The sequence below is a fragment of the Meriones unguiculatus genome, chromosome 11, assembly GCF_030254825.1.
Source record: "Meriones unguiculatus strain TT.TT164.6M chromosome 11, Bangor_MerUng_6.1, whole genome shotgun sequence".
Lineage (NCBI taxonomy): Eukaryota > Metazoa > Chordata > Mammalia > Rodentia > Muridae > Meriones > Meriones unguiculatus.
Window position 1 is genome coordinate 100,120,686 of NC_083359.1, and position 69,351 is coordinate 100,190,036.

Genomic DNA, 69,351 nt, shown 5'->3' on the forward strand with positions numbered 1-69,351 from the left:
CTCGCCCTCATGAAGTACTTGTGCACCCGACCCGGAGGTGCACCCAGGTCTGATGGCTTCCTCTAACGCAGATGTAGGTCTGGAAAGATAAGAGGGACTTTTTCAGCTCTGGAAAAGGTGGCACAGGGCAAGGGGCTAAGGCATAATCTCAGAATGTGACCTTGAGTGTGGGAAGCATGCATGCCCTGTGAGTGAATTACATGGAGTGAAGAGTATATGGGGGCTCCGTGTGGGGTGACCCATAGTCAGGCTGCGCTTGGAAGGGAGGTGCATTCACGGGGAGAAAGCCCCCCAATCTTTGGACAAGTGTGAGGGCCTGAGCTCCATGCCTCACACCCATGTGAAAAGCCCAGACAAGGCAGTATATGCTTCTCCTCTCACTGCCGGGGAGGCAGAGACAGGAGGGACCCTCACCAGCATGTCTAGCTTGATCTGGGTCCATTCAGAGACCCTGTCTCAAAAAATAAGGTGGAGGCCAGCTGCGGTGGCGCAGATCTGTAATCCCAGCACTCGAGAAAGCAGAGGCAGGCAGATCTCTGTGATTTCCAGACCAGCCTGGTCTACAAAGCGAGTCCAGCGTAGTCACGGCTACACAGAGAAACCCTGTCTCCAACAAAACAAAACAAACTACAACAACAACAAAACAGAAAAAAAAAAAGGTTTAAAAATAAGGTGTGGGCTGGGAGATAGTTCAGGGGGTAACTACACACTTGTGAGGATTGTGTTGGAGTCTGCAGGATCCATGTTAGTCTCCATGCGTCTGGAGTGAGATGGGACACCAAGACAGAAGAATCTCAGCGTGGGCCAGCTACACACACACACACACACACACACACACACACACACACGGATACACATCATACACAAAATTAATGAAGTGGGTGCTGGAGAGATGGCTCAGTGGTTAAGAACACTGGTTGTTCATCCAAAGGACAGGTGTTCAATTCCCAGTACCCACGTGGCAGCTCACAACTGTCTCTAAGATATGACACCTTCACACATATACTGTACATAAAATAAAAAAAAAAAGAAAAAATTCTTAGTGCTGGTCATGGTGGTACATGCCTTTAATCCCAGCACTCGGAGGGAAGAGGAAGATGGACAGCTGTGAATTCAAGGCCAGCCAAAGCTACATAGTGAGACCCTGTCTCAAAAAACCCAAATTGAATGAACAGATACATAAATATTTTTAAGTTGGGGGGAGGGTGGGGAAAGCTGTTGAGAACCAGTAACTGGGGGTTTGCAGCCATCTGGACGATGAGGGCCAAGGCCAGGTGAAGCATAATTAGCAAAGCCTGAGGGTCTTTGGCTTCTCTCGGCAGCATCCAGAGCAATTGATTGCCTAAAAGCTAATCTGCGTGATACAGAGATGGAGTAATGCCACACCTCCACAGGGTCCTACTGTGTGCTCAGCCAGAGCACAATGCCTGGCCCTTAGCAGGTGCTTAATGGGGACTGTTGAGTCATGAGATGGGGGAGCAAGGTGAAAGGGAAGTAGCTCAAAGGCCTCTCAAACCATTGCCTCAGGTCATGCAGGGATTCCCCCTTTTATTTCTCTCTTATTTCTTTCCTATTCCTTCCTTCCTTCCTTCCTTCCTTCTTTCCTTCCTTCCTTCCTTCCTTTCTTCCTTCCTTCCTTCTTTCCTTCCTTCCTTCCTTCTTCCTCCTTCCTTCCTTCCTTCCTTTCCTTGTCCCCTTGTCCCTTCGTATGTGTGTGCACATGCTTGTATGCGCGCACACTAGAACAAGAACACTAAGTACCTCTACCACTAAGCCACACTCCCAGCCTTTCCGTGACACCATGAGCTAACCTGTGCAACACTGAGAGACACTTGAGAAAAATAGTAACAGCCACAGTGGTACCCTGCGTGAGCTGAGCCCATTGCCTGCCAAGTGGATGTTTTGAGCTTGGCCTTCAGGAATGCAGTCCATTTGGACCCGCTGAGGATGGAGGCCGAATCTCAGAAGAGGCCCTGGCTGGGGGAAAGGTTGCAAGCCAGCACCATACCTGCAGAATTGGTGTCCTGTTGACATTTTTGCAAGATGGCTTCCTAAGGCTCTAATCCTGCATGATGGACCTCAGATGGGCAGCCTGCGTAGCGGTCACACACTTTGTCACGCTCCTACAGCCTGGAAGCGTGAGGTTCGTGTGTCAGTGGCACTGGGGTTCTCTGGGCTTGCAGGTCTCCCCTTTTTCTCATGGTCCCCACTCTGTGCGTCTCTCTCCTGACTTTAAAGTGACACCAGCCATCTTGGGTGAGGAACCATGGTCAATGCCTCGCTAAGGGTAGCTGCCTCTTTTTTACATTAAATTAAATTTATTTTATTTACAATTTATTTATTGTATATCTGGATTGTAGCCCCCTCCCTCAACTCCTCCCAATCCCACCGTCCCTCCCTCTTCCTTCCTATGCCCTTCGCCTAGTTCACGGAATGGGGGAGCTCTCCTCCCCTGCCTTCTGCCCTAGCTTATGGAGTCTCATCAGGACTGCCTGGATCCTCTTCCTCTGTGGCCTGGTGAGGCTGCATCGCCAGGGGCAAGTGATCAAAGAGCAGGTAACCGAGTTCATGTCACAGACAGCCCCTGCTCCTCTTACTTGGAAACCCACGTGGAGACTGAACTGCCAATCAGCTACATCTGAGCAGGGGGTCTAGGTTCCCTCCATGCATGGTCCTTGGTTGGAGCATCAGTCTCCGCAGGGCCCACTGGGGTGAGATATTTTTAGCTTTGTTGGTCTCCTTGTAGGTAGCTGTCTCTTTAAATACCTTGTCTCCCGAGGTACTGGATAGCTTGGTGGACCAGAGCCAGCCAGACCAAGCAATGTGAAGACTCAAGGGATGAAGGGCACAGAAAGCACACTGAGGGCTGGGAAGAGAGGAGAGCTGACAGGATGGGCGGGGCACAGAGGCTCCGAGGGTAGCTCAGGCCAGGGCCTGGCTCTGCAGGAGATGGTGGTTGGGGGAAATAAACACGTGTTCTGGAACTCAGAGAAATGGGAAGATGCTCAGGAGACCGTGACCAGACGTGGAGCAAGACACCTGGTCCTTACCAGCCTGCCCTGGTGGGACCCCCGTGGGTGTGTGAAGGCATTCCCTGAGCTGCAGGGGGCGCTGCTGCACCAACCCTGTCTCTGTGAGCTGGCTAGCTGGAAACAGGCTGGAGGCAGTCACCTTCCCCTCTGGCACCGGCTTCTGCTGGGGCCAGGCCAGGCCAGGGACAAAGGAAGTTGTGAGCATCCAAAGGGACCCAAAGCTCCAGCCTGTCCAGTTTGGGACTCCCCACCAACTCTGCTCATCTTGCCTCCATATTTTCTTTCTCTGGCCTGTGGCTGCTCCTATGTGGTTGCCAAGGTGCCTTGGGCTGTGAGATGGGAAAGGTCTGGGTGCTGAGAGTCCCAAGCTACTAGACAAGAGGACCCGACAAGTCCAGGGACCACATTCTCTTGGGACCGTGAGCCTGTGTGTGAACATGGCACAGTGCCAGAGCTTGTCTCTCCGTCCCTGCTGCCTTTAGTCAGGGGTAGCAAGGGTGGGACTCAGACACGCTCACGCATGTACACATGCCACCCACACATCACACAAATCCACACACATCACTCAGTTACACACGTGCATGCTTACTAGCATACATACATGCACCTACAGGATCTCGCACTCAGACTTATACGTGTTTCTCCACACTAACTCATGCACATACTAACATCATCACACACTATCACACAAGCACGCACACACACACACATCTGCTCAGAGTCACCCTCACACACATGCATTAAACACAGAATCCCGTTCACATGTGCATACTAACTCACGCACACAGGTCACAGCCTCACGCACACACAATGATTGGTGCACACACACTCCCAGGGTCACACCCATGCAGGCGCACCCTGAGGATGCTTCCGTTTTATCCCCCGCCACAGATGGGCGATTTGAATGTGTAGGGTTTTCCTGTGGATGACACCAGTGGTAAAAATGGAAAGAGGGAACAGCCGAGGCCCACTGGAACGGTTAATTACAGAGACAGCTGCAGTTGATGGCCAGGATGCACACATGGTGCAAAGCAAGTCCTTTATTCTCCAGAGAAGCTCCTTGGCTGCCCAGGGTCACACGCATCATCTCGATGCTCTTACTGCGTCCAGCGCCCTTAGACTCGCTTAGTTCGGGGCAACTCACAGGCAGCCTGGGCCTTTTTTGTCAGTGGGGATCTACAAACAGGCTGTCATCCTAGCCATTCCTCCACTATACATGAGGCCTAGTGCTTTGGTCCTTGTCCTTTCCTTGCCCTTGTGACTAGAGTCCCTTTCACTCACACTCAGGGATTCCTAGACAGGAAGCTGAAAGCCAGGTACAAAGCAAAGCTGAGATCCTGGCTCCATGGCAGGCTCCGTGGAGGGGGTGAGCTGTGATGTGCATGTGGAAGTCCGTGGGTCTGGGGACCGTGGGAGTCTGGGGACTGAAGGCAGTTTGTCAGGTTTGGTGGCAAAGACCTTTACCTGCTAAGCTCCTCTGGCTAGTCCACCCTTGAACTTCTGTCTGTCTGTCTGTCTATCTATCCAGTGTTCTGCCTGCATGCCAGAAGAGGACACCGGATCTCATTATAGATGATTATGAGCCAGTGCTCTTACCCTTCCCCCCAGCCATCCCTCTAACTCTACCCTTGAACTTGTGATTCTCCTGCTTCTGCCTCCCCAGACCTGGGATCACAGGCCAGTGCTACTGTAGTTGGCTTTTTAATTAGCTCTTTGTTCTTCTGAAGGAGAGCTTCACAGGCATGCAGCAGGGCCGGCCTGGAGAAAGCATGGGGTTTGGGAGATGGAGGCGGGTTATGGGTCCTCCATGCCTGCTGCCCAGTCCTGCTGTCAACAGTGGGGTGACCTTTGCAGGCCTCATCTTCCCAGCTGTGATGCAAGACTGGACCAAGACTTGCTCCCGGGAGGCAAAGGCAGATGAATTTCTGTGAGTCTAAGGCCAACCTGGTTCACACAGAGACTTAGAAGTTAGAAAGGGCTACAACCATAAGATCTTATCTTTTTTTTTAATGATTTATTTACTTTTATTTTATATGCATTGGTATTTTGTCTGGATGTATGTCTGTGTGAGGGCATCAGATTTTGTAGAACTGGAGTTATAATTGTGAGCTGCTCCATGAGTGCTGGGAACCGAACCAGGGTCCTGTGGAAGAGCAGACAGTGCCCTTAACCACTGAGTCATCTCTCCAGCCCCTGTAGGATCTCATCTTTAAAAAAAAATCCTAGATTTAAATGTTTGTATGTGTTGTACCACTTAGGTGCCTGGCAACTGTGGCAGTCAGAAGAGGTAGTTGGATCCCCTGGAACTGAAGTTAAGGATGGTTTTAAGCCACCATATGGGTGCTGGGTACCGCAGCCAGATCCTCTGCAAAAACAGTAAGTGTTCTCAACTGCTGAGCCATCTCTTCAGACCCGTAAAAATAAGTCTTTTTTGAACAACAAAATAACCAGGTTGTGGTGGAGGAAAAGGGAGCTCCCCTTTTCCTCACAAGGGAGAGGGAGGGGGGTACTGGGAAGGGAGCAAGGATGTAAGGTGAATAAAAAAATAATAGTTAAAAAATACCTGGGCGTGGTGGTGAATGCCTGGAATCCCAGCACTCAGGGAGACAGAGGCAGGTGGATCTCTGTGAGTTTGAAGCCAGCCTGTTCTACAAAGTGAGTCCAAGACAGCTAAGGCAACAAAGAGAAACCCTGTCTTGAAAAAACAAACAGCAACATAAATAATCAGGTGTAGAGGCACACTCCTTTAATTCCAGGGCTATATAGTGAGCTTCATCTCAAAACAGGGAAAGGAAAAGAAAACAGAAGATGCGTAGAGGTTAACACAAAAGAAAATCTAGATATTTGGGGCCTGCAGATGACTTTTCAGAAACAACACCAAAATGAGGAACAATGGCAGAGCAAGGAGGTCCATGGCTGTTATAGAGAAAGCTGGGAAGACGCTCCTAAATTAAATCCTCCTGGCCTCAGAGTCAAAGCTACATGCCTCTGGATCCCGGGCACAGGCAAGGTAAGAAGGGAACCACCCACAGAGGCGGAGGTAAGGATGTACAGGAAGGGGGTAGGAATGGGGAGATGAGCCTCAGGAGCCAGGGGGATAGCTAGAGGACCACACACACCCAGGGACCTGGGGAGGTCAGCCTTGGGGCTGGGGGGTGCCAAAGGAAAAGGGGACACAGCAGAGCTGATGGTCAGGACAGAGGAAGCCTCTGGAGAATAACTGGCAGCTAGATCCTTAAAGGAGGGAAGACCAAAGCCTGAAGGGACGGAGGACCAAGAGCAAAGAGACACCCTCTTCAGATAGCCACAGGCTGGCTAGAGTCAGGACTAGGGAGGCTGCCAGGATAGTTCTGTCTTTATAGTAGAAGATGAAAGCTCAGACATGAAAGTGAGACGGGGAAGCGGTGAGGCTGCGCCTCAGAGAATGAGAAGCTACTCAGGCATGGAGGTGTCAGTGCTTGCAAGAACCGGGGAGCAAGTCTTGGTCCAGTCTTGCATCACAGCTGGGAAGATGAGGCCTGCAAAGGTCACCCCACTGTTGACAGCAGGACTGGGCAGCAGGCATGGAGGACCCATAACCCGCCTCCATCTCCCAAACCCCATGCTTTCTCCAGGCCGGCCCTGCTGCATGCCTGTGAAGCTCTCCTTCAGAAGAACAAAGAGCTAATTAAAAAGTAGCACTGGCCTGTGATCCCAGGTCTGGGGAGGCAGAAGCAGGAGGTAGGAGTGGAAGCGGGTGGACAGTTGTCTAGCAAATAATGGATAATCTCAAATGGAGAGAAGTGAGACCAAAGAAACCTTTGGGAGATATGAGGTAGGAAACACCCCAAAAGGACTCTAGGTTTGGAGGCCCGACTGAATACAGGCATTGGAAACCAGGGGACAGAGAGCGTCTGAACACATGGTTCTGGGGCCCAGAGGAGAAGCCAAGCCCAGCATGGAGAACAGAGCCACAAACCTGACTCTCCCTGTGACCTCCAGCTGTCGGCAATTGCAGTCCAGGCTAGGGCTGTGTGGCCAGGAGGCCGGGAGGTGGTGAGACACGTCGTTAAAGAAGGTGCGGCCAGCAGACAGGACAAATATCCCTCTACAAACAGAGCCCTTCCCTGAATGTGGATTCTGGACCGCCTTTGGGGAAATACAGTAATTGACCAATCAGCCAGAAGGAAGTGAATGTGGATTGGGACTTTTCACAATGGGCTGAATAGGTGTCAGGTGGAAAGGAGGCCGCCCTTTGTCATGCAGGAGGAGCCGGGCTGCTGGACGGTGTGGGTGGAACTTTGGTGGTCTTAGGGTCAGCTTGGACAAGTCTAGTTGGTTTTCCTGAAACCAAGTTTGCCACCCTGAAGGAGAGGGCAGGGGAACGGGCTTTAAGAGGACACTGACTAACGAACGCTGACTGAGGGCCCAGCCCGGGGCTGGGGCTTGCAGTGGGTTGGAGGTAAGAAGTTTGACCCCAATGATAGGTCAGGCTGCCAGATGAGTATCAGGGGACAATATGGGGTCAGGGTTCACTAGGGGGCCTTCAGGGGTAGGTGTCAGCTAGGCAAGGTGTTTTGATCCAAAGGTGTTTTGAGGCCAGGCAAGCTCAGGTGCAGGAGCGCACTCTTGCCAGGAAAGAGCGCAGCAACCGAGGTCCCCTTCCTGGGCAGGGACAGACACTTTATTCCTGGTGGACAAGTGTTCCAAGGCTAGCCCAGGTGCCTTGGAAAGCGCCAGTGATAGCTCACACTGCTGAGCTCCTGGCCCTAGCCCAGAGTGCCGTGGGGGTTCCTACCCGCCCTGGGTGGCCTCACTGCTCTCCCAGAGCAGCCCAGCTTATTTAGGACTCACTGGGCCAAGGAGGGAGGTGACTGTGCACATTCCAGGCCATGTGCCCCTTCCCCTTTCTGACAGCTGTGAATCCTGGAGTTGGTCAGATGTGTGACCTGGGAGGAGCCACGGGACCTCTCTCCCCTTGTCAGGTGAGGCAACCAGAGGCAGGATTCTGCAAAGAAGAACTGATGCCATTAAGGCCCTTGTCTCACAGAGAAGGAAACTGAGGCATAGGCTGCTGATTAACACATCAGTGGGCCCCTAGGTAGAGCTGGCCCTCAGTGAAATGTCCTTAGCGGAGGGTAAAGGAGATAGGAGGTAAAGACTGCAGAGGTCACCTCAGGCCACCATAAACCTGTGGTGGCAATTGCCTCAGAAGGTCACAATCATCAAGAAATGTTTGCTTCGTTGATGGAAGAGAAAGGGAGGTAGGAAGAGAAGCTTGTAAAGATGGGGGCTTCTAGGTTTTTCTGCAGAGAAAGAAATCGATGTAAATGGTCTCTCTCTCTCTCTGGATACCTTTCAGTTGTATAGGTAGGCCATTGGATAGATGGATGGATGGATAGAGTAGGGGAGTTGGAACCAGCATCTTGGTATTCTAAACAAGCTCTCTTCACCACAGACTTCTACCCTAACCCCTGTAACTTCCTGACCCCCCTCTCTCAGTTCTTTGTGAAAACAGGAGGAGGTTAGACATGGCATCTAAGAAGAAATGGCTCCCCTGTGTGGATCCCGGAGAAGAGGGAGTCTCTAGTTTGCAGTGCTGGGCGAGGGAGGGGCCTGTCCCTCAGCAACTCATCTTGTTCCCTGCAGACTTTGGTGGCTGTGACACAGCCATGAGCGAGGTACAGGGTGACACAGTGCACCTGTTGCTCACCCCTACCCCATGAGGGTTTATGGGAAGTGCTTTGCCTGCAGGTGCGTCTGAGGTGTGACTAAAACCCCAAAGAGAACAAACAAACCATAATGAAACCAAAGTGTGTGTGTTTGATTCCGGTCTTAACCAACCCCCCAAGCGTTTGGTAAATATGTGAAACAAAATGACTTCTCAATGACCTGTGTAGGGTTTCATGTAGTTCAGGCTGACCTTGACCTTTCCTGTAGTAGATGACTTCCAGAGTGCTGGGATTACCATACCCAGTTTTATGCCATGCTGGGGATTGAACCTGGGGCCTAACTGTATGCTAGATAAGCACTCTACCAACTGAGCCACAGCTCAGGCCTCATTTTGATCATTTTCCAACAGTATCCAGCCTGAGGCTGATGATGGTATTGAGCTGTATTTATTTCATTTTGTTCCAGTCTATTCCCAAGCCTGAGGTTTCATCTTTTCGCCCATGTATAGGGTGGGTAATCACCTTTTCATCTAGATTTTTAAAAGAAGATATAAAATACTATGTTTAGGTTACTTCTGTATAGGATGGACAGCGTCTAACCCCAGGTTTCCTGAGTTTCTCTCTAGGCTGAGCACTGCCCCAGAGAAGCCCACCACAATGAAAAATCAGGAGAAGGGTCAGACTCAGTGGAGTATGATAATAATGCCATCAGTTGGGAGTCTGAGACAAGAAGATTGCATTGAGTTCAGGGTTACTTCAGCTGCAAAGAAAGTACCAGGGCAGCCTTTGAAGATGAAAATAAAGGAAGAGGAGGAGGAGCAGAAGCAGGAGGAGAGCCTCTTAAAGTGTATTTTTAAAACAGAAAAATTCTCTGGGTGTGGTCGTGCATGCCTTTAATTCCAGCACTAAGGGAGGCAGAGGCAGGTGAATTCAAGACCAACCTGGTCTGCCCAGGACAGCCAGGGCTACACAGAGAAACCCTGTCTCAAAAAATAAAACAAACAAACAAAAAAACAAAACCAGAAAAAAAAAAGTCAGGCATGGTAATACAGTCCTATAATCTCAGCATTTAGAGAAACTGAGCCAGAAGGATCAGTGTATGTTGGAGGCCAGCCTGGACTACACAGTGAGTTCCAGGCCTATGTGAACTACAGTGACAGGCCCTGTCTCAAACATAACATAACAAAACACACAAACCAAAACCCTCCAAACAAAGGGGAAACAGCAACAAAACAAAACAAACCATGGCAAGGCCAAACAGTGAACTGGAAAAACCCAAGCTGTGAGGGAGCTGCTGGTGCTGGTGCCTGGTGTCCTTCTGTGACAGCCACTCAGCCCTGGAGGCTCCTCATCCTGTGTGGCCCTAACGGAGGGCACGGGGTCCTGGAGAGCATGTGGCACTGCTCACTGCACCCACGCGTCCTGTGTCCACGAGTGTGCTCTCTTAGTCTGACTTGGGTCTCCATGCCTCTGCGTGGCTGGGGGCCTGGACCTTGGCTCTGGAGATCTCAGCACGCTCGTGGCTCTGGGCACGGTGGGATGCTCCCTGGCACTGGTAGGCACGAACCCAGGGGTTTGAGAAGCCAGAGTCCCCCTCTGTCCTGCCAGGCTTCTTAAACTTTTTCTGCTCTTGACCCCTCAGGCCCAAGACATTTCTGTGTGACCGCAGGTACACAGGGATGTAAACTAAACTAGGTGTACAAATCGAACGTTTGCTGCTAGTGATCGTAACGTCTGTCAGGTGCTGTGAAGGGCTCTCTAGTCCCAGACTCCATTCTAGTTCCCAGACTCTGGGAACAGGGTGCTCCCTGACTTGGTAATGGGGAGAAGGCAGAAGAGCAAACTAGAGCACAGGTAAAACCACTGCGTCCTTGAGAACGCTCTGGTTCCTGCAGAACAGAGAGCATCTTCGGTCTTTTCAGAGCTGGGCTCAAGGACTGCAAGTCCCCAAGGTGAGTGAATGTAGGAAAAAAAATCAGTGGCTTAGATAGCAGAAGCAAAAGGATGGTTATTAGCAACTAACCCCCTGACCTCTTGGGGAGGAATTTGTCTCTAAACAGTGTAGCTTAATCCTGCCTAGTTTTGAGTGACAGGGAGCTGAACACACACAACGCATCTGGATTCCGATTCTTGCTCTGCTCTTGCAGTGGCCAATACTGCACAGCTCTGACTTGTCTTGTCCGTTGCAGGATAGTCCATGCAAAAACTTCACCTCAATTCATTTTTTCGTTACCCTGTTGCAAGATGTTTCTGGTAGCATGCTTCAGTCTTCCCCTTTGTTTGTTTTTTGATGTTTGAATGGAACCCAGGCTCCCCTGCATGCTTGGAAGGCCCTCTGAGCCAAAGCTGACCTGTCTAGGCTCATATAAAGCCACTAGCAATCACTGTTAAGAATGTAACATAACAGTGTTACTTATGTCAGAGCGAGTGGAATTGCTGGGTGTTAAAATAATAGAGTTCCTTCAACTATAGAACTAACTGCCACTGTGTTCTTCATGTGCTTCTGCTTTTACTGCAGTATGAGACACAAGGGTTCAGATATTCAGTACATTGGTACAATTCAGTATCCACTCTTGATTTTTTTTTTTTTTTTTTTACAAATTCTTATTGAGCTGAGACTGTATCTTAGTGATAGATCACATCCTGAGTATGCCCAACGTCTTGGATTTGACCCTTCCAAACCCAAACTATTAAATAATAAAAACAACAACAACACACATACACACACCCTTTAAAAATTACTATGGGCTGGTCGTGGTGGAGCATACTTAAATCCCATCACTCCGGGAGACAGAGGCAGATGGATTGCTGTGAGTGCAAAGCCAGCCTGGTCTGCAAAGGGAGTCCAGCAGAGCCAAGGCTACACAGAGAAACCCTGTCTTGAAAAACAACAAAAATAACAAAAAATTACTATGGATATTTCCTTAACATGAGAATGCATTTATCTCAGCTATAAAGCTCATACTTTATGGAGAAAATAGTAAGGGAGATTATTAAAATCGGAGGCAAGATAGTGATATCTATTCTCATTGCTTAGCATTAATCTGGAGATAGTGCTAATGAATCAGACAATAGACAGAAAGGACCTCACCTGCAGAGTTCTTGCCTAACATTCAGGAGGCACTGGGTTCCTCTCTACTAAAATAAAAATAATAAAGTTAAGGAAGAAAGGAAGGAGGGCAGGGACCAGATGAATCAATTTGAAAAAGAGGCATTTAATCATTATTAGCAGGTGGGGAGAGGTGGCTCAGTGGTTAAGAGCACCTACTGTTCTTGTAGAGGACCCGAGTTTGGTACCCAGAACCCACATTAAGTTAAACACAGCTACCTGTGACTCCAGCTCCAGGGCCTCCAGGACACTTATGTGCACATCCCCATGCCTCATGATCATAATTTACAAATAAATATCATTAGCAAGGGGCTGGGAAGGAGTTTAGTTGGTAGAGTACTTGCCTAGCATGCCTGAGGCCCTGAGTTCAACCCAGCACCACATAGACCTGCATGTTTGGGGGCCAGAGGCAGGAAGATAAAAAGTTCAAAGTCATCTTTAGCTACACAGTGAGTATGAACCAGCCTGTAATACATGACATGAGAGAGAGAGAGAGAGAGAAAGACAGACACAGACACAAAGATAGAGACAAACAAAGAGAGAGAGTGGGCACAAACCAGTGGCAGAGCCAGAGGGGGAGAGACGGGGAGACAGACAGACAGACAGACAGACACACACACACACACACACACCAGAGAGAGAGAGAAAGAGAGACAGAGAGAAACAGAGAGAGCGGGGAGAGACAGACAGACAGACACACACACACACCAGAAAGAGAGACAGAAACAGAATATAATATCATTGATAGATATTACATTTGTACCTCAAAAAGGAAATCCACATTGTAGTGTGTTGTTTTGGTAATGCTTCCTATCTGATCGTGCTTGCTAACATCGGAAAATAGAGAGATAGGTCTAGCATGCAGGAGACCCTAGATCCCATCCCCAGCACTGAAACAAACAAATAACCAAATGAGCTACGAATGTGGCTCAATTGCCACCCGACTCGCAGCAGCGATAAGGTCTAATTGCAAAGAGACTGAGGCTAAGTAACAAGGTAAACAAGTGGACCTCGGACCCATCGCTCTAAGTCTGGCCGTCCCCTGGGGGTGAACTCTCTGTGTGGGTGAGGCTTTTCACTGGACCGATTAAAATATAAAATCATGAACGGGAGATTTCCGTAGGGCCCCACCCCTAGGCGAAGAACTGCATATAACTAAGGATGGCTGGGAGAGCGAGAATTAGCCTTTTGCACGAATGAGCCCCCCATTGGTTGCCCACCGAAGAGTGGTCAGCCCTGAAACCATACACACAAACAACAAAAACAGGGGCAGCAGGCTGTATTTGCGTATATTTGTGAGCGTCCGTAACAAATGATCAGAGGAAAAAGAGGCTAGCCACCTGCCAGTGCTGGGAAGAGTGTGGGAGGGGCGTGAGGGAGGGTAGCTGCGGAGGGAGGGAGGAGAAGGGGGAAAAGAAAGCAAATGACAGATGTTGACGATGGTGTAGACGGAAAGGAACCCTTAACCACTGTGGGCAAGAGTGTAAACTGCAGTCCAGCAGCTGTGAAACTCAGCATGGAGGCTTCTTTAACGATGAGCAGGGACCGGGAGGTGGTGGCGCCTGCTTTTAATCCCAGCCCTCAGGAGGCAGAGGCAGGCAGATTTCTGACTTTGAGGCTAGCCTGCTCTACAGAGTAAGCTCCAGGACATCCAGGGCTGTTACACAGAGAAAACCTGTTTCAAAAAACAAACGAACAACAACAAAAACCAGCAGGAAAATTCCCATACGACTCAGTTAAAGCCTTCCTGGGTACCTGTCCAAGAACCACAGGTTGACAAGTCGCAGAGGCACCTGCACATCGGTGCTTACTGCAGCTCTAGTCACGACAGCAGAGCTAGGGAAGCAGCCCTGACGCCTCTCTCAAACAGAGAGACGGAGAAGAAAAATGTGGTGTATATACATAACAGTGTTTTTTTTTTTTTTTAGGGTAAGAGGAATGAAGTCATGATATTTGCAGGAACATGGGCACACCTAGAGATAGTCCTATTAAGAAAATTTGCTGAGTGTCAGAAACAGAGTTACCACATATTTCATCTCATTTTTGGCTGCTCGGTTGTATGTGGGTGCAAAGAATGATATGCATATGAAAGTAGAACTGTCTAGGGTTCTAAGGAGGAGCAATGGGAAGGGGGACGGTGGGAAGGAGGTGGTACAAGGAGGAATGTGTCTGATATGTAGTACAAAAGCTTCAGAAAATGAAAATACGGCTCAGTGAGCCGCGTCGGTGGATCGTGACGCCAAGCCTGGCAACCGGAATTCAATTCTCAGGACCATCGAGGTGGGAGGAGAGAACCAAGTCTTGAAAGCTGTTCTCCGATATTCACATATGTACCGTAACCTGTGCCTCCGCCCCTCCAAACAAATAAACAACAAAAATTAAAAATATATAAATTAAAACTACAGTTCGGGAAAAATCGGGAACTGGGCAGGATGGTCCAAACGTGTGCCCTCAAGCACTGTGGAGGCTGAGCTGGGGATTCATCTAAAGTCAGGAGCTGTAGGCTAGTCAGTGGGACATAGTGAAATCCATCTCTTCAAAGAAAATTGGGGCTGGCCTGAAGCTTAGTGATGGGGCACCTGTGAGCATTCCTAAGGGCCTGGATTCCAATCCCGGCACTGAAAACAAAGCAAAAATGACTCACCAAACACAATAGAGCATGCCCCACAAACTCCAAACAGAAGCCCCAATTAAACAACATCCCCACATACAGTCCGTAAAGGTGACTTTTTCAAAAACTAAAATTTTTCTGCTTTTAAAAGACGGGTGCAAATAATGACTGTTAGCAAAATCTGTGTGATGGGAAAACCACCTTTTCATGTTATTGTAAGAGAGACAGAGGTAAGATGAGCAGGCAGGGCAAAGGGAGAGCCTGCCTTTTCCTGCACTCCCTTCCACAGATTTGATGTTGCTGAATTCTAATTCTTTTCAAAAAAAAAAAAAAAGTCAACTCACATTTTAGAAAGTTCACCACTCAAATAAGTCTACAGTGCAAGAGACAGCTAGCATTTCTTGAGTTGAGCATCCACTGTGTACCAAGAGACTGGCTAGGAATTCGGTGGACATCGTGATTAAAAGGACTGATTTCCACTGTAAAAAGTACCTTTCCCCCATTTTCCTAGAGGGGACTCACATCGCATTGAAGAGGGTTCAAGATCTGCAGAGCACACAGCTCCGTGAGTGTGGCACAGCAAGGTTTGAACTCACACCTGCAGGAAAGAGCCAGTGGCCTGAAATGCTGTCAGAATCCCTGTCTGTATCCATTCTTTGACCTAGAAAGTCTAGGAAGCTGAGGCGCTCTGGGAGAGCGCAGAGGCCACTCAGGGCATGTCTGGAAGTCTGTACGCACTGACCCCAAGAAGCCACACAGTCCCAGGCAGGAGTTGGGGAACTCTATGGAGTGGGGAGGGGGTGCTAGGCCACCTGTGGCACCTTGGCTGGCCTTGGTGTACTTGCTAAGCAAACACAAAGTTCTGCCATGCCCAGTGAGGGGACTCCGGACACCAGGAGATAGGCTGGAAAGAGTGTCCTGGACTTTAGCTTCCCTGACCTCAGAGGCCCTTGGGTCTGATTCTACTCCAGGTGGTCTTCACTCTGGAAGTCCCCAGATGACTTCCGGTCCAATTGCAGTGTTTTGCTCCCTCCCTCACCTGCCAGCCCAACCTCTCTTCGGAGTCAGATCATAGGAGCCAGAGAGTGGAGGAAGACACCAGGCTTCTCTCTGAGCTCAGCCCTCATTCCCAGCATGATTAGGCCACTGCCTTCCCTTGGGCCTTTAGCACTGGCGTAGAGTCAGGAAAGACACTCCCCCCCCCCCCCCGACGCCCCGTCAGGAGCAGCAGGCTTCATTTCAAGGGTCCCAGACCTGGTTTGGGGCCTACTTTCCATCTCAAGGCTGACCCAGGTCAGACCCAAGCAGGGGTGGGGGGAAGGAGACTTGCTCTTCTGCATTACAAAGGGTGGCCCTGCTGGAGAGCCTTGGGAAGGGCAGACAGGCCGTGGAATCCACTAGGGCTTTTTTCTTTTAGCCCCAGACTGAGATCATCAGAATCTGCAAATAAAAAGTCTAGATACCGCTGTAATGCAAATCACAGGTAAACAAGGAATAATATACCAGCGAATTCAGGTCTCAGATCCAGCCCTGTTTTATTTTGAAGGCTGGGGGGGCTCAAATTTATTTCTCCAGAGCAATTCTTCAACAAATCCACACTCAGGTATCCGAGCTGAGTCTTGGGGAACTTAGCACACCCTGGCACAGAGCCACACAGCTCTGTCCCGGCTCCAGCCACACACCGTGTTGAGCCCTGGACAGTTCGTGCGCCTGGGCAGGACTTGGCAGAATCTCTTTGGGAATGTGGAAAGCACTGACTATGTGGATGCTGATCTTAACTGTGCTGCTCCTTCTCTGAGCCGCTTGCTGGGAGAGGGTGGACTTCCAACTCCAATTCCCATACAGCAAGAAAAGGAAAGGGTGGGACTCCAGCCAGTCCCAGGCTTTCTAGCCAAGGAAGGGCCCCGCCACCCCAAAGTGGGACATGGTAGCTCTTATCAACCCCAGAAGTCTTTTGAACACCTGGCCAGGTGTACTGAGAAGCAAGTCAGTTGGAGAGCCCAGGTGTTGATTGACATCTGGGTCTTTCCAGGGTTTGGAAGCAGCAGTGAACAAGCCTGTAGGTACACATTCCAGACACTGGGACCTGGCATCCAGCAGAGAGTGAGCACTCCACATCTCCAGGATCTGCCTCCCAACCCGTGCTCGGATTGAATTTAGGGCTCCATAGGGGCTAGGCAAGTGCCGTGACCAGCCCCCAGTCTGAATGTCTTAATTGGTCAGGTACCCCTAAGTCGCTGGTGAGGTATATGACTAACAGACGGGTGAGCAGATGGTCTCAGTCCAGACAGGCTTTTGTGCCCCTTCTAGACAGCCCCTCCTCAGGGCTCAGGGGCTTGTTTCATGCTGAGCTCCCAGGAGGTCCCAGGGGTGTGACCTCTCCCCTCCTCCTCCCCTGCCCCCCACCCAGGGCTAGCTATAAAGCTCGCCTGCACCAGCCCTGGGCAGACTCAAGACTCTCAGGACACCTCAGGGGTACACCCATCCCCAGCTCCTCCTCCTGGGCATCGCCATGCCGTTCCTGTGGCTCTGCTGGGCACTCTGGGCTCTGTCCCTGGTCAGCCCCGGGGCAGCCCTGACTGGAGAGCAGGTCCTGAGCAGCCTGCTGCAACAGCTGCAGCTTACCCAACCGCCGGTGCTGGACAAGGCTGACGTGGAAGGGGTGGTCATCCCCTCTCACGTGAGGGCCCAGTACGTGGCCCTGCTGCAGCATGGCCACGCGAGCCGCTCCCGAGGGAAGAGGTTCAGCCAGAACTTTCGAGGTGAGCCCTCCTCCCCGGCTGTCCTTGGGCTCTAGGAAAGGCACATCATGCCCTCCACCTGTGGTGTCCATGGGCCCTTGCTGGGTGGGGCTCAGTGGACGTGCTGGGGGACACAGTCCGAGGCGGCTGTTAGAAGGAAGCTGGTGTGTGTGTGTGGAGTGGCTGGGTCTGGGCACTGAACGACCCTTGGGGTAGGAAAAGGGGGGGGGCTGTGCGTGCTGGTAAATTCAGAGCAGAGAAGAGGAGGAGGAGATGGAGGAAAACAGTCAGGTAGAACTTCCTAGGGTCAGCACCTACAAGAGTGGCTAACTGTATCCTGCCATGACAGAGAACAGAGGCTGGCCAGAGGTGGCCCTGGGTAATGAAAGTTTGGGGAGAGGGCGAGAGAGCACGGGTCTCCAGTTGTCAGGATAGCAAGGACCTGCATGGTGGTGTAGGCCCTTCCAGCTGAAATCAGCCCTCCGGGCCACAGCCCCGTCTACAGCTCCCTGTCCTGTGGTACTTAGGCTGCTGGTTCTGAAAGGCAGTGGAGCTGAGTGCTGAGAACAGGTGTGGGTGGCTCTCAGGTGACCGCCCTGCTGCTGTCCTCGAGCTTCAGGGGTTAGGGGACACACCGGCTGGTTCCATCTGGGAACGTGCGTGACATTGTCCTGAGGGTTTGCCCCAGGGTTCAGCAGTCCCGACAGAGGTGTTCACCGATGCCTGCCCCTCCTTTACGGACAGGTCACTGAGCGGAACCCCTCACAAGAGAGTCTGGCCCTTCAGAAAGGCACAGTTCCGCTAGGGAGCTTGGAACCTCTAGTCTCTGCAGCCTGACTCTGTGTCTCTCCCCTCCTTCCCCCATCTTCTCCAGAAACCTTCCCGAAAGAACCCACCAGCTCCTTCCCCAGGCCGGGTTCCAAAGCCACCACCAAGGGTGGAAGTGATTAAAAAAAAAAAATTCCTGGATAGGAGAGATACTTCCTTTTCACGATGTTCATGGGCTTCCTGCTGCCAATTTCCCCTGAGGATTACTAAAGGCTCTTGGCCATTGGCATTGGGTCTTGCCTCCCTGGAGGTTATCTGGTGCCTGTAGGAGGCCCGGCTGACTATGTCCACGTCCACAGAGGTGGCGGGCAGGTTCCTGGTGTCGGAGACCTCCACGCACTTGCTAGTGTTTGGCATGGAGCAGCGGCTGCCGCCTAACAGCGAGCTGGTGCAGGCCGTGCTGCGGCTGTTCCAGGAGCCGGTCCCCAGAACTGCCCTCCGGAGGCACGAGAGGCTGTCCCCATACAGCGCCCGAGCCCGGGTCACCATCGAGTGGCTGAGAGTCCGCGAGGACGGCTCCAACCGCACCGCCCTCATCGACTCCAGGTACAGCCTGCAGCTGTGCGTGTGTGTGTGTGTGTGTGTGTGTGTGTGTGTGTGTTGGGGGGCGAGGCGGAGTCGGGAGCTCGTCCCTGCTGGGGGAGGGGAGCCCCGGCCGGCGGGGGTGGGGACAGGGCGGGACAGCCTCCAGGGGCCACTGGCAGCCTGGCAGCCGCCTCCCCTGACGCCCGGGCTGTGTCTCAGGCTGGTGTCCGTCCACGAGAGCGGCTGGAAGGCCTTCGACGTGACGGAGGCCGTGAACTTCTGGCAGCAGCTGAGCCGGCCGAGGCAGCCGCTGCTGCTGCAGGTGTCGGTGCAGCGGGAGCACCTGGGCCCGGGGACGTGGAGCGCGCACAAGCTGGTCCGCTTCGCAGAGCAGGGGCCGCCGGGCGGCGAGGGGCGGGGCGAGCCGCAGCTGGAGCTGCACACGCTGGACCTCAAGGACTACGGGTAGGCGCTGCGGGTTAAAAGGATGCGCTAGGTCTCGTCTCTCTCCTACCTGCCCCACCTCAGCCCTGTCAGGTGACCTTTGATCTCTCACCCCCACAGAGCTCAAGGCAATTGTGACCCCGAGGCCCCGGTGACTGAAGGCACGCGATGCTGTCGTCAGGAGATGTACCTGGACCTGCAGGGGCTGAAGTGGGCCGAGAACTGGATCCTAGAACCTCCAGGTTTCCTGACTTACGAGTGTGTGGGCAGCTGCCTGCAGCCACCGGAGTCCCTGACCATCAGGTGGCCGTTTCTGGGGCCGCGGCAGTGCATTGCCTCCGAGATGACCTCCCTGCCCATGATTGTCAGCATCAAGGAGGGAGGCAGGACCAGGCCTCAGGTGGTCAGCCTGCCCAACATGAGGGTGCAGAAGTGCAGCTGTGCCTCGGATGGGGCGCTCATTCCCAGGCGGCTGGAGGAGCCATAGGCGCGGGTGTGGCTGCCCCAAGGATGCGACGTTCGTGTATATCTGAAGTACCAGGAGAGAGGGGGATTCTGAATCCTTGCTGTCTCCTAACCAGCCTCATCCCTAAATTTTACCTTCAAGGAATGTGACTCGCTGGCCACTAGAGGGCCCGACCTAGTCGTCTCTGTCCTTCATCTTGTTCACTGCACTATATGCTAAGCACTTACATGGATAGTTACTGTAAGCCAAGGGCAGAATTCCTAATTGTCATTGTTCCCTCAACCTGTCACTGGATCTTGACTGAGCCCCAGTCTTGACTCTGGACCTAAGACCCAAGTGTATCAAACATGCTGGATGTGAATAAAATGTTTTGTTTTGTAACTTTTTGTTTGTTTCCTTTTTTTTTTTCTTGCTTGAGACAATGTTTCTTTGTGTAGCCCTGGCTGTCCTGGAACTCGGGCTGTACTTCAGGCTGGCCTTGAACTCACAGAAATCTGGCTGCCTCTGCCTTCCCAGTGCTGGGATTAGAAGTGTGTACCGCCACTGTCTAGCTTGTTTTCTTATTTTAACCACAGCTGTGCAAACTGAGGCAGAAAAGAACGTTCTGGGATTAGGTCAGTTTAACTGAGAACTAAAGAGCTTGGTTTAGCTAAGACTTGATCAAGGTCTCCATGATAGAGGAAGCCAAGACCGACACTGATATTCATTTGGTCTGCAGTATGTGGTGTCTGCTTTCCAGAAATGAAACAGAAGCATCTCATTGTTGATGTTTTGGCTTTTCTGGGGCTCATTCCTCAGGGACTGGTACAGGGGGCGCTATTCACAGACTCAGCTGTAACAGGTAGGATGCTAAGCGTGCAAAGGCTTTTAAGAACTAAACTTGCTTTAGAGTTTCAGCCCAGGGAATGGACCTCTTAGTCTCCCTGCTAGTGTGCACAGCTGTTGGCTGCAAATTCCACAACCTCTGGTCTGTATTGGCCTGCCTTTGCCTCCAGAGTGCTGGGACTAAAGAGTAAAGCCACCACTGCCTGCTGACCTTAAATATTTAAAAAGCTGAATCCTGTGTGTGTGTGTGTGTATCTGAGTGGCAGCCAGCACGTGTTGTGGAAGTCAGATAGAAACTTTTGGGAGCTGGTTCTCTCCTTTCACAGTGGGTTCTGGGGTCAGACCCAGCTAGGCAGGCTTTCATGGCAAGCACCTTTTACCCTCTAGGCCATCGCCTTGGCCTAGACCTTGAACTTCTCACCCTCCTGCCTCCACATCCTGAGTGCAGTGATTACATGCTTGTACCCCCATGACTGGTTTATGTGTCACTGGGGATCAAATGCAGGGGCTCATGTGCGCTAGCAGAGAACTCTGCCAACCTGAGCTATGTCTTGTTACATTTTGCCAGCTCACACACCAGAGGGCCCACCACTGCCTTCTCTGGACTTTGAGACAACTGTAATCTACTGAAGCACAAGCACAGAAAGCCTTTCCTTCCACTCTCAAGGGTCCTAACCTTTTCTTTTCTTCGGTAGTAGTGCCGCCATGCTAGTATGTCTGGGGCTAGACCCTAGGGCACGGGCTAGGCAGGTCAACCACGGCAGAAATGAGGACTAAAGATGTGTGGAGTGGGGAGCAGGAGGGAGGAAATCAGGCAGAGCCGATCTGAAGAGCCAGGGGAATGACCATGAGCTTAGAACCAGGGACCTAGAGAAGCCAAGCTGTGGGGTCCTTATCAACAGCAGTAGCACAACAAGGACATGGTCAGGCAGAGCTACGGGGTGATAAGGACAGAAGGAAGTTCTGGAAAATAACTGATGGTTAGGTGCTTAAGGAGAGAGGATGGAAGTCAGGAGAGACAACGGACGGAGAGGAAAGAGACACCCTGTTGCGGATAGCCACGGGCTGGGCTAGAATCAGGGACAGGGAGGCTGCAAGGTTATTTTTATCTTTACAGTAGAAGATGAAAGCTCGGACACAGAAGTGAGGTCAGAGAGGCAGCGAGGCTGTGCCTTGGGGAATGAGGAGCTCGCTCAGGCTTGGAGGTGGCCAGGCTTTTCCTTGTGGAAACTGAGGCCTGCAAGTGGGTAGTTTGGAGTAGTGGCTCCCGCCACAGTCTTCACTCCGTTGCCCTGGCACTTCCAGCGCCGCCAGTCCTGCCCTGGGCGAGGGGGCAGAGCAGGTGCAGAGGCCGCTGGGTTGCTAGAAACCTCCAAGTCCCAGCCAGGACACACCGGTCGCTCAGCGTGTTTGGCCCCAGCTGGCAACACTGGTGGCCTGGGGCAGAGCAGTACTTCCAGGGAACGCTGGAAACGCTGTTCTCTGTTTGGGGCGGGACAGAGCTTTGGCACTTTCAAGGTCCTGGCGCCTTACCCCGACCGGGCTCTCAGTGGCTACCGAGGGCTGGGATCAGGGTAGGTCCGCTGTGCCCGGTGCTCCCACGTCCTGCGCCCCAGCCGGAGCAGTTCAGAAGTTCCTGGGGACATTCAGCCCCACACAGGGCTGATCACGAACTCTGGAGAGGGTCTCCAGCGCCGCGACCACCTAGGCTTGGCCCAGGGTGCCGGAGCACAAAGGAACGGCAGTCCAGAGACGTCCTCTCCGGGCCTCGTGGGCGTGAGCTGTTGTGGACCCGCCCTTAGACCTCGACGTGGACGGCCACGCGTGCACCGGCGTGGACCAGCGTGAGAGAACTACAGACAGGCTCACTGCCCCGGCGCACAGCCCTCGCCGTCCAGCCGGCGCCGGCGCGGGCCAAGAGCCCAAATTAGGTAACTCGTGGACACGGCTCTGCGCATGTGCGAGAGGCGCCGGAGTTTCACTTTGCAACTTTTAAGTGGTGGGGACGCCGCCCCGCCCTGCCAGGTGCGGGCAGACCACTCCCCCGGCGCGCGCCGCGCCGCCGCCGCCGCAGGTAAGGGGGGGAAGGGGCGCCGGGCAGGGGAGGTCGAGGCCCGCCGCTCCAGGGGCGCGCTGACCGGGGTCCACGCGGGGCGGGGCGCCCTGGGGCACCTTCCCAGGAGGCTGCCGGGTGCCAATCAAAAGCCGCGCTGCCGCCACTTCCTGACAGCCCTTGGCTGCCTTGGCAGACACTCCCCTCCCTGCACCTCCCCCGGCTTTGGAGTTGGTCGGCGGTGTCCGATCTCCCCCGGTAATCCAAGGGGCAGCCTCGGAGCCCTTTCTTATTTAATGCCTTACCGGGCTAGCTCCGGCTAGAGCGGGCATCGGACAGTCCGGGTGACCACTCCCTCCTTCCTTGGAATCGTCCGGTGAAGGAAACTTGGGGACTTGGGGAAGGGCTGGGCTAGGGTTGGGGGTAGGGGAGGGCCGGGAGAGCTGCGGTGGTAAAGAAACCACCTCGGACAACTTACCCAGACCTGATAAACCTGGCTACCTGAGACCTCGCAAGGGGAGGAGTTGCCGTCTCTCAGCCCCACACGGGACCCAACAGCTGTAGGGACTCTTGCAAATGGCCTGGGAAGGTATTTCTGTCCTGAAGCTCCGGCTGGGTCCAGGGGCCTTGCTTGTTGAGGGGATGGCATGGAAGTGAGATGCTGAAGCGCTGAGCATTTTTGAACGTGGGATGATGACTGTCGCTGAGGTTGTGCACCTAGGCAGGAATCCTCAGGCCACAGCGTCTAATTACTGTTTAAAAAAATGATTTATTGATTTTCATGTGAATGTGTATTTTCCCCCTGCATGTATGTCTGTGTGAAGGCGTCGGATTCCCTGGAGCTGGAGTTAACGGACAGTTGTGAGCTACCTTGTGGGTATTGGGAATTGAACTTGGGTCCTCTGGAAGAATCCTGGTGCTCTTAACCTCCTCTATCTATCTATCTATCTATCTATCTATCTATCTATCTATCTATCTATCTATCTATCTATCTATGACCACCCTCCCTCAACTCCCGTAGTGATGGGGTTGGAACAGGCTTGGCTTATTTAGGCCAGCACTTCGCTCTGAGCCGAATTCCTAGCCCTTAGGGGCTATTTTGACTACCTCCTCAACCTCAGAGCCTTCTCAGCCCGGCTGCCCCTTGGTGGGCGTGTTCCCGCCTGTTGTGTCAGAGCAGGGAAGGGCGCTGGCTCCTTGGGAGCCTGGGTGGTGCTCTAGCAGCAGCAACTGACTTTTCCTACAGCTGGTGGGTGGGGAGAGGGTGCCCTGGCTGGAGGAGCAGAGGTCTGGGATTGTGAATCTCAAAGGTTGTCTTCACTTGGTTCCTCATCTTTTCATTTTTCGAGCCTTCCTTGTTTGCTCTGCTGTATTTGTTTCCTTGATTCTAGCCCTGGAGTTGGGGTGCAGGGGTGGGGAGGTTGGGGGGAGGGCAGGGGAGATGTTGAGGCAGAATAGGCCACCTGGCTGAGGAGGCCCCAGACTGGACCTCTTGCCTTGCCCAGGCTGTCCTATTTGTTGGCTCACCCCTCTTAGTTCTTTCTTTTGTTTTATTTTTAACCATTCATTTATTTTCATATTATGTGACTTTGAATTTTTCCTGCCTGTATGTCTGTGTGAGGGTGTTGGATGCTCTGGAGTCAGAGTCTTACTGTATAGCCCCCTATGACCTAGAACTCACAGAGATCCACCTGAAAGTTGGGGTTAAATGGGCGTACCACCATACCCACCTTCCCTTAGTCCTTACCAAAGTTAGTATACTCTCCTGGGATGCCTGTGTGGCAAGAGAGAAGTGACTGGGCCTTTAGGGAAGGAGAGCCACAGGCACCCTCCTGGGGCCGAGGCTTCTGTTTCTCCAGGACCCTGAAACCGTGGCTTTGGTGAGTCACCTCCCCCCCCCCCCCCCCCCGCCCAGCCCTCCCTTCTCTGGGACAATACTCCCTCTATGAGCATTTATGAGGATGTTTTTCCTTTTCTCTCTCCAAGCTTTCCTTGTTTGCTCTGGGGCGGTCTCCTTTCCCCAATTCTAGCTTTAGGGGGCCTTGGGGGAGCTGCAGCAGCCCTCTGAGACTGTATAAGGACTTGGTTTGGGGTGCCATATCTAGCCCACAGCCACTGTGCTTCTGTCGGGGAGACTCGGCTCTCCTGATTTTAGCAGGCTTCAATGCACTGGACAAGAGGCAGCAGGCTGGAGCTGCAGGTGCTGCTGGGTAAAGAGAGAGGAGCAGGCAGCACAGATTCACACTGAGAGGTGGCAGAGGTCTCATTCATTCTAGGAGTTTAGGGAAGAGCCAGGTAGGAAGAAGCTCACTGGGCAAGACCAGAAAACGAGCATATGGACGAGAGACGGTTGGACAGGTCTGAGGGCAGGAGTGGAGAACAGAAGGGTTTCTGCTCTGAATTCCTTAACTGGGAGAGGGTGGCACCCCTGTGACTTCTGTGATCCTGGGGCGTCTGTGTTGCTAGAGGACAGTTGTGAAGGTTGGTGCTTGCAGGGCCAGGTCAAAGTGGACAGCCTAGCAGGAAATGGGAAGCAGCCTGCAGGCCTGACTCAGTGAAACTGGGGAGCTGGTGTGTGTGTGTGTGTGTGTGTGTGTGTGTGTGTGTGTGGCTGATCCAGCTGAGGACTTGTCCAGCAGATGTCCACAGTCCTTCCCCCCTACAAACAGTGTCTGCCCAGTGTGGCGACAGTAAGGCCTTGCATCACCAGGCAGGGATGTTTTGAAGTTCTGTCATCCTGGTGATTTTTTTCTACTTTGGAGCAGTCTTGTGTGGAGATCTCTGTTAGTGCCAGGGTGGCACTGAGCCAGGAGCCATGTCTGTTGGTCTCAAGCTTTCTATGGAGCCAAGGCTGGGCCTGATCCCGACCTTCCTGTTTCCTCCTTGAGTGCTGGGGTCACGGGACTCCTGAGACCATCCCTTGCCCCTCGGGGTGAGGCTTAAGGGAGAGAAAGCAGGAACTTCAACTCCGAGGTGGAGAATGACATTCATGACCGCTCCCAGCCACTAACACAGGCACTTCTTCCTGCTGCAAGTTCCTTATAGGAGGAGAGAGGGATCTATTCTCATAGGCCTGCCTCACTCCCCACCCTTCCCTCACTTCCTGTCGTGTGTATTGCCTGTCTGAGTCTGTGTGTGTGTGCATTGCATGTGTGAGTCTGTGCAGGCATGTGTGTGTTTGTGTGTTGCATGTGTGAGTCTGTGAGCGTGTGTGTGTATGTGAGTGCATTGCATGTGTGAGTCTGTGTGGATATGTGTCTGTGTGTGCATTGCATTTGTGAGTATTCACAGGTGTGTGTGTGTGTGTGTGTGTGTGTGTGCATTGCCTGTGTGAGTCTGTGCAAGCATACTTGTGTTTGTTTATGTGTCAGTGTCAGGGGTCAGAATTGCCCCCCACACCCACCGACCTGGAATGCCTCAATAGCACTTTAGGTAGTTCAGTTAGTTTTCTGCACGGTTCTCCACGCCTCCGTTTCTCGTCTCTAAGGCTTCTGCCTCGCTAGCAGGCAGGAGACACAGACTTTGGGGAAGTCCTCTGAGAATTATAATTTAAACAGATCTGGGGAGGTGGAAGCTGTAGGAGGAAGGTGTTTTCTTACGACTCTGCACTCATAAATGATGTGAAAAGCAGGCCAGGATCTAGACACCAAAGTGCTCAGGCCTCCGTGCCAGGGGGCACACTCTAGAGGTTTCCGTTAGATTTGCCAGGGGTTCTGAGGCCTGAGCACCCACCTGCAGCTGTGCTGGTTTGAAACACTGAGCCTTCTGTTAGAGCGGAGAGGTGTGAAAGGAAGAGGGTGGGGCTGGGGGCCTGCTTTGCTCTGAACCTCGCCCAAGGGAGGCCCTAGCCCCCCCTCCAGCTACCCCTCCAGCTTTTGCCCTCTCGGGGTGGGGTGGGGGGGTGAGCCAGGCTCTAGGAGTCAGGGTTTGAGGTTCAGTCCTGTTGCACCCAGCTTCTGGGTCTGGGCTGTGGCTGTCAAGTTTCTGGAACTTGGATTCCAAGAACATCAAGTCAACCAGTCTGGGAGGTCCTGGCTCTGACATTCCGAGGCTAGCTGGAGAGGGCTCTTATCCTTGGCACTAATGGATGTTCCTGGCCCCTCCCTTCCCTGTTCGCTGGTGTCTGAGGTTTTCTCTTTCGAGCCTTTGTGGTCCTCTCCCCTCACTCCTGCCTCTTTCTGGATGCCCTGAGGACTTTTGCAAGAGTTATTTTCCCAGCAGTACTTGAGGCTAAGGGAACTTCAGCACTTCGGGGCTGCCTGTGACCACCCCTGCCCCTTCGCCTCATTTACCCCTTTTTGAGGGGTCTTCTCATTGTGTCCTGGCTAATCTAGTCTGACCATCTGGGCCATTTCCACAAATGGAGCTAGTCTCTGCAGACCCTACCAGGCACGGAGGTTTGGCGCCCAGCTCCCATGATTCTGTGCTTCAGGTGCTGCACTTTGACTTTGGCTGGGAAAACTACAAGTTCACACCCTGATCTTATACTTTTTTTTTTTCCACCTTCGAGACAGGGTTTCTCTGTGTAGCCCTGGCAGTCCTGGACTCCCTTTGTAGACCAGGCTGGCTTCAAACTCACAGAGATGCGCCTGCCTCTGCCTCCCTGAGGATCTCATACATCTTGTTCCCTAGGGAGAGAAGGCAAAATGGCCAGCTCCCCGTTCCTGGATCCCTGGTCCTCCAAGGCTGTGGCCATCCGTGAGAGCCTGGGCCTTGGGGACCGTCCCAATGACTCCTACTGCTACAACTCCGCGAAAAACAGCACTGTGCTCCAGGGGGTGACCTTTGGGGGCATCCCCACCGTCCTGCTCATAGATGTCAGCTGCTTTCTGGTAAGAACCCTCTCAGTTGTGGGTCTAGCCCCTTGTTCTCTAGGGCCCTCTAGGAAACTCACGTGCGGTAGGTACACACACCCGGGTGTGCTCTGTGATCCTGTGCCTGCAGCAGGCCTTAAGTGTAATGACCCCTTCCTCGGTGGATCTGGGGATTGAGTGGGGCCCTGCGAATCGGTGTGGCTGCGATCCAGATTTCACAGCCGATAGCCAGTCCTGTCTTGTCTTACCTCAGGTTGGGTGGCCTGAGATGTGAATGGAGGGTATGGGCCGGGCTTAGAGCAGGTGCAGTTTCTCGTGCGTGGGTGGCCCTTCTTGTTACCCTGGGATGCCTGGCGCTTTTGGGCACCAGAAGTAGATTCTTAGAGCTCACCTTAGAGGACCCGTGTGCCATTCTTTAATGTCAACCTTCTGCTCACAAATATCTTCCAATTTGAAACAGGTGTTACTATCTTGGCTGTGACTCAACAACAGTTGAGAATGTGTGTGTGTGTGTTTTGTTGTGTTTTGCTTTAGGGATGGCACCCAAGGGCCTTGTGCACACTCCATAGGCACTTTGCTCCTGAACCGCATCCCAGTGGGACTATTTTAGCTATATTAGGGTTCATGTGCACTGTCTTTTCACAAATACCCCAGAGCAGTGGCTCCCTGGACACTAGCTTCTAAGAGCAGAGACCCTGGGGTAGACGGGAAGGGAGTTCATATCCGAGGACTGCCTGGGGCAGCTGGCGAGGTGAGTGGGGATGCTAGGGTGAGAGGGGAGGTAGTCAGAGGGCCTCAGCCGCTGCCAGGCAGGAGCAGAGGGTCCCACACCCAGGTCTCCTGACCCGAAGCTTGACCACAGAAGGTCAGTTCTTCCTAACTTTGTTTCCTAGGACCAAGGTCTACAGTGTTGCCCTCCGGCTTTGCTACGCTGTTGCTCCTCAGGGCTGAGGCGGGAAACTGCCTGTTACCACCTTGGCTGTCAGGAAAAAGGGATCCCTACTTCCAGTGAGCGTTTGCAGCACTATTGACAGGAGAAAAGCAGTTTTCCACAGAGGGAGGGGAAGGCAGGGTGTGGCAGTGTGCTGAGAGGAGGTGGGGCTACCAAGTCTTCCGGACCGGGAGAATAGCTGCTTGAAAAAGTCCTTTCATCTAGATTTTGCTGGTAGAGGTGGGTTTTTGGTTTTTTGTTTTTTTCCATGAGAGACAGGGCCTTACTATGTTGCTGAAGCTGATCTCTGAGCTCCTGGCTTCAAGCAGTCCTCCTGCCTCAGCTACTAAAGAGGTGGGATGACAGGTTTATACAGCCATGATGGATTTCATGGGGGTGCATTTTGAAAGATTATCATTATTTACCCTGGAGAGTGAATCCAGGACTTCACATGTGTTATGCATACTGTGCCACTAGGCTCCATCCCAAGCCCCTGAGTGCAGATTTTTTTTTTTCCTTTCTCTCCCTCTGAGACAGTGTTTCTCTGTATAGCCTTGGCCATCCTGGAACTCGATTTGTAGATCAGGATGTCCTCAAAAGATCCTCCTGCCTCTGCCTCTGCCTCCCGAGTGCTGGGATTAAAGGTGTGCACCGCCACCACCTGGCCTGAATGTATTTTTATTGCAGGAATTTGTGGGGTAAAGTGGGGGGGGCATGTATGTGTCAGAGGTATGGGGGAGTTGTGCATGTGTGCACAGAGGCAAAGTAGCAATGACAGAGGGGTAACAGCATGCTGAGGGGGTTGTGTTTGTCTGAGAGTGACTCGCCTGCCTTTGAAACACATCACACTCCCTGAGTCATCTTAAGAAAATCCCTCAGAAACTCAGAGCTTATGGATTTCCCTTAAGGAAACAACATTCATCCTTGAACCCCCAGTTGCTAGGCTGGGGATATGATCAACGGCAGAGTACCCACCTGGTACACCTAAGGTGCCAGGTTCCATGCCCAGCGCTAAATAAACACAGACATAAATAAATCCAGTTTGCGGCCAGAGCAGGTAAGCCTGCCTTGTTTGAGATGCCCTTTCCCTCTCTCTGAATCTCGAAGGAGCTGTCTAGATTGCAGAGGGAGCTGGCCAAGGTGGAGGGAAAGGGTCCGAGGAGCAGGTGAGCATCTCAGACATCTGGAGCTAACAGGCAGACAAGGGTCTCCCTCTCCACGTGGGGCTGAGGGTGTCACAGAGGCCTGCTCATCTGTCCCAGCCTAGAGTGCCAGGGCATGACGGGTTCCCTGGACACACTTGCTGTGTGGGGGTCCACAGGCTTGCCTTGAGGACAAACAGATGTGAAGCATCTGTAATGTAATTCTCAAAAATCAAGCCGGGTGCACATCCGTGGTCCCAGCTACTATAGGCTGAGGCTGGAGGATCACCTTAGCTCAGCAGTTAGAGGCACGCCCAGGCAATCTAGTGAGGGCTTGTCTCCTTTCGGAGTGAAGTAAAGAGGGGAGTGGTTTTTCCACTCTTATGAGGCCAGACCTCACCTTCTGGCTTAGGGTCAGACTCCAGCCAAGCCTGCAGCAGTGTGACAACTCTGGGGACACTGGGCGCAGGCGGTGGGAGCTGTCGAATGAGTGGAGGAAGGCGCCAGCCAGGCTGTTGACCTGCTCTTTCTGGACTGGATGGGGTCCTCTAACGTGCCCAGTCTGGCTGCCCCCAGAGCCCAGCCGGTATACCTGACTCGTTTCTTTTTTTCTCTCTTTCCAGTTTTTAATCCTGGTGTTTTCCATCATAAGGAGAAGATTCTGGGACTATGGCCGCATAGCCCTGGTATCAGAAACAGGCAGGTAAATAAAACAGGACAGAACGTTTTACCTAGAATGGGGGCGTGTCTGTGCATCCCTCTGAGTGTGAGTGTTGTGTATGGATTTGTGTGCACTGTGCATATATGTGTTTGTAGATGCATGTATGCTTACATGTGTGTGCATGTATGCTTACATGTGTGTGCATGTATGTTTATGTATGTATGTGTATTTCTGGGATGGGTTGGAGCCAGGCCTATGCCAGGAGCTGCATCTTCCTTTCTGTTGGTCACTAAAGTCCCCTTTGAGGCCTTGTTGCTTGGAGCTATGCTCACAGGGAATCAAGGTCTGGAGAGCCGCTCTCTCCCGGGCTCTGGTTTTAGGCTTTGGAGGACCATTACTTTCAGGGTTTTCGCCTCCAGGGCCAGAGGCTGCTATTTTCTTGCTCACCTTGTACAGGTCTCTCTCTGAGAATATCATATTTGAAGTTAGTTAACTTGTGCCAAGGCTGGCATAGTGGTCGAGAAGGAAGGCAGGTGTGGGGAAGCTACCCGCCTCCCTTCCTGGTCAGGGCTCAAGTTAGACAAGCCTCTTAACAAAACACAGGCTCTCTGGACAGACCTCAGGCCTTCCTTCACGGGGTGGGGACAGTTCTGTGCACTTCTCTAAAGGTTAAGATGAGTCCCAGAACCAGACTTTCCTGTTCTGTCTGGCTGCTGTGACCCTCTGGAGCTTGCGTCAGATGGGGCAGCATGACGTGAAGGGGAAATGTCAGGAGCCCCACTCCCAGGCCTGTCCCTGGGGCTCACATCATGGCCTCAGCTTCTGAAATGTGCAGTGGTGCTTCCCTACCCCCAGAGGATCCCTTCATCAGTTCCTGCTCCGCACGGAGCGTGGAGAGGCTGCAGGAAGTAACGTGGGCAGGAATGGCTTCTTTCTGACTGTTAGGGATCTGTCCGTTCATACTTGGACTATTTTGCTATTCTCCCCTCCATGACAAGAGGTCTTGGAGGACATTTTGAAACAAACATGTTTGTGTCTGAGATGGGGCGAGGGGTGGGGTGAGCGGCTCCAGAGCCAGCTTCTCAGGAGCTCAGGCAGCGCCTCACAGTTTACTAACGTAATATCTGACACACCTTGGCCACAGCACAGAGCTCCAGGTTTAGTGAGAGACTCTCAAAATGTAGGATGAAGAGAGATGGAGGAAGTGTTGGCCCCTGGTTTCCACATGAGTGTGTGTGTATGTCTGTACCTGAGTGCACACACATGAAGACACACACACACACACACACACACACACACACATCACAGTATTTAACATGTCAGTTCATTCACTCTGAAGCACACACTTCAGCATTTTCTCACCTTTGGAATAGGAATGTCTCTTTTCATTTACTTACTTACCTTTTGAGACAATGTCTCCTATACCTTGGTCCCCGGGGCTGGCCTTCTTTGAGCTTGGATCCTCTTGCTTCAGCCTTCACGTGGCTACTGGGATATTACAGAAGTGTTCCAGCACCCCAACACAGGAGAGTTATCAGTTATAGCTTAATCAGCACCATTGTTTCTTTCTTAATGATTCATTAAAATTATGCATCTGATTACCATTGGTGTCTCAAATTAGATAAAATACAGTGTGTATGCTTGTACATGTGTCTTTTTTTCTTTTTTACAATTTTTATTTTATGTGTATGGCTGTTTCGCAAGCATGCATGACTGTGCACCATATGTGTGCTTGGTGTCTGCAGAGGTCGCAAGAGATGTCCACCAGAAGGTGTTGGATGCTCTGGAATTGGAGTGACAGATGGTTGTGAGCCACCATGTGGGTGCTGGGAACTGAACCTGGGTCTTCTGGAAGAACAGCCAGTGCTCTTAACCTCTGAGCCATCGCTCCAGCCTCATATGTATGTGTTTTGAAGTGGACCCATTCCAGTGAGGAGGCCTCACCAGCATTCTTACTTTTCCTTAACTACTTCCTGGGTGCAGGGGTAATTTGTTCACCTGCCTCATGGTTCCTGAGTCCACTCTTTCTCAGGCATGAAGCCCCTAGGACCTGTTATTTCCGGTCACTATGGTAGGATAAGACTTTCCAAACTGATTTGAATGTGTTAGGCAATGTACTGTAAGGAGGCCTCACCCTTAGGTGGACCAGTTCAGTGCTGAGGTTGGAGGATGTGCACATAGGTCTGGTCCCTTGATGCCCTGGCCCTGTGCGCAGCCCATACAAGGCAAAGTTTTATGTCATCTGGATCTGTGGGCATTGCCTCCATCTCTGTTATTTTGGAGCAGTTTATTTTTGCTGCAACTGCTGATCCTGAATTCTAGGAATAGAAAGCAAAATATTGGACATATATATCCAACCTTTTTGAACTTTAGAGTAATTTATGTCTTTCTTTTTTTCTCCTTTTGTGTCTTCAGTGAGGCGAGATTCCAGAGATCATTGTCTTCCTCCTCAGGGCAGCAGGATTTTGAAAATGAGCTGGTTGGTGTCCAAGGGATGGTTATTTTTGTGGCTGGAAGGGCAGAGGGTATGGCCCGGCAGTAATGATTGATGCAGGTCCGGGTCGTTGGACTCCTGGTTTAGTGACTAAAGCGCCGAGGTCTGTGAGTGGTCAATTGTGGGGGAAGCTTCCCTCCGTAGGAGCAGAAACGCGAGGACTCGGAAGAATCCGGACGGAGGAAGCAGTTAGATGATCCCTCACTGCCAGGCTCCATCAGCTTTGCGGGCAGAACAGCCTGGGGATACCTGGATTTTGCCAGCAGCTTGTCTGTTACTCATGAGTTACTCCTCTCCCACACGTATAGCTCTTGTGTAAAAGTTAATTATTGACTTGTCTGCTAGATTTTGAGCCAAATGTTGGCAGCAACCTCACACAACCTTGTTTCGGCACTTGATATCTGGTAGGCACTTAGTCACTGTCGAATGACCGGTGAACAAATATTTGTCTTTCCCAGCCGGGAACAGGCTAGCTTTATGGAGCAGATATCATAGAGTAGGGATCATAGAACCTCTCTAAGGCCTGCTCCGGGGTACTTTCCATTTCATTAGGCTTGTTTTTCTGCTTTGTTTTTTGTCCCACTTTTCTTGCCATTTGGAAATAATTTCACAGAAGTACTCATCACTTTTCCCAGCTCTTGTCTGGAGATTTGTGACCTGAGCCTGGAGCTTATGTCACGCCACTGACTGGCAAAACTTGAGCGGTTTTAGCAAGCCTTCCAGGCACGGGGTTGTGTTTTTGTTTTCGTCATTTTTGTTTTGTTATTTTGTTATTTCTCCCCCACCCCCACCACGGGATTGTGTCTTGAAAAGAATGAGAGCATTAAGGAAGGAAAGTCCTGTTTTACACGGCTAGAAGTGGAATGGTGATTTAATATTAAAGATGCGATTGTATCTGCCTCCCAAAGACACAGGTGTTGGATGATGATACCTGTTTTCCCTCTGCAGGGATGCTGCCCTTGGCTGACGGCCATCTTCCGCCTGCAGTGAGTAGGATGGGGTGTCTGCCGGGGCATGGGGTTTTGTGTGGGTGCTGGGCCGTTCGGGAGGAAGTAGCCGAGATGTTTGATCCTCAGGTGGTGTGTCTCATACTTTTCCAGTTCGGGACCCAAACAGTGCATAGGGGCTAGAGCAAAACTGGCACACGTGGGTGTGCGTGTGCGTGGCTTGCTTGGAGGTGCGAAAGTGTTAGCTGCAAAACTCATTCTGGAGTGAAACACTGAGCAAGTGTGATATTCACTGGCTTCTCTGTGAACATCTTTTGTGGGGTTTGGATGTGCTTTATGCTAATTGCATCCTTGAGCTCTGCCAGGTGGATGAGGTGGGAAACGGGCAGTTTCCGAGTATTAGTTTCTAGCTTTTCTGAGCCCATTCAGGTGTGACTGTGTAAATCTGCAGTAAGGGGCCTGGATGCAGGGCCTGTGCTGGGCTGTGTAAATTCACCTTTTTCATGCTTTCAGGCTTGCTTCTCTGGCTTTATCACACAGGGCTTTCCTGGTCTCTGGAGCAGGGGCCTTGGAAGCCCTCTGTGCAGAACGGGAAAAAGCAGGCGGAACACCTGATCCTCCTCTTGCTATGGCAAAGAAATCTGGCTGTTGTAAGCCTGGAATTTTCCTGAATTCTTTGTGGGTAGGAGGCAGATCAGGTTTACTTCTGCATCTCCCGAGGCCACGACAGGGACAGAGGGAAGGAACTGGGTGGAATGAGACAGAGAACATTCAAAACATGGCTCACCTCATTCTCCTGGCCCACCCCAGGGTCGGAAGAAGGGAGATGGAGTGAGAAGGAGGACCCAGGCACAACGCGTTGCGTTCCCAAAGTAGCTTTCAGAGGCCGCCTTGCTGTGGAAGAAGCAAGTAGGGATTGTGGGAAAGTTGTATTCAGATGCCTCATCCATCCATTATACGATGGGGTCACAGACGTCTCTATCAAACACAGAGGATGCTGGTTCCTTTGCTGAGAGCATGGTGCTGGGACTGGAGATGGTACGGGAACTCATGTCAGGAGCTTTGCCTTCACGAGTTGTGCGGTCCTTAAAGCTATACAGTTCTGTGCTTTTGTATCCACACATCTCGAAGTAAAGGATGTGGGATAAAACAGCATCTCCTACAGTTGTCACGAGGACCTGAGGAATACTTCAGGAAAGCCTTGCAGGCCTGGCCTTCTGCCACGCCCTGTTTAGAGTGTCTGTGTGTGTGTGTCTTGGCCAGAGATGACCAGATCCTGGAGTGGTGTGGGGAGGACGCCATCCACTACCTGTCCTTCCAGAGGCACATCATCTGCCTGCTGGTGGTGATCAGCTTCCTGTCCCTGTGCGTCATCTTGCCCGTCAACCTCTCAGGAGACCTGCTGGGTGAGACCCTTTCTTGGCTATTTGTCTGTGCTGGGATGGGGCAGGGTATTGGCTCTAGGGAAGGGACTCAACTTGATAGAGTAGATTCTGGGGGATGTGAGACAGTCTTAAGGTGACCTTAGGAAAATTATCATCCAAATAAAGATCTAGAGGAGAACCCACCCCAATCTGGGCTGGGAGCTGGGACCCCTTAAATATCAACTTTTGGTTTTCTTTAAGCAGGGGAAAACAGACAATTCAACCATCCACAAGGGCTAGAGGATTGGGTGGGTTTCAGCAAGAGTGTTTTTGCTTGTTTTTTTGAGACAGTATCTTACTGTGTAGTCCAGGCTAGCCACCACCCATAGCTTCAGGGTGTATCTTTCAATTTCCTGTTCTTACCCGAGCCCAGAGGCCACTATTTATGGACCCCAGAGATATCTGTGAGACTGAGTCCAAGTCATTGTGGCGTTATATCTCCCTAAATTCCAAAAATGCCACCGCAGATCCACTTGTGACATCCAGCGGTTCTCAACCAAGGATGTTTCTAGTTATTAAAGCATCTTTAAAATAAACCTCAGTGCCAGATGAACTTACATTCTGACATGGTGAGCTGTAGCCGGGGTCCTGGTTGATGGAGCTTTAGACAGGTTGATGAAGACGTCACTGTCTTCTAGCTGCTCTAGGCGTTTGTGCTGTGCTCCCCCTGAGCTACAGAACTGTAGAAGCCAAGGCCGGTCAGGCCCCTTGCTGGTTTTTTGCTGTGACCCCAGAGCTAAGTGTCTGCTTCTCTGCAGATAAAGACCCTTACAGCTTTGGGAGGACGACGATCGCAAACCTGCAGACAGAGTGAGTATGGACCTTGGTGGCCGCAAAGGAGGCTAGGAACACCCCATAGCTGCTGTGTTGCCGGGCTGTAGTGTGAACATGCCCCGGGAAACTTCTGTTTTTCGGGAGGCTCAGAGCTCCATGTCAGGACTGGGAAGCTGTGGTCTGAACCCATCTCAGGACACTTCAGTTTTGTAGGAGGCTGAGAGCCCCGTGTAAGAATTGGGATTTCTCTAAAGTATTTCCCGGCTGTCAAGGGGGCAGTGACCATGTGGCTTCTGTTGGGGGCAAAGCCATTGGCTCTTGGCAAAGTCCCCATGGAGGCCATTCATCCCCAACCCTGCAACCCACACCTTCTGTTGGGGTGCCCGGCCCTGATGGCAGGTGGTGTCTTCCTTAGCAATGACCTCCTTTGGCTGCACACCGTCTTCTCCGTCATCTACCTCTTTCTCACTGTGGGCTTTATGTGGCGTCACACACGGTCCATCAGATACAAAGAGGAGAGCCTGGTGAGTGAGGCTGGGGCCTGGGCACGTTCTGGGAGGGTCTGAAGTGTGGGATGAAGGGCACAGGCCCCACGGCCTCCACAGAACCACATCAATAGTGGACTTGATGGGGGTGCTGGGACCTGATTTCTGTGCTTATGGTCTCACCTGGTATCACCACCATCACCACCACAACCACCATCACCATCACCACCACCACCACCATTACCACCACAACCACCACCACCATCACCAGCATCACCACCATTACCACCACCACCACTATCATCTATCGCTATTTTAAGACAGGGTCTTGTATAGCCCAGACTGATCTGAGCTAGCTATGTAGCCAAAGATGACCTTGAGCTCATGTTCATCTTGCACTCACGTCTCAAGTGTTAGGATCACAGGCGTGCACAAACATGCTCAACTTAGCAGTAGTATCACTATCATTCACTTTATTGGTCAAGTGTAACCTTCGTTTTTGTCAGTTGCTACTTGATCTGTGGGCTCGATGCTTGTCGCTGCCGAAGTAAAGCAGCCCACTGAGGTCGGATGTGAGCCAGTGGTGGAGTGCGGGCCTGGCTCTCGCCGGGCGCTGGCCTTGATAGCTGTCCTTGATAACTGAACATGCCAAACATGAAATGAGGCACACCTCCCGTTCTGATTTGCATTCTGTTCCTGGGGTAAATACCTGACCCAGAGCAACTTGGGGGAGGGAAAGAGTTTATTTCAGCTCACACCTGTCACCGAGGGAAGTCTTGGCAGGAACCGAAACAGGAACCGTGGAAAATGCTGCTTACTGGATCACACGTGGGCTTATGGCCGTCCAGCTTTCTTATACTTATTTATGTATTTATTTTGGCTATTTGGGACAGGGTTTCTGTGTGTAGCCCTGGCTGTCATGGAACTCGTATGTAGACCAGGCTAGCTTGGGTCCCAGAGCTCTGCCTGCCTCTGCCTCCCAAGTGACGGCGTTGGAGGTGTGAGCCATTGCTTGGCTTCTCCTAGCTTTCTTATACAGTCCAGGATCACTTGTCTAGGAATGGTGCCCCCACAGTGGGCTGGGACATGAATCATCTGTCACAACAGTCCTTCACAGATAGGGCCATAGACCAACCTGATCAAGGCGATTCCTCAATTGAGGTTCCCTTTTCCCAGACACCTCTAGGTTGTGTCAAATTAACAAACAAAAACAGTACACACACACACACACACACATACACGAACAAAACAACTCCCCCACCCCAAACTAACCACCATCCCCTCTCCCAAGCCAAAACAGTTTGGGCTAAGGACAGGTGTCCCTCTGTGACACCTGGTTTAACTGTTTTGCTTTGATGTGAGCCTCCTTTGAGCCACTGTCACACTCTGCTCTGCAAAGGAGGCTCACGAGTCACTTTGGAAAAGGATGCAATATAAATAACACCCTGGGCCTCCTCAGGGCCAACAATGGGAAAATTTGAAGCTCTCATCGACCATGGTTTTCTTTCTTTCGATGTGAAAGAGTTCACACCCGTCCCCTCATCACCCTGTGGCCTGACTCTACTTTCTCCTGGGATGTTCCCTGGCAGGTGAGACAGACCCTATTCGTCACAGGACTGCCCAGAGAAGCCAGAAAGGAGACTGTGGAGAGCCACTTCCGGTAAGAGAGAGATCCTGAGAGCCACTGATGGTGAATGGGGCTGTGAAGGGCCTGTGCTGGCCGTAGCCGGACACCTGCTCCTTCTGTATGAATATTCAGGGGTGATCCCTCCCCGCCTCGTATCAAATGGCTTCCGTACGGCCGAGCTTTAGACAGGTTGAGAAAGCCGAGGCTTGGCTGGGACTGTGTGTCTGCTGCAGCACTTGTGGTTAAACCGTCAGGACCCAGGATCCAGAAGGCAGGCTGGACTGAAGCACACAAAAATGTTGGTGCTCTGTGAGAGCTGAGCTTTCACGCAGAGCTGGTCTCCCAGGCGCAAGTTTTATACGTGGTGCGGGGGCGGGGAGGGGCATACGGCCCTGTCTGTTATGAGTTCCTCTGGCCATCATGGGCTCTGGAACAGCTGTTGCAGCCACAGCTCGCGCAGGCAGAGCGGGCGATGGTGTGTACAGCCGCAAGCAGGAAAAGGCTCATGTTCAAGGCCCAGCAACAAGAGCAGCTCCAAGGCTGGCATCTCTCTTCATCCCCTGTTGGTTCTGCCATCACTGGCAACCAGCAAACACCAGGAGCTAGCTACACATTAACTCTGGTGCAGTTTGTGAAGAAAACACTGGGTGAATAATTCCTATAAATAGAACTGTAAGAGTCTCTTTAAAACTATTGACAGACGTCTCCTTCAGCAACTACGACTATTTTGGAAACATTTACACATTTATTTATTTATGTGTATGTATGTGAACATATTTGCATACTCACCTGATAACGGAGTGATTTTTTTTTTGTTTTGTTTGTATGTTTCTTGAAAATTTTCCTCTTAGGTTGCCTGCCTGCCAGGCAAGTTTTGGAAAAAGTGCGTCCACTTTGCGCACACACTTAAATAGAAAAACAAGTGTCCTCATCGCCATGCAGACATTGTGTGGCTCAGACTTTCCTGGTTCAGGAGGCCTTCCTGGGGAGGGCGGTTGCAGTGTGCCACAACAGACTTGTGGATTTGCTCTGCAGCACGGGGTCACTTTTATTGCCAATCTTTCTCAAAGCTTTTTTTTTTTTTTTTGTCCTTCATCTTTTTGTGGTTCTGATTATTAAATCTTACCAGATAAAGGCTCTACCACTGAGCCACACCCCCCGCCCTCCTCTGAGCTCTCACTGGAGTCTGAACTGGTCCTCCTGAACAATAAACTAGCTGGCTCTTCCCTGGGCTTGTTTTCTCACACACTCACTACAATCCAAGCTTGAGCAACTCCGTTCCCAGCCCCCAGAACAGCGGCAGGCGGTGCCAGATAGGCGGTGCCTGATCTGAGCCTGTCCTCATGAGTCAAGTGGCCACTGTTTTGAATACGGTGCGGGGGCATTTTATGACGTTGGAGCTAGGCTGCCTGGGTTCAGCTTCTGGCTCAAATATCCAATGGCTGTGTGACTCAGCGCACAAGAAGCCCTTATTCCTGTTGAGGCAGGTGTTTGACTGACTGTTAAAATGTGTGTGGACAGTTTCTGCCCATTCTTTACTGTTAGTAGACCCTCTAGAGGTCACTTGCCTTCAAGCAGGTGATGGTGCTGAGTAGGATTTCGGCGAGAGCTTGAAGTAGGTGTTTCTCTAGAACAGATAGATGGTCAGTCCCCTCCTCTGAGTGGCTCGGGAGGATAAAGTTGCATTCTTTCCTTTTGGTTCTGGGACCTTACATATGCTAAGCCCTCTACCACCGGGCCATATTTCAATCCTGCTGTGTTCATATTTCCCCACGAGAAAGTCCCACTAACTAAAAGCTGAGTGAGTATAGATTTGTCAGTTTAAGGCAATTTCTTTCTTTCTTTCTTTCTTTCTTTCTTTCTTTCTTTCTTTCTTTCTTTCTTTCTTTCTTTTTCCTTCTTTCCTTCTTTCCTTCTTTCCTTCTTTCCTTCCTTCTTTCCTTCCTTCCTTCTTTCCTTCCTTCCTTCCTTCCTTCCTTCCTTCCTTTCTTTCTTTCTTTCTTTCTTTCTTTCTTTCTTTCTTTCTTTCTTTCTTCCTTCCTTATTTGGTTTTTTGAGACAGGGTTTCTCTGTGTAGCCTTGGCTTTCCTGGAACTCTGTAGACCAGGCTGGTCTTGAACTCACAGAGATCCACCTACAACTGCCTCCTGAGTGTGCGCCACCATCACCTTCCCTTATGGCAATTACTTTCATGTTATTGAAAAAAAATACTTCTGGGGCTAGGGATGAAACAAGTGAGAGAGTATATGTTTAGCATTCACACGGGTTCAGTCCGTAGCAACACACACACACACACACACACACACACACACCTTTGTGTTACACTTCAAAATTTCCCCCTTTTGGAAAATTAGACACAATTGGCAAACAACAGCAGCCTGACTCCCATGCAAGGGTGGGGAGGGATGGTCGTTCCTAAGGGGGCCGGTCTCTCTTGTAATGGCTCTCTTTGTTCCCGCCTTCTGGGCCACAGGGATGCGTATCCCACGTGTGAGGTGGTGGATGTCCAGCTGTGCTACAGTGTGGCTAAGTTGATGTACCTGTGCAAAGAGAGGTAAGGGAGCTGGCTGCGTGAGCTCGTCTGGCCTGCGGCTTGCCCATTCCTTGCTGGGACCCTTCAGCTGGCAACGGGGGAAAATGGGTCTGCCTCCATATGAATCTCTGAGCTAACCTCCTAACCCTGCCCGTGACTAATTGCTGGCTGTGGCATGGCTCCAGGATGGTGAGTCTGTGTTTGTGCCTCACTCCCACCTTACAGAAAGAAGGCTGAAAAGAGCCTCACCTATTACACAAACCTGCAGGCGAAGACAGGCCGGCTGACCCTCATCAACCCCAAGCCGTGCGGACAGTTCTGCTGCTGCGAAGTGCAGGGCTGTGAGCAGGTGAGGCATTGCCACCTACCTGCCTGGAGAAGGGGCCAGGCGTGGGTACCCTGACACCTGCGTAGGGTCGCGTCACCCAGGGGCTGTGTCTTCTGGCAGGAAGATGCTATTTCTTACTACACCCGCATGAATGACAGCCTGCTGGAGAGGATTGCGGTAGAGGAGCGCCAGGTCCAGGACCAGCCCCTAGGGATGGCCTTTGTCACCTTCCGTGAGAAGTCCATGGCCACCTAGTGAGTATGGCCGGACCCCTGATCCATTTGCTGACTTTTGTCGCTTGTGTTGAGGCACCTTGCCCTCACCTCTTGGGGGACAACCAGTTGGGGGATGTCTAGTCTACATCTGAGTGACAGCTGGTAGGGCTGGGCATGCATGGTCCTTGCCGACCCCTGCCAGGCTGATGTGGTCTAGCCCCACTGCTGCTCACCAGCAGCCTCGGTCCACTCTGCCGCGTCTGTGTGCAGCGTTTTGCCAGGTGGATTGCAACTCAGGACCCTGGGCCGTCTTCTGTCCGTTGACAGATGGACCGCCATGGGGAGGCTGTGGAGTGCTCTGGGTATCCATAGCTACAGGATCCTGGAGCTGCAAGCTTAGGTGATGCTCTTGGGCCTTGGGTCTTGCTGTCATCTTGCCTTAGAGCATCAAGGGTGTGGAGGATGCCAGGCCTTTTGTGCTTTCTATGCCTCAGGCATGGTGGCTCTGGGATGGTCTCTGAGATGTTACCAAGGGGTCTAACTTCAGACTGTAGCAGTAGGAGGCGGAAACGCACTCTGAGGTAGCCGTGAAGGTTCTGTGGGGTTCTTTATGGCAGCCAAAGCCCGAGATGGTGAGGGTGAGCCAGGAGTCCTAGGTGGGGAGTTCAGGAACAGGCAGTATGTAATGGGACCTGGTGCCTGCCATTCGTGGCCTGGGGACAGAGTGAGGGTTAGGAAGGTGGCACAGAGCCAGCTTTAAGCTCCAGGGTCTCAAGGAGATGTAGAGGGTGGCCCCTCGGAGGCGTGCTGTAGTGGGACAGTGAGAACAGCACAGAAACTGGGCCAGATATCTGGGATGCTCATACTAAAGTCCGGGGCCTTGGTTTCCTGGTCTGTAAGGAATCACAGCGAGGATCAGTCAAAACCTTCTGCCTGGTGGCAGGCATGGCATTTCTTTTGATTATTTGAGACAGGGTCTTAAGTCGCTGAGATGGCTTGAAGCTCCCTATATGGCCTAGGCTGGCCTTGCCTACTCATGGTCCTGGCCCAGCCTGTGCGGGGCTGGATTGCCGATACCATGCTCGAGTCCTTTCTAGCACTAGTTACAAGGAGATAGTAACAACGAGGCAGGCGTCCCTGCTCACCCCGCCTGCCGTCGCCATGGATGGTTGTGGGTCACACGTGGACTGCGCCGTAGTCGCTCTGCGTCTCTTGACAGCATCCTGAAGGACTTCAATGCCTGCAAATGCCAGAGCCTTCGGTGTAAAGGTGAACCCCAGCCGTCCTCCTATAGCAGGGAGCTCTGTGTCTCCAAGTGGACTGTCACCTTCGCCTCCTACCCTGAGGACGTCTGCTGGTAAGTTTCCAGACTGTGGAAGGATGGGAGAGAGACCCAGGTTCCTGTGGAGGCTGCCTGCTCACGCAGAGCGCGAATGTAGCCTGGCTTTAAAACAAAACAAAACACAAACAAAACAAAAACAAAAACAAATATTCATTCGTTCACTTATTTATTTATAATTTTGTTAGTTGTTTTAGCACAGTGTCTCAGTATGTAGCTCTGGCTGTCCTGGAACTCACTTTGTAGACCAGGCTGGCCTTGAACTCACAGAGATCTTCCTGCCTCTGCTTTCTGAGTGCTGGCAATAAAGGCATCCACCACAATTCTCAGCTTGTTAACAAACATTTAAACACTTTATGCCAGATACTATTCTATTTTCGTTAGTTTTATTATTTTAATTTTTATGTATATGGGTATTTTGCCTGCACGTGTGTCTGAGTACCACGTCTGTGCCTGGTACCCACAAAGGCCAGGAGATGCTGTCATATCCTCTAGAACGGGAGTTATAGTTGGTGGTAAGTCTCCATGCAGAGGCAGATCTGTGAGTTCGAGGCCAGCTTGGTCTACAGAATGAGTACCAGGGCAGCCAGGGTTACACAGAGAAACCCTGTCTGGACAAAACAAGACAAAACAACAATAGCATAAACCCAAACAAACAAATACACACACACAAACAAAAAAAAAACACTGGTTAGTAGCCATGTTAGAAAAATAAATAATTAAAATTCATTTTAATTTAAACTTCTTATAGTATACTCCAAATGTCAACTTACTTTTTGTTTTGGTTTTTAAAGACGTGGTTTCTTCGTGTAGCCCTGGCTGTCCTTGAACTCTGTCTGTAGACCAGGCTGGCCTCACAGAGATCCGCCTGCCTCTGCCACCCGAGTGCTGGGATTAAAAGCGTGCACCACCACCGCCCAGCTCAAATGTTAACGTTTCAACGTGCAAAGTTTTGTTTTAAATCAAGCCTTGTTTCTTCCCGTCCTATTCAGTCTTTGGAATCTGCTTCTTGCACCTCTCCCCGGGGCTACCCACACCTCACGTGCTCAGTGGCCACATGGGTGTGTGTCTACCTTCTTAGACAGCACAGCCCTATGTAGAGCGGAGGCCATGCTGCTGAGCTGAGCCACATCTGTAGACCTCAGGCGAGATTTAAGGCCTACACTGAGGATGCTGGCATCCTCACTGCTTGGGTGGAGTCCATCTTGGATGCACACATCCATTGCTTTTGAGCTCAGCCTCTGACAGTCTTGCCCTCTCGGCCATAGAGCATCCCAGAGTTTAGGCTGCTTTGGGTGAGAAGACAGTTCCAGTTGGGTCTGTGCTGCTGTTTGCCTCCTTGCACCTCAGCCCATGCCTTCCCTGGAAAGAATGATTAGTTCCTGAGTGTCACAGCACTCAAGAATGCAGAGCTGGAGCTTTGCCTGGACAGGGTGGGTGTTGGTGACAAGACTGGTGATTCCCATCAGAACTGACATCTGTTTTCCTTCTGAGCTCCAGGACCTGAAACGTGGCCTTCTTGTGGCTGAAGGCCAATGCAGAGAGTGTGCTTTGCTCTTGAGGTCCGGAGGATCCTCAGCCAGAACCCTAGTCTGGCCTCCCTAAACTTGACGTGGCATGCCTCAGCCACAGGCATGGCTGGTGTGGTAGATGGCCTGTGCCCGAGAGATTAAGCCTCTTGGCTGGTGTTGTCCCCTGCAGGAAGAACCTCTCCATCCAGGGTGTCCGCTGGTGGCTCCAGTGGCTGGGCATCAACTTCACGTTGTTTGTGGTGCTGTTTTTCCTGACCACACCCTCCATCATTCTGTCTACCATGGACAAGTTCAATGTCACCAAACCCATCCATGCACTGAATGTGAGTGATCAATCTGCAGGAAGAGGGTGGTGGGGAACATGGGAACTGGACATGGAGTTGGAGGGTTTGAAGCTGGGGTCCAGGTCATTCAGTTCATGCTTGTCGTGTGTGTGTGTGCCTGTATGTATGTGAATGTGTGTATGTTTGTGTGCACGTATGTGTGTGTGCACATATGTGTGTGTGTCTGTGTGTGTGTGCACGTATGTGTGTGTGTCTCTGTGTGTGCATGTATGTGTTTAAGTGTGGAAGCTAGAGACGGACATTGGTTGCTCTGCTCTATTACTCTGAGACAGTCTCCTGTTGGACCTGGCAACAGGCTGGCGGCTAGAAGCTGCAGTGATCTTTCTGTCTCCACCACTCACAGCGCTGTGGGCATAGGCCTGTGCAAACCTGGCTTTTCACACGAGCTGCTGGGGATTTGAACTCAGGTCCTCATGCTTGCACAGCAAGTAGTCTTATCCAGTGGGTCCTCCTCGCTCGTGTTTGTCCTTCTAAGCTGAAAGCAGGCACGACCATGTTTACTGTAGAGCCTTTATGGTAATGCAAGTGTATTTACCTGTGGAACCAGTCAAAAGCTCAACAGGAAAGATTCTTTGAGTTGAATGAAGTGTATTTAATCTGACAAAATGTGAAATGTTTAGGAAAAAATGCATAGTCATTTTGGTAAGATTATAATGAAAGCAGAATATACAGCTGAGCTTGAAGGCTCACATCGGTCATCCTAGCACTTGGGAGAATGCAAGTTCAAGGCCAGCCTGGGCTACAGAGTGAGACCCTGTTTCGAAATAGACCAGTCAGGACCAGAGAGCTGCTTCCTGGTCAAGATCTCTTCCAGAGCTTACAGAGGACACCGGCTCTGATCCCAGGACCACATCAGGCAGCTCACAAGTGCCTGTCATTCTGCCCTCCACACCTGCCTGAATGTGGCACACATAAGCCCGCACAGGCAGACACACATACACATAAACAAACAAACAAACAAAATCCCCAACACACAGTGTAGGATTGCTTTTCAGCAGTGGTTCCAGTGATACATATATAATGTAGACAGAGAAGGGACCCAGGGCGTAGGATATATGAAAAGAGCCTTGTTGGTTGGGGTGGTGGATCACCTTAGGTCACCTTTGTCAACCTGTTTGTTTTGACCCCTTTTGGGGGTCAGTTCAGTGCACGCTTTTCATAAGGGTCACATATCAGATAGCCTGCATATCATATATCTACATTACGATTCCTAGCAGTAGCGAAATTACAGTTATGAAGTAGCAATGAAAATAATTCTATTATTGGGGTCAACACAACTGTTTTAAAGGGTCGCAGCATTAGGAAGGTTGAGAACCACCACCTTAGATAGTCAGGCATGAGAGATACTCAAGAGGCTAAGACAGGCCAAATGATAGGCACACCTATCATCCCATGGCTTTGTGGGGGGGGCATTGGCACCCTAGTCTGGCTGTGCTGTCCCTCAGTGGCGAATTTGGAGTCTTGGTTTTTCATCCATTACTTGGAACTGATCACCATCATGCTATACCTATGATACACAGAAAGAGCTCTTATCTTATTCGAAATACATTGAAGTCCACCTATGTTGACACAGTTTTTCTCAGACTGACTGCGGGTCAAATTCATCCTCCTGCCCACTGATGCAGGGACCACGCCTGTTCTTCTGAGGACAGACGTACTGGTTAGAGTTCCCCTTTGTCTGCCTTGTATAAACTGCATTCTTGTTTGATCAGTTCTGGTGCTAGTTTGGGTTCCTTCAAATAAAGGAAGAGTTTGGAGGATGTGTGTAGCTCAGCAGTATAAAAAAGCAGCAGCAAGGTCCTTAATTTTGCCCAAAAGTACCCAAAACAAATGGTAAATAAGGTAACGCAAGCATTTAAACAGACTCGCAAAAACACTTAAAATCTAGAACCTTCTAGAATTCATGTTCCTTGGTCTTTCATACGCAGTACACTCTTTTTAAGAACATATTTTATTATTTTTTGTATGTAGGTGTTTTGTCTGCAGATATGTCTTTGCACCACATGCATGCCTGGTGACCGAGGAGGCCAGAAGAGGGTGTTGGGTCCCCTAGAACTAGAGCTACAGATGGTTGTGAGCCACCATCTGGGTTCTGGGAATCAAACCCATGTCTTCTGGAAGAGCAGCCAGTGCTTTTAACCACTGAGCCATCTCTCCAGCTCCTAGCTTACTCTTATGTAATTCAACAACATACTTTTTTTTTTTTCAGAAATTGATCTTAATAAATCTTTTCAAAATAGTCAACTTAATCTTCCACATTTTTTGTGTATTTATTTTTGAGATCCTGGGAATGGAATCCAGGGCCTCACACACACTCAGCAAGCACGCTATACTGAGCCGTACCCCTGACCCCAACTTGGTTTTTAAAGAGAATTTCTTTCCAGTTTTTATGGTTCTTCAAGAATTGAAAATACATTAAATTCTATAGCGACAGTAACTAGTATAAGCAGGTTTGGGACCAGATACCATGGAGCTGTGGCAAACTGCATCAGCGCAGTGGGCGCTGACTAGCAGGCCAGGTAGAGGGGAGCCCTGGCCTCCAGGAAGCAGCCCTCAGCTTCCCACTGGGGCCGGAGAAGCCCATCAGATGAGTGGAGCCTCGTTGTGTGTCCAGCTCCTTGATTTGCCGCGAAGGTCTGTGTAATCATGCCGTGTGGTTACTGTTTGTTTTCCGACGCTTGAGGGTTGCCCGCCCTTTACCCAACACAGCTTTGGCTCTGGAGGCTGGCTCTGAGCCATGAGGGCACCAGGGACCCCCAGCCCCAGCCCTGTCTTGACTCTCTGTCATGTACTTGTCTCTCAGAACCCCGTCATCAGCCAGTTCTTCCCCACGCTCCTGCTCTGGTCCTTCTCGGCACTGCTTCCGTCCATTGTCTACTATTCCACCCTGCTGGAGTCTCACTGGACGAGGTGAGCGTGGCTTGCTCTGGGGTGGCTGCCTCTTATCCAACGCGGAGCAGGAGGCACACCTTGGGATCTTACTTTGGCAGCCTATAAACTCATGTCTGTTCCGCTGCAGGTCGGGGGAAAACCGGATCATGGTGTCCAAGGTCTACATCTTCTTGATCTTCATGGTGCTGATCCTGCCCTCCCTCGGCCTGACTAGGTACCTCCTGCCTCCTGTCTAGCTGCAGCCAGAGTCAGGACTCAGTTCTTATTGGCCTAGTCCTGGCTGTGTTTATCTTGTAGAAGGAAGCTCCTGATTGGTGAACAAGACCTTAGGCTTCATCTCCAGTATTAAAAAACAAAACAAAACAAAACAAATGATTAAGAAACCAAATGATTAAGAAACTAATGGAGTCCATCTGCTTTTCAGCCTGGACTTCTTCTTCCGGTGGCTCTTTGACAAAACTTCCTCAGATACCGCCATCAGGTTAGAGTAAGTACTGGTTTGGCCGCCATCCAGAGCGTGGGTTGGAATTGCTCGGGGGGGAGGTGAGGGGGGGGAGCTGCAGCTCTGGGTGGGGCCGCACGGTGCCCCCTCCCCCCAGCCTCAGGACAGGCATCCACTCCTGGAAATAACAGGCCTTGTGCTCAGGCCAGCCCTCCACACTCCTGGAACACTTTGAGGGAGCTGACCTACTTTGCGTATGCTTGTGGAAATATGTTGTCTTGTAGCCCGAGACTGGCTGACCGACCACAGGGAAGGCATGGCTAGGTTTTAGTGATGTCCCAGGAATGGAAGGATAACAGTTAAACATTGTGAGTGTGTAGCCTGTGGATTGTTTTTGTCACGAGAATGGAGTTCTGCGTAGGGGTGGCCTGTGCCCTTGTTAGGACTCTAAGCCTATGATACACGCCCCTAATAGTGACAGCTATTATTTGAATCGACTCTATGTGCAGCTGGGCGCGGTGGCGCGCACCCGTGATCCCAGCACTCAGGGAGACAGAAGCAGGTGGATCTCTGTGAGCTTGAGGCAGCTGGTCTACAGAGCAAGTTCCAGGACAGCCAAGGCTACACAGAGAAACCCTGTCTTGAAAAACCAAACCTCAAAACAAACCCCCAAAATTAAAACGGCTCTATGCTAAATGTTTGAGGCCTTTTCTTATTTAACCCTTACAAGAAGCTATGAGGGAGACTGAGGCGATGTGTAAAGTGTTTGCCACGTGTGATAACACACATACGTGCACACGCGCACACAGCGCCGTGAGGTGTCCCCATTCTTCAGATAATGGGGTGTAGAGATATTGAGTAACTCACCCAAGCTTACTCAGCCTGTTTCACTATACTTGAGGGCTTGCATCAGCCCCAGAGGCTCCAGACTGATGGGGAATGGTTGTGGGGGAGGCTGGCCTATAAGGATGGTGCAACTGATTCTTGCTGACTTGGCTGGTGACTCAGGAGCAAGTAGCTACAGACAGGCACACACCTACCCAGCTCCTGCATTTCTTGGTGGGCGGTGGCTTCTGACTACCACATGCGATGGCCAGCTCTCGGCTCCCACTCTCTGTGACGCGTCAGCCACCCCTGACATGCTGTAGGCTACCCCCCCAACCTATGCCCCTGTTTACTCATAACTCTCTCAACTTGGTCCAGAAAAGGTCTCGGCGTTTATCCTGCATTTCCTCTCCTTCCTCTGACATTGCGTCCAGTCTAGCAGCAGACTCCCGGAGTTCCATCTCCAAGACAGAGAATCAGACCCCGCCTCCTCCCTCCACCAGAGCACATGGCTACAGCTGTGACCGTGTCCTCCGTGCCTTTCAGCCTCACCTTCTGCCTCCCCCCTGGCCCACCGCTTTCCAGGCCTTTGCCCTCATGCTGTTTCTTGGCACTGCCGGGCCCACAGCTCTTCATTGACGTCATTATCCAGGGCCTCTTGGTGTCCTGGTGATCTGCTTCCTCGGTGATCAGCCTCCTAAGTTCGTTAGCATCCCACCCAGCTGGACAGCCCTGGGAGCACTTCCATATTTGCATGTGTCCCCAGAGAGTGTACAAATGCAAAGACACCAGAGTCCGGATCTTGGTTTTTTAATTTTCTTTTATTTTTTTAAGCTTTGAGAGGTCTTGCTGTGTAGCCTAGAAGGGCCTGAAATCATGATCCTCCTTCCTCCATTACTTCAGTGTTGGGATTACAAGCGTTATGGCTTGATTTCATTCTTAGCTTGCGGCACAGTAAGCGACACCCAGATGGTCTCCTCAAGTGTGTGCTGAATGAGGGATGTGAGCGAAGCCATCCCTGAGGTCCCCCGTTCTTCTAGCTGGAAGCCCTGGGCTCCCAGATCACAGACCTGTATCGCTTTCTAGGTGTGTCTTCCTGCCAGACCAGGGAGCCTTCTTTGTGAACTACGTCATCGCCTCGGCCTTCATTGGCAGTGGCATGGAGCTGCTGCGGCTGCCCGGCCTCATCCTCTATACCTTCCGCATGATCATGGCCAAGACGGCGGCCGACCGCAGGAATGTTAAGCAGGTACCGCCTTGGGTCCTCCCGGCAGTGTTCTTCTGCCCCAGTTGTTGTCTTGGAGGCTCACTGCCTCCCTCTGCCAACCTGGGCCTAGTCCTGGAAGCCTCTGGCCTCCGTACCATCTAACCCAGGCCTAGAATGTCTCCAGCCTCTGAGACTTGCTGCTGAATAAGCTCACCCTTTCTTGTCCTCACCGAGCTTTGGGCTGGCTGGTTCAACTCAGCTGTTCTGGCTCGGACTCCTCTCCCAGCTGACTTATTCAACCTGGCTTTTCCGTCGGCCCCTGAATTGCTCTGCTTGGCCTCAAACTAACCCCAGCAATCTTTTTTTTTTTTAATCTTCTGGCTACTTCTCATTCTCTGGCTCATTCTGTCTTCACCTGTGTTCTTTCTGTGCATCCTGTCTCTCTATTTCTGTCCCAGTAAAACTGCCTCCTCTCTCTCTTCATTGCTCCTTAGGTAGCTTCCCTTTCCTCTCTCTTCTTGTGAGAGTTGGTCGTACCCTATTCTGTCAAGTCTTATTCTGTCATGTCTTTCTCTGAGTTGTCACTGCTTCTGCCACTACTAGACATCTCTTTCAAACATGGGTGCTTCCTTCTACAAACAAACTTTACCTTCTTTGTTTGGGATTAAAGGCGTGTACCACCATGCCTGGACCTAAGCTTTTCTTTACCTGAAACTTGCTCTGTACCAGGCTGGCCTGTCTGCCCTCCTCTGTCTCCTGGGTTAAAGGCGTGTTTGTATCACACAGACCTAGAAGGTCTTTGGATGCGGTCTTTTGTTGGAGCAGCCATGTTCTGAATTAAAATTCCTCTACACCTCAGGGTTCCTGGACGGTGGCTCTCTCAGCTCTCTGGAATAAGTCCTAGCCATAGTGACAAGAGCTTTTTAAACCTCGGCTCAAAGTTGGCTTTGTTTGGAACCTCTTTGGATTGTGGCAAGTTTTTCTCTAGCTTCCATTCTGACTCATGGGCTGGAGGAAAGAGCCGGGGATTTTTGCAGTCTAACCAGTCTGGCTACGCACTGTATTACTCTTCTCATTGCCCGTACCTGACAGAAGTAACTTAAAGAACGAAGAACTTGTTTTGGCCTTCAGTTTGAAGGAACAGTCCTTTGGAGGAGGGAAGGTGTGGGGTGGAAGCCTGAGATAGCCCGTTACACGGATCCAGTTAGGAAGCAGAGAGGAGCATGCTGGTGCTCCACCCACTTTCTCTTTTCCTTCTTCCATTCAGCTCGGGACTTTAGCCCACAGAATGGCACCATGTACATTGGAGAGGTGGTGTGCTCTGCTCTTACCAATTAAACCTCTCCAGAAATATACCCAGAGCTGAGTCCTCTAGGTGATTGTGAATCCAGTCAAGTAGAGAGCTAAGATTAATCACCACACATGAAACGCAGCTAAAACCTACACATTCAAGGCACCTGCTTAGGTAGAGAGGGAGATAATATACAACCCATAGACCCCCTTCCCGGGGGCCTCTGCTTGGATCTATTCTTAGCGCACCTTCCATGTCCAATCTATTTCAAGCTATTTATTTATTCCAGACCTCCTAAGTCAGGTGACACGGGGCTGCTATTTCCCTCTGTCTCGGTGAACACTGTAAGAGAGAAGAGGCCAGCTGTCCTCTGTTTGTTTGTTTATATAGTATTCTGTGTTGAATGTATGCCTGTGTGCCAGAAGAGGGCACCAGATCTTATTATAGATGGCTATAAGCCACCATGTGGTTGCTGGGAATTGAACTCAGGACCTCTGGAAGAACAGCCAGTGCTCTTAACCTCGGAGCCATCTCTCCAGCCCCCCAGCTGTCCTCTGTATTTGTGACGGGCATCACTACTCTCCCTGCTTTGCAGTGGTACAGACTGAGCTGGTCCATGCCACCTGCGCTAGGGTTTAGCTGACGGCAGGGAGATGCCCGGTCTCTGTGGAACCTCTCTAAGGTGTGGCCTCCACCCGTATCTGCTCCAGGAGCTCATGGCCCAAGTGGGTAGACACATCAGAATAAGGGGACCACAGAAGAGCACTGGCCACCACGCTTTGGAAGGTCTGGGTGTGAACTGAGAGAACCTGGAGCTGGCTGGAGAAGAGAAAGCCAAGACTTTCGGGAGCATTCCTACCTACTACCCCCCCACCCCCATTGGACACCCTCCCCCTCCTCCCATGCTTGGAGTTCATAGAAGGATGTTTGGGGTCAGGACCAGCCTGTGAGCTCCTTAACTCTTTGTTTCCCTAGAACCAGGCCTATGAGTACGAGTTTGGAGCCATGTATGCATGGATGTTGTGTATCTTCACCGTCATCATGGCCTACAGCATCACCTGCCCCATTATTGTGCCATTTGGTAAGTGGCCCGGCATCCGTCTCAGGGTTGGTGGAGAGCGGACTCTTCCACACCCACCTGAGATAGCTACCACTGGGTCACGGTGGTCCTAGCAGAGTGACTTCTTCTCGTTACTGGAACATTTCCTCTCGTTTCTAAATGATTGCTTCTGCTGGCCTCCCTCTGCTATGGCCTCCCTCAACATGTCTGGTGTGAATTTCTGTGCTGGCCCACCGTGGTATCTTGTTTGATGTGTATATGAGTGTGTATGTATGCATGCATGAGTGAGTATGGGTGCCCAGGCACTCAGTGTATAGGCCAGAGGTAAATATTGGATATCTTTTGTTTTGTTTTGTTTTGTTTTCACCCTTCCCTTCCCTTCCCCTTCCCTTCCCGTTCCCTTTCTTTTTCCTTTCCTGTTCCCTTCCCTTCTTTTCTCTTTAAGACAGAGTCTCACTTCGTAGCCTTGATTGGTCTGGAACTCACCATGTAGGTAGACTGGCCTCAGATGCCCAAAGACCTGCCCACCCTGCCTCTGCCTCCAGGTGCTGGGATTAAATGCCTGCGTCACCACACCCGGCTTGTCCGCTCTGCTTTTTTGAGACAGTCTGTAGACAGGCTGACTGGCTCTGGGGGTCTGCCTGTCTCCACTTCTCCCTTCCAGGGCAGTGGTTACAGCTGTGTCCCACCATGCCCAGTGCTTACATGGACGCTGGATCTGATCTCAGGTCCTCATGCTTGTGGCATCATCACCACCACCATCATCATCACCATCATCATCATGTAGACCACCTGTTTTATAAAGACTAAGTCTAGCTATGTTGTAGCACAGTTGGGCTACAGCTTCCCAAATAGTGGGGCTGTAGCTATGTGTGCTACCATGCCTGGCTCTTTTTAATGTAACTTAATTTTTAATTAATTAAGGGCTGGAGCAATGGCTCAGTGGTTAAGAGCACACATTGTTCTTGCACAAGTCCTAAGTTCTGTTCCCAGCACTCAAATCAGGCAGTCTGCCGGAAGCTCCAGCTTCAGAGAACTGACACCTTTCTCACCTCCTTGGTCGCATACACAAACACATATACACTCACGTAAACAGACAATAACATCTAAAAGATTCATTATTATCATTTTAAAAGATTTGTGTATTATGTATACAATGTTTTGTCTTCATGCATGCCTGCAGGCCAGAAGAGGCACCCGATCTCATTATAACAGTCGTGAGCCACTGTGTGGTTGCTGGGAATTGCGCTCAGGATCTCTGGAAGAGCAGCCAGTGCTCTTAACCTCTGAGCCATCTCTCCAGCCCCCAAATTAATTCTTTTTTGAGACAGGATCTCAGTACGTAACCCTGGATGACTTGGAACTCACTCTGTAGACCAGGCTGGCCTCACACTCACAGAGATCCGCTTGCCTCTGCCTCCCCAAGTGCTGGGATCGTGGCCCAGCGAAGCTGCAGCTCACAGCCCCTCTTTCACAGGCCTCATCTACATCCTGCTCAAGCATATGGTAGACCGGCACAACCTCTACTTTGCTTACCTCCCAGCCAAGCTGGAGAAGAGGATCCACTTTGCTGCCGTGAACCAGGCCTTGGCTGCTCCCATCCTCTGCCTCTTCTGGCTCTTCTTTTTCTCCTTCCTCCGTCTGGGTGAGAAGCGGTCTGCTATGTGCCCAGTGCCAAGCCTAGAATGCCCACGTGCACACCAGCCGGTCAGATCACCAGCTGGTTTCACAGCATCCGTGTGCTGTGCTGTGCACACGGTGCTCCTGGGTGAGGGCTGGTTGGGATGGCTTGACGACCTGGCTGCTGAGCCAGGTCAGGTGTGGCACAGCTCCAGAAATCCCCATGGAGAAGACGGCTGCTGTGTCAGTTCTGGGGGTGCTGAGCCTAAGGATATGGAACTCTGTGGTCAGCCCCAAGACCCCATCCTACCTATCCTAGGCTCTGGAGGCTGAAGGGACCTGTCCCAGCCAGCTCACTTGTCAGTGGCTGTGAGGCTGTTATTTGGTGTCCCCTTGTCTAAAACCTGACCAGGGACAACACATGGGCCATATACCCTGCGTGCTCTTAGGCGTGAGGACACCATTCTGACTGTCGGAGCGAGGAGCAGGTGTGGGGGCTTGAGAGAAGTCATGCATAGTTTGGGCACTAGGCCTGGCCCCTTTCCGACGCAGCAAGCCTGAGAACCCTGTACCTGTGTTCCCAGGTCTGAAGGCCCCCGCCACTCTGTTCACCTTCCTGGTGGTACTGCTCACCATCCTAGCCTGTCTGCTCTACACCTGCTTCGGATGCTTCAGGCACCTCAGCCCGTGGAACTACAAGGTACCGGGCTGTCTGCCATGCCTCAGGCCGGACTCGGGACAGCAGTGGCTCTCTCTTCTTCTCCCCTCCCCGACTCCCCCGCCATTCCGGGGGCCCCTGTCTCCCCCCCGTCAGCTGAGCTGCAATGGGAGCCTGGTGCTGGCTGGTCCTATTATTCCGCCGGTTACTAGTCTATTTGTATGGGGGAACCTTAGTTCAGAGAGACCGGTTCTGTTCCTCATTGTGGCCCTGCTGTTGTCCACAGACAGAAGAATCAGCAAGTGACAAAGGAACGGAAGCAGAGGCCCATGCGCCCCCACCATTCACAGTAAGCTGTCTGCGTCTCCAACCCCATGGTGGCTATTTTGTGTCGTTCTGGTTGTAAGGTTCCATCCAGACAAGCCATAGGAATTTGCTGGAGCAGTTCTAGCTAAAAAGAGATCCCAGGTCAGCTGGCAGGCTAGCTCTAAGTTAATGTCAGTCGAAAGGGATCCCTGGTCTGCCAGGATGCTGCTGTACCTGCACGCCAGAGGCCAAAGGATGCCCATCTTTTTCTCGCTGCAGCGCCCTGCTTGCTTGCCCTCTCTCAGCCCCACTGCCTAGAGAGTTGGGCCTTAGTGTGGCTCTGTCAGGGGCCCCTGTGGTTGGATGAAGCTTTGTCACTGGTTATCCAAGTGTCCATGTCTGGTTCTCCGACAGCCACTGGGAGACAGCAAACTTATGCCCTTTTGAGTTCAGCAAATGCATAGGGTTCCAGAAAAGGGTATCAGGTTGCAAAGGCCCCTCTCCTTTTCATGGCTATCCCAGCCTCTGTCCTCCAGAGTGATACATCAGATAAGAGCATGGCCCTTGAGTGGAGACTTCTGGCCATCCTAACAGGTGTGAAGGTAGGACCTGGCTGGCCTCCTCAGCCTTAGTCCTCACAGCAGTCACCTCTCTGGGGAAAAAGACTCTTCTTAGCCCGGTGGTGGCCGTGTATGCTTTTAATCCCAGCACATGAGAGGCAGAGGCAGGTGGACCTGAGTTCAAGGCCGGCCTGGTCTACAGAGAGAGTTCCAGGACAGTCAGGGCTACATGGAGAAACCCTGTCTTGAAAAGCCAAAACCAAAACTAAAAAATAAAAATCAAACAAACAAACAAGCAAGCAAATAATAAAACACCAACAAACAAACAACAAAACAAAAGATTCTTCTTACGGTCTGTCCTCGGGCAAGCCCCTGACAAGAAGGCCTCCAGGAGCACAGTTACCCAGAGGCATCCGTGGTCCTGCCAGCCAGCAAGGAGAGGAGGCCAGCTGGACGCTGCAGATCCCTCTTTCCCAGCCTGGCCTGGGAGCATGCATAGCTGACAGACACATCTCTACAGACAGCCTGGTCCCCAAATAAACCGAGATGGTGGCCCGGAATACAGAACCAGGAAGGAGCGCTTCCTCTGAGAGCTGGAGGAAGCTTTGTTTCTTAATATGATCACAAGATCTGGGTTGCAGAAAGCTTCCCATCTTTATTATTTATTTATTTGGTTTTTTTTCTGGCTGCTGAGATGTCTTACTTTGGCTTCAGATGCCCCATGTGAATGCTATTTCTTGATAGGTCTCCGCCCACTGGGAGAAAGGAGGTTAAGGGCCTGACCAGGATGTGGGGTGTCAAGCCTGCCACCACCCAAGATCTAACTCTTGACTTTGCCAACAGCCCTACGTGCCTCGGATTCTGAATGGTTTGGCCTCGGAGAGGACATCGCTTTCCCCGCAGCAGCAGCAGACCTATGGTGCCATCCGTAACATCAGTGGGACACTTCCTGGGCAGCTGGCAGCTCAGAATCCTAGTGACGGCATGGCCCCTGCCTACCAGGAATCCTGAAGCGGGCAAGCTGCCGCTCTGGCCAGCCCAGAGCATCCTGCAAGACTGAGGGACACAAGCAGCCAGAGCCCCAGAGAGGCTCCGGAGTCCTTGTTTAAAGCTCCTGTCTTGTGAGAAAAGGGCATAGGCCCCTCTCCTTTTCATGGCTATCCCAGCCTCTGTCCTCCAGAGTGATACATCAGATAAGAGCATGGCCCTTGAGTGGAGACTTCTGGCCATCCTAACAGGTGTGAAGGTAGGACCTGGCTGGCCTCCTCAGCCTTAGTCCTCACAGCAGTCACCTCTCTGGGGAAAAAGACTCTTCTTAGCCCGGTGGTGGGCTTGACAGAGGGTATAGGTAGGGCTGCTGTCCCTAAGAGCCACCTGTAGGCTTCTTTTCTGATCCTAGTGTGGGGACCTGCAGCAGCTCCCTCCCTCGTGTGGTCATAGGAGGGCATGCACTTTTATTCCCCCATCCAGCCTGCTAAGCTACAGCTCTGTAATAGGGATGATGTCCCTAGTGGTTTGTGGCCAAGATCACTCGCTGGAATTTTGTCTTTAGGGTGATCAGATTTGGAGACTATGGGTTGATGGGGAGACGTGTCCAGAAAAGACCTGGTCCCTCTGAGCCCAGCTTAGCCTCTGCAAGCTTATGCGTAGCCAATGACTAGCGAGCCTGCAGCAGTTGGGTCTGAGTCCCTGTGGGGTCCTACAATGCTCCCCCAGCCCACAGCTCTTTCTCAGGGATCGGCAGATAGTTGTAGGGACCAGAAAATACCTTGACCTTGCTGACGGCAACAGGGCAGCAGGCTCCTGCCCACTGGCTGTGTAGCCGCCCCTGTTCCTGTTGTGCATCTAAATTTTTGTATCCTGTTACCTGAGACTGTGACCGGGGTCACCCCGCAGCAGGCAGGAACACTGAGAACTGTTAATAAAGTGCCTCCGGGCTGGTGGCGTGATCTCACCTCTCATGCCCCTTCCAGGTTAATATATGACTTTTCATGTCCACGCAGGCTTCATCCAGCCTCTCCATGGTGCGTGTTCTCTCTCCAAGATAGGACGGGCAGCGTTACAGGAGGACAGAGTGGCAGGCACAGAGAAAAGAGGGTACCCCTCCACTCTTTCCACCTTAGGCTGCTTTCTTTTTCCATCACGGGATCTGGGGTTGGGCCATATTGGACAGGCTGAGGCCTAGGGCCCACAAGGAACAGAGTGGGGTGGCAAGAAACGTACGGGAATGGGTGGGACTTAGCAGTCCAAGGTTGGGTGAAAGTGTGGGCCAGAGCAGGGCTGTGGTAGATCAGAAGCCATGTGGGCCTGCCTCCATTCCAGGCCCCTTACTACAGCAACCAGGCAGGATCTGCCCATGCCTCCTTTCACAGGTCTGGTGGCCCTTGGCCACTTGAGCCAGGCAGGCAGCCAGCCACACTGCGTTTTCTCCCACGGGCCTGAACTTTGTGAGTGTCTGGGTGGTGCCATCACTACTCAGTTCAGGGTGGCCATGGCCAGTGGCTGGTTACAGCTGCCTTCCCTGCCCTTGCCAGTCTGGACTGATTCAGACTGGGCACCAAAGCACAGAGATGTGAGCTCACCTCTGGGAGGATGGCCACGTTGGCTGGCTTGGAGCAGAGGATGTCCTTTGGCCCTGCTCTGCTCAGAAGTAAAAACGTTTATCACCAAGGCTGCATTGCTGACACGGGTCTGTCGTGTGTCAGGTAAATTTTAGAGAAGATGCAGTAGGTTTCATAGACAGGTGCTGAGGCGAACTGTGCTCCAGAGAAGCTTTATTAGGAGTGTCAACGATCTATGAGGGGGTCTTAAGGGGAGGGAGCAGCAAGCCTTGGCCGGTGTGGGGCAAAGGGAAGTTTTTGCGAGTGGGGAAGATTCCATGCCTGGAAAGCCAACTTAAGTGCTAGGAGTCAGGGGACAGGAAGGCACTAGAAGAGTAAACTCATGGTTAAACTTGCCTTGGGTCTTGGCAGCAGGGGCTTGCTTGCCCACAGCTGCAAGGTGGAGGGAGAGATTTTGAGGACAAAGCAGTTTGTTCTTTTCTCCCCAGACTACTTCCTCCTCTGTGGGGAGGCATGGCTAGATCTTTCTAGAGCTGGAGTACCTGAGGGCACCTGATTTTTTTTTTTTTCTCTCTGAGACAGGGTTTCTCTGAGTAGCCTTGGCTGTCCTGGACTCACTTTGTAGACCAGGTTGGCCTCAGACTCACAGTGATCTTTCTATCTCTGCTGCTCTGAGTCCTGGGATTACAGGCATGCACCACCATGCCCGGCTAGGGCACCTGGTTCTTAAAGTGACCCTGTGTTTTAAGGTCTGTGACCCAACATTGGGGGTGGTGAGAGGTGGAGGCTCCCAGATCTTGCAGGACACAAAAACTTAAGCTCCCTCCTCAGAAAGGTGTCTTCTGACTTATGGGAGACTGGGGAGGAGTCAGGGCTGCTGCTGAGGTTGCTGCTGAGGCTGTGGTTGATCCCTGAGGGCATCACTGCCTCTCCACCAGGGACAGGGAACTTGCAGAAGTCCTGAGCCAGAAGCTTGGGCTCTTCAAAGGCAGCAAAGCGGCCTCCACGCTCCACGTAGGAATAGGAGATGAGTTTAGGTAACTTGGCCTTTACCCACTTTTCTGGGCTGCAGTATCTCACAAGGAAAGGCGGAATAGCCAGTGGGTACAAAACCTTTATTCTTGGGGAAGAGGAATTGCTGTGGATTAAGGCTGAGGTTCTGCTCTCATGTCTGTAAAGCGAGATCAGGGCCTCAGGGCTGAGGGAGGCCAAGTGGAACCGTAATGACGGGCAGACTCAGGCAGCCATTTTGTATATCCTGTTTCTACTTACTGTGGAATAGGTCAGGCCAGCCTCAGAATCCCCATTTTGATTGTCTGTGTCCTTGCTGTCACTTGAGGGTCATATAGACCTTGTAAATCCCAACGTCTCTGTCACAGCAGGCCAGGATCCTGGGACATCTGGCACCTTTCCTGTCTTGCCATCAAATGTTCTCCGAGGTGGTAACCACCCCCCAGCCCCAGAGGCCCCTCTCCCTGCTCAGCTAGGCTTATCCCTCGTGCCTGTGGACCATGACACCTGGCCCATGTTCTCCTTGCAGAAGCGCCGGGAGGAGACAATGGTTCCTGACGTCCAGTAGATCATGATGTTAGTCTGCAGGTCGTCCAGGGAGAACTTCCTGGGAAAGCACACAGGATGTCCAGGCTCAGTGCCAAGGTCCCCGACTCTCTGGCTTTCCTCTGATGACTGGTGCCGCTTTCTTCCGTAGGCCAGCTGAGCCGAGGTCCTCCGTTTCTAGGAGGACAGATGATGTGCCGACCAGCAATTCCCAGGCTTCTCCCCAGCTCTCTCATGAATTCCTCTCAGCAGCGGCCTCCATCCCCACGTCTCACCACCAGGTGGCACCTGTACACCTGGGCTCGAACCCACAGGTGCACCCCCCAGCTGCTGCCTCCACGCACGCCCTCCTGGGCTCTCTGGGTCTCTGCTAACACTACCCTCCGGTGACCATTCTCTGACCTCCAGGTTCAAGATTCCACGTTTCTCAGAGCAATGAGTTTCTTGCTCTTAGGATCCCAAGGGACTTGAACCTCCTGGCAGCGGGAAGACGCTGGGCTTCTGGATCTTCCTCAGGGGCTAGCACACAGACTGCCTAGAGGCAATGAACTAAGAGTCAAGGGACCCGGGTAGGGGCCACCTCAGAGCACAAACCTTACTGCCTTGGGGATCAGATCTTGTGCTAGATCCTGAGAAGGAAGGAGGAGGACAAGATGTAGCCCACACTGTCAGGAGCTGGGAGTCCAGCGAGGGGCTGATGAATCCCAGTTGTCGCGGAAGAATGTGACGTTTTTCAGGGTTACGGAGATTTTCCTGGAGCTTTCTGCCCAGTAGGAGAGACCCCGCTCTGGCCTGAGGCTGCGGAGTACTGCCAGTGCTCTTGCGATGCTCCCTACCATACAGCTTTAGCCCTGTGGTTGTCTGCTGTCCACACCTCCAGTGGTCCGCAGACCCTGTTTCCTGTTCATCCAAAGCAGCCAATCCTAGCTACTGCCACCTCTGAGGTTCCCAAACTGGTTCTTCCTAACAGGCTGGCACCCACCATTGCTCCCTCCCTTCTTGCTGCCCTCTTTGAGGACATCTTAACCCACCAGAGAGCAATGTCAACCATCTGTCCTCATTTCCAGATCCTTCTGCCCAAGAGGGGGTGTTAAGATCCTTCTGCCCAAGAGGGGGTGTTACCTGCCTTTCTGGGTCCTGAGCTTCCCGTCTGCCTCCTTGGCACCACACTGCTAGCCACCCCATCCCTGGGATACCTACACACAGTCTGGGGCTCATGACATCACTGGGGTCCTCCCACCTCCCAGCCTGACCACCCTTCATGTTCCCACCCCACTCCCCAAACTCCTCTGAGATTCTTCTCAGTCCTGTATTCAGAAACTGTCCCTGCTGCTTAAGCCCATAGTAAGGGGGCTCCTTACTGGGTTTTGTCTCCCCAGTCTTCTACCTGCCTGTCTCTCTGTCCTTTTCTCTCTCTCCTTTTGTTGTATTCGACAAAGCTTCCCGAGTTCCTTGGATGCTATGCTTCAAATTTTCCCTATTAGATCAAGCTTAGCTCTCAAAGACCCCTGTGGGTCTGTGCTCTGAGTGGGTCTTTACTTGGATGCTCTGCAGACTCTGCCCCTCAACACAGCCATGCCAAAAATGATCTTAGTGTTTCTGCTGGGACAGACCATTTGACATACCAGCATACACATGTCAATGCACAAACACACATCTACCTGTTCACAGTGTTCAGGTGCCTGGACATTTGTACTCACGCATGTGCACACATGCACACACGCACACACATATGTAGTTCTCTGGAGCTTGTGCACTCACCTGTGATTACTAACACACATGCACCCTCGTAATTGTGCACGCTCATCTGTGTACGCACATGCGTGTATAGGTGCTCAAGAGCCTACACATTCACACCTATGGTGGCTCTTAGGCATGTATAGTCACAGCCATACATGTGTCCATGAATACTGTAGCATGCAAGCATGCATGCTCACACACATAAGGTTCGGGAGAGTCCTCCCACTCATCCCTACAAGCTCCTCCCTTCCGTCCTCCATTCTTTAGCTTGAAAGGTATCATTTCCAGGCACTGGCAGCAGAGCCAGAAACCTGGTCCCGTGTCCTCCCTCTCACCTCAGTCTCCTCCGTGTCCTCCCTGTCACCTCCATCTCAGCTGCCCTGGCTCTCCTCTCTTCTCCCTGGTGTCCGTCATCATTCTTGTTACTGGTTCCACAGGCCACTCTCCCTACCTGGCCCTCAGCTCAGCTCCAGGTCATGACTGAGCTGATGTATCAGCAGCCAAGGGCTGAGAGCAACCACTGGAGGAGTTTGCTGCTTGCCTCGATTTCTTATATCCCTTTGGCCAGTGACCTTTTCACTCTCTGAAGCATGTTTTAAGGAACACCGACTGACCCCTGCCCTGCTTTCACTAACGCAGTAGAGGCACGAGATTCCAGAGGGTTGGGGCCCAAAGGGGGAAGTATAGAAATATTCCTATGAAATGGGAAAGAGGAAGAATTTAGTTGACGAGAAGCTTCCGTGGAAAGAAGAATAGCCCCAAGAGCAAATCAAACACAAGGATCCTGCAGACTGGCTCCCTTATCTCCTGCCTGACCATAGCTTCCCAGCTACCACAGCCACCACTTCTGGCCTGGGCTGTGAGTCTTCTCTGGACTCAGAACTACCTGGCTGTCACTGCCCAGAGATCTCTGCCACCCAAGCCAGGGCAGAGACTGAAGCGGCTGCAGGCATTGTTGCAAGGAGCATACCAAGTCCCTTGCCAGGGTCCTGCCGGAGTTCCCTCCCTCACGGGTCTTGTTGAGTGTGGTCTGGGGAAAACAGACTCAGGGCAAGGACTTGTCCAGGCTCCTGGTGACCTGCTGGAGGAATGATTTCGTGGCCTGTCCTGGTTTGCTCAAGCCTCTGGACAAGTCCAAATTCAACTTGTTTTTAAACTGTTTTTCTCTTTGTCTCCATTCTCTTCTTCCACCCAGGAGACTCTTACTCATCCTTCAGGGCCCAGATCCACTCATCCTCAGTCGTTTCCCCTCTAGACAAAGCAGAGGCTTTCTCTCACAGCCCTTTGTACACATCTTTAGGGCTTTTTCTTCCACCATCCATTTCTTGAACACTCACTATGTCTAGACAAGTGCTCTAAAACTCAGCCATTCATCCAGCCTACAATGCTGTTTCTATAAAGGCGGGGGTTTGGGTCTATGTAGTCTGATACCTAAAATGAGAAACAGGAGATTTAGATTAGTGGTTAACAGCGCCTACTACTACTCTTGTGGAAGACCTGGGTTCGGTTCCCTGTAGCTGCAAAGCAGCTCACAACTACCCGTAACCCAATTCCAGGGCATTGGGTGCCCTTTTCTGACCTCTGAGGGCTTCTCCACACAGTGCACTCAGGCAATACACACACACACACACACACACACACACACACACCAAAGCAGGGCATTGGGGCGGAGCTCAGTAATATACTTGCTGAATATACATGAGGCTCTTCATGGATCCTTAGCACCAAACCAAACAAACAAAAACAAAATAATAGACACCAAACACACAAAACACGCAAAAGCACCAAACCAAACTGAAACACAGGGCTTCAACCATAGCGTAGGTGAGTACTGGGATATGGTGTTGCCATAGGAACTGCGAGATGCTCAGAGATGGGCCCAGAAATTCTCAGATGTGTGTAAGTGGGTTAGGGGAACATCCAGAGGACCCTTCCCAGTCCTCCAGCCCTTTCAGGGTTCCATCTACCCTTGTTATTGAGTCACTTCGAGGCTCAGTAAATTTCAGAAAAGCCAGAGTAGTGCAAACGATTCAGACTCTTGTCCAAGGAGACAAGACAATTACATTTTTCCAGTGATCTTTATCGCTGTGTAGATGAACCTGGCATTCGTTAGAAATCTGGTTTGTGAGATCCAAGATGGCGGCCAGCAGGAGGCTGATGAAGGAGCTTGAAGAGATCCGCAAATGTGGAATGAAAAACTTCTGTAACATCCAGGTTGATGAAGCTAATTTATTGACTTGGCAAGGGCTTATTGTTCCTGACAACCCTCCATATGATAAGGGGGCCTTCAGAATTGAAATCAACTTTCCAGCAGAGTATCCATTCAAACCACCCAAGATCACATTTAAAACAAAGGTCTACCACCCTAACATCGATGAGAAGGGGCAGGTCTGTCTGCCAGTAATTAGTGCTGAAAACTGGAAGCCAGCCACCAAGACTGACCAAGTAATCCAGTCCCTCATAGCACTGGTGAACGACCCCCAGCCTGAGCACCCACTCCGGGCTGACCTAGCTGAAGAATACTCTAAGGACCGTAAAAAATTCTGTAAGAATGCTGAAGAGTTTACAAAGAAATATGGGGAAAAGCGACCTGTGGACTAAAATCTGCCATGAGTGATTCCAGCAAGTTTGAGCAGAGACCCCGAGCAGTGCATTCAGATACCCCGCAAAGCAGGACTCTGTGGAACATTGACACGTGCCACCACCTGGCGTCCGCCTGTGGCAGTTACTAACTTTCTACAGTTTTCTTAATCAAAAGTGGTCTAGGTAATCTGTAAAGAAGGATTAAAAAATTCAGATGTTCTAAAAAAAAAAAAAGAAAGAAATCTGGTTTGTAAACTGGATGGTGGGGGGTGCACACCTTTAATCCAGCACTCAGGAGGAAGAGGCAGGTGAATCTGAGTCCAAGGCCAGCCTGGTCTAACAGAGCTAGTTCCAGGTCAGCCTACAGCAGGGCCCCGTAAACATTCGTTCCTTAAGAGCACATCAGGGGCTGGGAGAGGCCCACATAGCCAGCAGAGGGGGGTCAGTCAACTGGGTTGCCATCTGACAGAGCACTGCGGTAGGAGAGAGTCATGTCAAGAGGCCGCCGTTCCTATGCTCATCTAATGTGCAAGAGAGCTCACTGGTAGACGATAAAAACAAATCGCCGCGTCACGTCTGTGCTGTGGTCCAGTTTTTGCAAAAGCTGGGCTCAGATCAATCAGCTGGCCATGCGTCAGATCCTGGAGGAAGAAGGATCTGGAAAGGTCCAGTATGAGGAGAGAGTTTGGCAGCAAACATGAAGCAGGAGCTTTCTTGGACCGAACCTACTCTGGGGAGCACAGAAAAGGAATCTTGCTGGAGACTCGTGCCTGGGACTGAAGCCACCAAATAGCACTGTGGGTGGTGCAGAGACCCACAAACCTAGGCGGACCCCGAAGAGCCCATTCTGCAAGTGCCAGGTTCAGCCCAGGATAGTCTCAGTGGGCTACTGGCCAAGGTGAACTCAAGGCTGCGCTCCCAAGCCTGCCGCCCTTGAAAGGACAATAATGTTTAGTGCCATCTGCCTCCAGGCATTACCTGTCCTGCTTCCTCCTTCACAGCCACTTGTCCTACCTTCAGGTCCTGTGTATTGTGCAATATGAACTTTAAAAGTTCACCCTGTGGCTCTGGTTTCCTTACACATTTCCGTATCTGATTGCCTTCAAGGTTGTGATAGTTAATATTAATTGTTGATTGGCTGTAGACTTATCTAGGAGACAAGTGTCTGGGCAAACCTGTGAGGAATTAACTAGATTAGGTTAACTGAGGCGGGAGACTCACCCTGAACGTGAACGGCACGGTTCCTCGGGCTACCAGACAGAATGAAAAAGGAGAGCAAGTAGAGCCTGAGTCTTCATCGCTCCCTGCTTCCTGATGGCAGGTGCATGTGATCAGCTTCTCCAAGCTCCTCCCACCACGACTTCTTCATCGAGATGGCCAGAGCCCATGAACTGTTGGCTGAAATAAACCCTTCCTTCCTAAAGCTCGTGTGTGCGTGTGTGCATGTGTGCATGTGTGTGTGTGTGTGTGTGTGTGTGTGTGTGTGTGCGCACGCGCGCTGTGCGCAAGTACATATGCAGGTGTGTGTGTGCGTGTGTGTGATTGGGCCAAGGAGGACATCAGGAGTCCTTCTCTAATGTTCTGCCTTATTCCTTTAAGAGAGGGTTTGCCACTGAACACGGAACACGAGTTGTTTTGCCTGGGCTGGGAGCCGCCAAGGGTCTCCACCACACATTTCTGGGGTTACGGCTCTCATCTTTATTGCCAGCCTGGCTGTTTTTGGGATCACCTGGGGGATGCATATGAGGATGTTCCCACAGAGACTTAAGAGAAGCGAGAAGACCCACCCTGAGAGGAACATGGGGTAGTCGAAAGATTGACTACCATAAGGAAAAACATCAAAAATGAGAGGATCACCCTTCTTTCTTGCTGCTTCCTGACCCAATATGACAGCCCCCTGCTGCGGCAGCTTTCCTCAAACCAGGAGGGAAATGTTCTTAGCTTGTCTTTGTCATTTATGTTAGAGCATGAAATAAAATCAATTCAACAGCTTTCAACTACATCTCTGTGACCTTCTGCTGGCTCCTGGGTGCTCCAGCATGGCTGATTCGGCATCACTTGTCTCCTGGAGGAAGGCTGCTCCTGTGACTCACTGCCCCTCCCCCCAGCGCCAGGCTGCTGTCCCGGAAACCCACCTTCAATCTTGGTCTTGAAGTGTGGGTATTGGTTGAGGATCTCCACCTGCTTCCTCCAGTCAAATTCGTTCCTCCAGTAGGACACCACTCTCTTCAGGTAGTTGGCGTTGAAGCCGTAGTGGAAGCGGCTGCCCTCCAAAGGCGGGGAGGCCCGGAACCCATCGATCCTCTGGTGTAAGTCCTGCAGTGAAGAAGCCAGGGTGGGTGGCAGAGGCAGGAGAGCGTGGTGCCCACAGCTCAGAGCGAAGGCTGAAGCCATAGATGGACAGCGTGGAGGGGGGACACAGGGTCCCCATGTGTGTCACTGGCTCCCTGGGAGGCTTAGGGCTTCTCTCCTTTGGTCTGTCTTTGTTTTGGTGGAATGAGAGGTGCAGGGAGAGAGACTGGAAGGCTTTGTATATGCCACTGTAATGCCAGGTTCACGGGACCCTCAGAGACCACCAGGAGGTGACTTGATGCAATAGCAAGAGAGCTTTATTACGAGAGTGATTGAACTCGGGACCCAAGTCTCTCTGACGCAGCAGTAGAGAAGTGAGACCCTGAGCTGTGAATGAACAGGATTTTTAAAGGGAAATTCTGTGAGCAGGGGGTTTCCAAGGCAGCAAGCAGGGGGGCACAAGCCTTGGCGTTACAGAATTGGGTGAAGTTTAGCAGGGCGGGGTGACCTTTTCTGAGGCACACAATCACAATGGCTAAGGCATATAATCACAATGGCTATTTTTCTAAACCATATCTGAAACATTGGGGAGAATTTTCCCACCCGATTTCCAACCGATTCCCATTGATTATTGCCGGGGAGTTTGTCTCTATTTTCTATGAAGCATTTATTCTGTTATATTTCCTGGGGGCTGTTGCTAGGAGAGTTAACTTTGTTTTCTGCCAGGTGTACATTCTGTGATATTTCCTGGTGCCTGAATTCAGCTCCCAGTCAAGATCTTTATTTCAAAATGGAGTTATAGTCAGGCTAACTTAAACTCGTCACCACAAATGATGGATGCTCCCTTTTAGCTCCATCCAGAACTGATCTTTCATCTTGTAGGTGTGAGAACACTACTCAGTTTTAACTCACCAAGCCATCTGTAGATCAGGAGTTGGTAAACTTTGTCAAGAACCGCAGAGCAAAATTATTAGGCTTTGCAAGATGCAGGCCCTCCACTTTCTTCATGCAGCAAAAGAGCTGATACCGATGACCCTTGCAGGAGCAGCAAGGCCATGGCCACGGATGACCCCTGCAGCAGCAGTGAGCCTGTGTTCCATTAAACTTCCATATATGACTAAAGTGCAAATGCTATACAATCATCGCATACCTCCAACTATTAGGTTTATTTTTGCTTGTGTCCACACTGATTTCAAGATATAAAGGCCGTTCTTGATAGTGGCCAGTGAAAGAAAAGGTCACAGGCTACATTTGGCTGGGGAGCCAACACTGGCTAAGAGTTGGACGAGTCACTCCAAACCAGTGAGATCAAACAAACTGTCTAGGAGTCGGGGTCCAAGAGCGCTGGGTGTGAATCAGGATAACAGCCCAGCAACCCAGCTGGGCATGCCCATTTCAATCCCAGGCCAGCTCAGGTGCCACTATTCCCAGAGACATCCCTCATGCTTTGGTCTTTCCCGAAGGTTTGCAATCCTCAGGCCTCCTAGTACCTGGTCCTTTCCTCCTTGGAACTTTTGTAATCTTTTGTCAGTGCATCTGCTGACATTTATCTTTTTACTGATCCGTGGCTCACCAGATCTTAATCTTGTGTGTTCCTTTCTCATCTACCAAGGCTAAATGTGTGGGAAGCTGCATGAGGGAAGTGTATTGGGGCGTCTGTTTTCTCCCAGGCACCCCACAGAGCGCCTGCACACAGCGTGCACACACAGAGTGCTTGCGCACAGTGGGTGTTCAAGCACTTGGGGTGAGAAAAGATGGATAGTACCGTATTGGTTTTTCCCCCTTTGGGCTCTGCCCAGTCCTGGTTCTTCCAGGAGGCTCTTCCCTTTGCTCTCTGTCCCTGCTAGCCGCTTCTTTTGACCTCAGGGTTGTGCAGAAGTGGTGTTTGCGTTGCAGTGAATTTGCAATCATCCTGCCTGTTCACCCAATCTGCTGAAACCCATGGTCACAGCATTTTCAGGCTCATTTTTAGCCTCTGCGATCTGGGACAGCAAGTTCCACTGGGCAGCTTGATACAGACCATGATGGGTCCATGAGTAGCCAGCTCACAGTAAGGGCCCACCTCAGGAAGAAGGCTGGACAGATAAAGGTCACCTAAGGGCTGGCTCCCTAGCTCCTCCCCACCCATGCCTTCATCCAAGTCAGAGAGACCATCTAGCAGGGCTGCACCTTGGTTTTGCTCTGGCCTGGGAAAGGGCCTTGAAAGGCCGGATGCTCCCATCTGCTCTGGCTGAGAGCTTTGACCCTGGGCCCCACCACCCATCTGCAAGTGGCAGCATCTCCTCCTTGTCCCAGGAGACAAGCCAGTAGATGACAAGGCCCAGCACTGAGGCCAGCAGAAGTTCCAGCCACGTGACTCCTGGGAGACTGAATGGAAAAAGAGAAATAATAAGCTCTAACATTAATTAAATATGGCAAAGGGATTCACTTGTAGGCTTGCTTGGGAAGCATTAGGTTACATAGGAATAAATTAAACTGAGGGTCTGCCTCGGTGTCACTGAACAGAACTGTGAGCTAGGCAGCTTACAACCTGCTCCTCCCAGACAGTATGTATAGAGCAGTGAGAAACCGTTATAGTTCCGACTTAGGTCTGTTAAAGCTGTGCTCACCGGAACTCCTCTTCTTACAAGAGAGCAAACATTTGACAGGCGGCCTTGAAGGAATGACCTTGAGAGCCGCTCAGGTCTTGTTTAGGGCAGAGGTAACCGAGATCCTCAGCCTCTGACCAGCTCAACTGCCCTCAAAAAATGTAGCGTAGAGATAACAAAAGCCTTCAGTTTCTGCTTCGGCAACCCTCGATTAATGGCTCAAAATGTCCCTGGGGGTGTGGAGAAGGAGACATAAAGGCCACCTGCAGATGAAAGCGTGTGTAAGGTTACAACATTACAACATCCTATGTACAATGTGACACATTTCTTTTCCGGGTGGAATCTCATTAGCGAGCAGGGCCCTGGCCACACACTTTAAAAAGTTCCTCCTTTTGTCTCTGAGTGCCGGTTAAATTTCTCGCTGGGTTGAGTAAATTTCCATTACAAGATGAAGAGAAGAGCCAAGAGGAATGACTTGGCCAGGACTTGCTGCCTGGCAGGCCACTGACTCCAGTTGTCTAGGGGCTCATCCCTGGCACCTGCCCCATAAACCCCTGGCTATTTATTCATGTTTGTCCTGTGAGGAAAATGCCAACAGTGACAGGAGGAAAACCAGGCTTCTTGCCTTAGCGGCACCAGAAAACACAAAAATCCCAGGGTTTACAGGGAAGATTCTTCTGCGTGTTTGATGGTAGCGGACCGCAAAAGACTGTCCCACCCTAGGTGGGACAGCCTCACATGGAAGAGCTTCTGCAAGGAGTCAACACCGTAACTGTGTGCCCGATCTGAGTACGAGGCCACTGTCCTTACAGATCACCATAGTGAAGGATCATTAAACAATCACATCCAAACCAACACACACACACATGTACACACACACACACACAAACCAAAAACCAAAGACTCTGCCATGTGTCTTTGGGATTTTTTGTTTTGATATTGTTGTGGCTGGTGCTACAATCCACGCTAGGCTAGAACTCTAGCGCTCTGACACTCAGTTCCTCATTCCTTATTTTGCCTGTAAAACCATCCCTTTGTTCTTTGGCTATGTGCATGGTTTATGATGATTTGTGTGTTCTCAGTGCTGTGCTCTGCTGTTTGAAATAAACAGTAGCGCTCAGAGACTCTGTTTCCTGTAATGATTCTGAGGAGGGTTCTGGCTGTGATCTTCAGGGTGGCCTCAAACCCTGGAGCTCAGCCTTTCTTCCTGCCTCAGTCTCCCTTGGACCCAGGACAACAGGCATGGACCACATGTTTGGCTGATAATTTTTATTGTTAGGTCAGCAATCCTGAA

The 69,351-nt window shown here is 51.4% G+C and overlaps 3 protein-coding genes across 8 annotated transcripts; all 3 read left to right on the plus strand.

Annotated features, from left to right (window-relative positions):
- Window positions 1-18,191: 18,191 nt before the first annotated feature.
- LOC110559914 (left-right determination factor 1) lies at window positions 18,192-19,788 on the plus strand. The gene is made up of 3 exons (XM_060365055.1): window positions 18,192-18,518; window positions 18,717-18,962; window positions 19,062-19,788. The coding sequence occupies exons 1-3, from the start codon at window positions 18,256-18,258 to the stop codon at window positions 19,426-19,428; spliced, it is 876 nt and encodes a 291-aa protein (XP_060221038.1). The 5' UTR covers window positions 18,192-18,255; the 3' UTR covers window positions 19,429-19,788.
- Window positions 19,789-21,783: 1,995 nt separating this feature from the next.
- Window positions 21,784-56,690, plus strand: Tmem63a (transmembrane protein 63A). Of its 6 annotated transcripts, none has more exons than XM_060364821.1 (23): window positions 21,784-22,306; window positions 26,918-27,117; window positions 29,796-29,875; window positions 32,249-32,312; window positions 33,276-33,313; window positions 34,538-34,680; window positions 35,457-35,508; window positions 35,888-35,996; window positions 37,547-37,617; window positions 40,058-40,138; window positions 40,343-40,466; window positions 40,566-40,699; window positions 41,880-42,017; window positions 43,701-43,854; window positions 46,679-46,785; window positions 46,895-46,981; window positions 47,192-47,254; window positions 49,121-49,283; window positions 51,508-51,613; window positions 53,070-53,237; window positions 53,797-53,912; window positions 54,157-54,219; window positions 55,580-56,690. In XM_060364821.1, the coding sequence occupies exons 1-23, from the start codon at window positions 22,189-22,191 to the stop codon at window positions 55,745-55,747; spliced, it is 2,547 nt and encodes an 848-aa protein (XP_060220804.1). In that variant the 5' UTR covers window positions 21,784-22,188; the 3' UTR covers window positions 55,748-56,690. The 6 variants fall into 6 exon arrangements, with proteins under 6 accessions (XP_060220804.1, XP_060220809.1, XP_060220807.1 ...); XM_060364826.1 differs by lacking the exon at window positions 21,784-22,306 and adding an exon at window positions 22,401-22,543; XM_060364824.1 differs by lacking the exon at window positions 21,784-22,306 and adding an exon at window positions 22,529-22,661.
- A 5,999-nt stretch (window positions 56,691-62,689) lies between these two features.
- LOC110559915 (ubiquitin-conjugating enzyme E2 L3-like) lies at window positions 62,690-63,418 on the plus strand. The gene has a single exon (XM_060364827.1). The coding sequence runs from the start codon at window positions 62,731-62,733 to the stop codon at window positions 63,193-63,195; it is 465 nt and encodes a 154-aa protein (XP_060220810.1). The 5' UTR covers window positions 62,690-62,730; the 3' UTR covers window positions 63,196-63,418.
- The last annotated feature ends 5,933 nt before the right edge of the window (window positions 63,419-69,351 follow it).

Bases quoted from the DNA above. Each gene is read 5' to 3' on its own strand.
- LOC110559914 (XM_060365055.1), top strand. From the start codon at position 18,256: ATGTCCACGTCCACAGAGGTGGCGGGCAGGTTCCTGGTGTCGGAGACC. The intron at 18,519-18,716 runs GTACAGCCTGCA...GCTGTGTCTCAG, and splicing joins ACCGCCCTCATCGACTCCAG to GCTGGTGTCCGTCCACGAGA. The intron at 18,963-19,061 runs GTAGGCGCTGCG...TCACCCCCACAG, and splicing joins CTGGACCTCAAGGACTACGG to AGCTCAAGGCAATTGTGACC.
- Tmem63a (XM_060364821.1), top strand. From the start codon at position 22,189: ATGTGCGAGAGGCGCCGGAGTTTCACTTTGCAACTTTTAAGTGGTGGG. The intron at 33,314-34,537 runs GTGAGTAGGATG...TGTCTTGGCCAG, and splicing joins ACGGCCATCTTCCGCCTGCA to AGATGACCAGATCCTGGAGT. The intron at 53,913-54,156 runs GTACCGGGCTGT...TGTTGTCCACAG, and splicing joins TCAGCCCGTGGAACTACAAG to ACAGAAGAATCAGCAAGTGA.
- LOC110559915 (XM_060364827.1), top strand. From the start codon at position 62,731: ATGGCGGCCAGCAGGAGGCTGATGAAGGAGCTTGAAGAGATCCGCAAA.